General features: G+C 44.3%; 3 protein-coding genes and 1 non-coding gene across 6 annotated transcripts; 3 read left to right on the top strand and 1 right to left on the bottom strand.

Moving 5' to 3' along the window:
• Positions 1-830: 830 nt before the first annotated feature.
• Positions 831-4,960, top strand: s1pr1 (sphingosine-1-phosphate receptor 1). Of its 2 annotated transcripts, none has more exons than XM_039767307.1 (2): positions 831-1,215; positions 3,323-4,960. In XM_039767307.1, the coding sequence occupies exon 2, from the start codon at positions 3,429-3,431 to the stop codon at positions 4,560-4,562; it is 1,134 nt and encodes a 377-aa protein (XP_039623241.1). In that variant the 5' UTR covers positions 831-1,215; positions 3,323-3,428; the 3' UTR covers positions 4,563-4,960. The 2 variants fall into 2 exon arrangements, with proteins under 2 accessions (XP_039623241.1, XP_039623242.1); XM_039767308.1 differs by lacking the exon at positions 831-1,215 and adding an exon at positions 2,140-2,437.
• A 9,152-nt stretch (positions 4,961-14,112) lies between these two features.
• Positions 14,113-37,016, top strand: gclm (glutamate-cysteine ligase, modifier subunit). Its single transcript, XM_039767306.1, has 7 exons — positions 14,113-14,331; positions 20,948-21,013; positions 21,871-21,958; positions 22,090-22,146; positions 26,849-27,051; positions 29,583-29,697; positions 36,234-37,016. Exons 1-7 carry the CDS (start codon positions 14,206-14,208, stop codon positions 36,401-36,403), a joined length of 825 nt encoding a protein of 274 aa, XP_039623240.1. The 5' UTR covers positions 14,113-14,205; the 3' UTR covers positions 36,404-37,016.
• Positions 37,017-50,917: 13,901 nt separating this feature from the next.
• Positions 50,918-64,051, top strand: LOC120537980 (deoxynucleotidyltransferase terminal-interacting protein 2-like). 2 transcript variants are annotated; one of them, XM_039767305.1, is made up of 8 exons: positions 50,918-51,043; positions 52,052-53,251; positions 53,572-54,062; positions 55,112-55,250; positions 60,212-60,307; positions 60,416-60,580; positions 60,784-60,893; positions 63,766-64,051. In XM_039767305.1, the coding sequence occupies exons 1-8, from the start codon at positions 50,933-50,935 to the stop codon at positions 63,857-63,859; spliced, it is 2,406 nt and encodes an 801-aa protein (XP_039623239.1). In that variant the 5' UTR covers positions 50,918-50,932; the 3' UTR covers positions 63,860-64,051. The 2 variants fall into 2 exon arrangements, with proteins under 2 accessions (XP_039623239.1, XP_039623237.1); XM_039767303.1 differs by having other exon boundaries at positions 52,049-53,251.
• A 2,049-nt stretch (positions 64,052-66,100) lies between these two features.
• trnar-ucu lies at positions 66,101-66,186 on the bottom strand. The gene is given in 2 exon segments: positions 66,101-66,136; positions 66,150-66,186. It is a non-coding gene; the product is annotated as a tRNA-Arg (tRNA).
• Positions 66,187-71,601: the final 5,415 nt, after the last annotated feature.

The raw sequence follows: 71,601 nt of genomic DNA, 5'->3' as shown, positions 1-71,601 counted from the left end.
TCCAGCCCGCTATATCCTAATACAGGGTCACGGGGGGGTCTGCTGGAGCCAATCCCAGCCAACACAGGGCACAAGGCAGGAAAATAAACCCTGGGCAGGGTGCCAGCCCACCACAGTGGAATAGCAGGGACTTTCTTAGGCGAACTACGCATCCGCGCAGGGCCCCAACTGTGAGGAGGACCCCCGGCCCGGCCCTGACTTACAATTCAATGGGCCTGGGGCTCCTGGCACTGCAGCCGTCTGTGCCAGTCCCTCACGTTGTGTGTCACGATACCCTCCTCATCCTAAATTTTATTCTTCTTTTCTGGACGTTTTTTTAGAACACCTTCCTGAGCTCAGGGGGGCACATCCGGGGCCTGCACATTTCTGAACCGTGTAGGGCCCCCTAACTGCTAAGAACGGCCCTGGGAATAGAAGGCATTACTACAAATGTTTGAGATGCGTCATCTGTTGGAATGTGAAATGCAATGCTTTTGACATAAATTCCAAAATAGATGGTGCACTGCAGAATGTTAACGCTGAGACAGAGGGGTAGCACAACTAGTCCTCCATAAAAGACCACCCCAACACATCAACATAGCAGGGGATGGGCCTACTAACAAGGCTGCCCCTCCGAGTCCAAAACCGTTGCTTCCGCCACTGCCCTCCACTAAACACAAGCAGTGACCCTGAAGCAAAATTTGGAAGTGAAACCTTCAGCAGAGACAAATACAAAGGAGGTCGGGGACACGTAAGGCAAGCCATAAATAAAAAAATAACGGGACGACCCCACCAAGATAAAATAATAATAAAAAAAAAAACCTTCAAGGGAACAAATGTCGGCCTGATAGTTGAATTGCGCTTATTTATAGACAGATTGAGACCAAAGTTAGTCCAAAACACGAAACGACAGAATCTTTCTACTGGACCGGACCTGAGTCATGACGAATTTACTCGGCTGCTGGGAACGAACAGATCGCCTGGAAGGTCACGGCTTTCCCCGAACACATTGTCTGCTAATTCGCCCTTTACACACGCTATTGTTCTCCCTGGGGGTGAAGTAAAGGGGGTCAGAAGAGTGCACAGCGCCCCCCGGTGGTCTTAGAGAGTGCCGGAAAAGGAGGCTCCCCTACTCCACTCTTAACAAGCGAGCGACTGGCAGACGTGCACTTGGCTGAGCTGCGACGCAGAGAGCGCATCGGGGCTGCTGTGGAACGGGGCGAGCGACCAAAAGAGGTAAGACGGTGTTTGGGGGGGCTTTGGGCTCTCCGGTGACCCACTTCAGTTCAGACAGAGCGCTTTCACCGATTAACCGGCAGTCCATCCGTGCATTTTCAGACCCGTTGGTTTTTCTTGTTGCTCCACAGCTTTGGGGACTTTCAGCGAACCGGCAAGGCATGTGAAGGCGCGCGTCTGGGGTGCTGAATTAGGGTGAAGGTTCAGCTGCACATAAATCTGTGGAATAAAGTGATGAAGTCACTGATTGTGAAGAATCGCGCTCTTCTCCTCTAGAAATGACCACACTTCATATGCATTACAGAAAAACGCACTTTATGTGCATTGCCACAACCCAGGGAGAGTTTCTTGGAAAATGCTGAGGGTTGATAGCTCATATAAAAAGTTAATACAATTGTGCAGAATAATGCTTTTTGTGTGCAATATGGGGAGAGATTTTTAAACAACTGAATTGTGGGTAGTTTAAAACAAAACGCATAAAAAGATTCTGCTGCTCACCGTATGCACAATCTGTTAAAAACTGACGGCACAGTTGGCGATTGCCGGAACGAAATAACGGACGGATGGGTGGATGTCGTATAGAAGGACTTGTATGCAAAAGGCGTTTCAAACTTAATCTAAAAGTTTGTTTTCTTCGAAATCTATCTGTCCATCATATAGTGCCTATCTATCTATCTATCTATCTATCTATCTATCTATCTATCTATCTATCTATCTATCTATCTATCTATCTACGCGCCGCTCTCACTAATTACCGGGATGTTGGACAATATGCTACATTGTCAGTTATAATAAAAGAGAGTCGTAGTGGGGGTCCTCGCCCGTCCATTGAATGCATTCAGGACAGAGTGCCCGATTGTGTAGACATTTCATGATACAAGGAGACATGAAAAGACGTGATTTTCGTCCTTTCCGAGAAAATGTTTTTGGTAAAAGACGCTGAATCCCCAAAAGTGCGTTATTAGAAAGGTTGGGATAAAGTTGGTCGTTGAAGTTTCACTCTTGCACTAAGTGTCGTTCATTGTTTGGGAGTTGGATGATGGGACATGCTGAGAACAAGCAGCCTGAACACTTCAAAGCATCAAATCCGAAAACCACTGCCTGGCTGAAGGCTCTCAGAATTCGGGGAGTTTGGGGGCTTCTACACCCGAAATGAATCTCTGCCTTTCTAAAACTGTCGTCAAACGTCTTTCTTTGTCTTTAAGCCAAACCTCATTAATCTGTAAATATCCATCTATCTATTCACGTTTCGCTTTTTGTCATCATTAATTTAAAATTATTGATATTAGTATGAATGTTATTTACTAGTCTGACAGTTGTGCCTTTACATCTATATCTATCTATCTATTAATTATATAGTTCATCTTACTATCTATGTATTATATAGTTCCTTTTTATCCATTATATAGTTCCTTTTTATCCATTATATAGTTCCTTTTTATCTATTATATAGTTCCTTTTTATTATATAGTTCCTTATTATCTATTATATAGTTCCTTTATCTATTATATAGTTCCTTTATCTATTATATAGTTCCTTTTTCTATCTATCTATCTATCTATCTATCTATCTATCTATCTATCTATCTATCTATCTATCTATCGCTTTTCACATCTATCTATAGGTATCTCTTATATAGCACCTTTCATTTCTTACGTGTCATTCTTTGATCCAGTACCTCTCATTATTATTTATTTTATTCAGAACCTTTTATCTCCCTATTCAGTATTAAGTGCCTTTTTTCTCTCACTTATCGGTGCATTGACGATTCTATATTGTCCCTAGTGTGTGCTCGGTGTGTGCTTGGTGTGTGTGTGCCCTGCGTTGGGCTGGCGCCCTGCCCGGGGTTTGTTTCCTGCCTTGCACCCTGTGTTGGCTGGGATTGGCTTCAGCAGACCCCCGTGGCCCTTTTGGATAATGGATGGTTGGATTTTCGTCTGTTCCCTTTTTTAGCTCGCTTGTATGAACCTGAGTACGTCCTTTCAGTGCCTGTCTGTCTGTCTGTCTGTCTGTCTGTCTGTCACCTGCACATCCGCGCCATGCCACCCGCCTATAACCCCGGGGTCCTCCCCGATTCTTTCTTCATTCGGTTTCATTTCTGTTTCAGGACGGACGCCATGCAGTCTTTGTCGGTGTGCGGCGGCTACGCGTTTGACGAGACGGAGCGGAGCGCGGAGTGAAACGCGAGGTCGTGGCGCCACCTGCTGGCCTTCATGGAGCGGACGAGCGCAAGTCACCCACACAGCATGGGCCTCCAGCAAGGCGAAGACCTGATCTTACGGCATTACAACCACACGGGCAAATTCCGCAAGGGCGGCGACTCGAGCCTGAAAGCCGACTCCGTCGTCTTCATCATCGTCTGCTGCTTCATCATTCTCGAGAACATTCTGGTCCTGCTGACCATATGGAGAACGAAAAAGTTCCACAAGCCCATGTACTACTTCATTGGCAACCTGGCACTTTCGGACCTGCTGGCAGGAGTGGCGTACACGTGCAACATTTTGTTGTCGGGCGCCAACACGTACACTTTGACGCGCCACCAGTGGTTCCTGCGGGAGGGCAGCATGTTTGTGGCCTTGTCGGCTTCGGTCTTCAGCCTGCTGGCCATCGCGGCCGAGCGCTACCTGACCATGCTTAAAATGAAACTGCACAACGGGGGCAAGACGTACCGCGTCTTCCTGCTCATCAGCGCCTGCTGGTTTGTGTCGGCCATTCTGGGAGGGCTGCCCATAATGGGCTGGAATTGCATTGCACAGCTGGACAGCTGCTCCACCGTCCTGCCTCTCTACCACAAGACCTACATTCTGTTCTGCACCACCGTCTTCAGCATCATCCTGATGGCCATCGTCATCCTCTACTCCAGGATCTACGCTTTTGTGAGGATCCGGAGCAGCCAGCTGGTTTTCAGGAAATACTCCACCAGCCGGAGCAGCAAGAGCAGCGAGAAGTCCATGGCGCTGCTCAAGACGGTCATCATTGTGCTCAGCTGCTTCATCCTCTGCTGGGCGCCGCTCTTCATCCTGCTTCTGCTCGACGTCGCCTGTCAGGTGAACACGTGTTGGATCCTCTACAAGGCCGAGTGGTTCCTGGCGCTGGCTGTCCTCAATTCCGCCATGAACCCGCTCATCTACACCCTGACCAGCAACGAAATGCGCAGGGCCTTCCTCCGAATGCTCCTCTGCGACTTCTGCAAGGGCACCGGCCCGGGGGCTCAGCTCAAGCGCTCCATCATCGGCGGCAAGGACTTCAGCCGCAGCAAGTCGGACAACTCGAGCCACCCGAACAAGGACGAGCCCGAGTCGCCAGAGACGGTCGTCTCCTCTGGGAATATTAACTCGTCCTCATAAAGGGGGCGTATGGGAAGCCGGGTGTGGAAACTGGAAGGACGAGGCCTGTTTGGGGCTCAAAGGGCCAGCACTTCAGACAGCCAGTGAGGGCCGTGACAGTGGCAGGCCGGGCATTGTGAGAAGAAACTGCACCCCCCACACACACACCCCACTTGCCCACCCTGGCACAGGGCACTGCTTACACCCTCCTGGGGGGGCCAAGACTATAAAACTACAGTAGCCCTGCACTTAGGGATTTTGATGTTAATTTGCACAAAGTCTGATGGCTTCGGTTTTTAATTTCTCTGTTTGGAAAAGAAAGGAAAAAAAAAACAACAACAGCTCTTGTTGACCGTCTGCTTACCTTGTACAGTGTAAAAGTAAAAACAAATTAATATTAATAAAAGAAAAAAATAGCTTGGATTTGTGTGTCGCCATTTATACTGATTTTCTATTGCCAGGCTGCTAGTTGATAAGTGAAGTCAATGGAGACTGAAAGCTGGAAATGGAGCTTTATTCGTGTTGTTCAGCTTTATCAAATGTATTATTTCCACTTCCGGTGACCAGTCCAGGGTTGGTTCGCTCTGTGTAACCAGTGCTGCCAGAATAGACAATCAGCCGCCCGCACTCCGCAGAAACGTACGGAAGTCTATTAGGGCCACGGTGACGAAAAAAAAAAACCCCTAAATGTCGAGATTAAAGTGGACTCGTTGACTTTATCCCAAACATCCATCCATCCATCCATTTTCTAACCCACTGACTCCGAATAGGGTCACGGGGGTCTGCTGGAGCCAATCCCAGCCAACACAGGGCACAAGGCAGGAACCAATCCTGGGCAGGGTGCCAACCCACCGCAGTTATCCTCGACATTTCCACGTTATTCTCGTAGTTTATTTTGTCAGGAGAATGTCGCAAACTAAACTTCATCTTAAAATGAATGTTTAATTTACTAAATTTTCTCAAACCCCGTCATAAATTAATGTAGCACATTAAATGCTTTATATCAAGTGTTCCCCGACCCAGTTGTTAATCTCTACGCGCTTCTTAAACTGACTTCCTCCGCACCGAGAGGCCGCACATTGACTTCGTGATATTCCTGCTATGAACTTTCAGAATACTAAAATAAATACTTGATATCTTTTTCACGATGAAATGGATTAAAGCAGGTATTAAATATGGGTGGCGGGGGGCACCGTGGCGTGGCTGGGGTGCTGCTCCCTTGGTTTAAGGGCTCCCCAGGTGTACGTTCAGTGTAGAGAACTTTATGGCAGGTGTGACGAGGCTCCAAAAAAACGCGATATAGGAATGGGTATCGCACAGGTTTAACTGACATATTGTGTAAATGTTGGGTTCGCGATGTGGTGATCGGAGACACAAACACAGAATTCAATGCATGTTCTTCTTTATTGCATGCGTGCTGTCTCTGTTTGACGTACTAAACCTCCAGTTCCTATCCTTCCTTTTTCCTTCTCCACATAACCAATCACCACACGATAAACGTCTTTGTGAAATTAAAACTAGTTATAAACTTAGACCTCACAGTTTTCAGAACTTCAAATGTATTAAAGCATGTGGGGGGCACGGTGGCGTGGTGGCTGCACTGCTGCCTCGCAGCAATGCGGTCCCGGGTGTTCTCTGCCTTGACTTTGCATGTTTTTTCTGGTGGGTTTACTCGGCGTGCTTCAGTCGCCTTTCAAAGTCATGTAGGATGTGGGGTTTTTTATGCTATATTGACCCTGCTAGTGTATGTGTTGCTTGTATTCACCCTGCGATGTGCTGGCACCCCATTCAGGATTTACTCCTGCCTCGTACACGATGCTTGCTGGGATGGGCGCAACCCTGAATGGATGGCATAACTTTAACATGTATAACGAAGATTTTTTTAAAAGTTCTGAAAACTCTGAAGTCTGGGTTTAATTTCACAAAGACGTTTATAGTGGAGAAAGAAAAAGGGAGGATAGGAGACAGAGACAGCACGCCTGCAATAAAGAAGAACATGCATTGAATTCTGTGTTTGTGTCTCCGATCACCACATCACGAACCCAACATTTACACAATATGTCAGTTAAACCTGTGCGATACCCATTCCTATATCCCGTTTTTTTGGAGCCTCGTCACACCTGCCATAAAGTTCTCTACGCTGAACGTACACCTGGGGAGCCCTTAATGCAAGGGAGCAGCACTACAGCCACACCACCCATGTTTAATACCTGCTTTAATGCATTTCATCGTGAAAAAGATATCAAGTATTTATCTTAGTATTCTGAATGTTCATAGAGCACGAATATCACGAAGTCAATGTGCGGCGATCGCTGCCGGCGCCTCTCAGTGCGGAGGAAGTCAGTTTAAGAAGCGCGTAGAGATTAACAACTGGGTCGGGGAACACTTGATATAAAGCATTTAATGTGCTACTTTAATTTATGACGGGGTTTGAGAAAATCTAGCAAATTAAGCATTCATTTTAAGATGAAGTTTAGTTTGCGACATTCTCCTGACAAAATAAACTACTAGAATAACGTGGAAATGTCGAGAATAAAGTCAACATGTCCACTTTAATCTCGACATTTAGTTTTTTTTTTCCACCGTGGTTCTAATAGGATTCCGTAGAAACGGGCTACAAAATGGATGGAAGGATTAATGAAGTGAACATTGAGGTCCTTCAAGTTACCAGTTACATACAGCAGATGGCGCTCAAGGGTGCAGTACAAAGTACCAAAAACACCGTCTGGCGGCTGCACAGGTGTGCAATGAAGGCGGCGCCCTGCACCTACTAGATGAGCACAGCAGAGGGCGCCTGTGAGTAATAAAAGAGACGGAGAATCGAGATGTGCTGCACTACATAAATGACAGAAAGATAATACAAAGGAAATGTGCTCTACTAAATGATAGATAGATAGATAGATAGATAGATAGATAGATAGATAGATAGATAGATGTGAAAGGCAATATATAATAGATAGATAGATAGATAGATAGATAGATAGATAGATGTGAAAGGCACTATATAATAGATAGATAGATAGATAGATAGATAGATAGATAGATAGATAGATAGATAGATAGATAGATAGTTGAAGCAGAAACCTTGACAACCACTGGATGAAATTTTGGGACTGAAAGGTCTCATTTCATTTGTTAAATTTCTTTCTTTTTCCTATCTATCTATCTAATCCTGCCAACTACACTATCTATCTGTAATATAGTACATTTTATATCTGACTGCCTATTATATAGTGCCTTTCACATCTAGCTACCTATCTATCTGTCTATCTATCTATCTATCTATCTATCATATAGTGCCTTTCACATCTATCTATCTATCTATTATATAGTGTCTTTCATATCTATCTATCTATCTATCTATCATTGGTGATCATCTTTTTAATATGCCAACTTTCCATTCTTATATATATATTCTATATTTCTATTTACTATTACACATTTTCATTCCGTTTATTTATTATTGTGTCATAGATAGACAAATAGCTAGCAGGATCTGTAACAGATGGATAGAAATGTAGACAGTAAAGACCCTACCCCTGCACTTCAGAGCAGGTTACCCACCTGCAGCTCAGCACGTCTGTGCCCGGCCAGCACTTGGGTGGCAAATCATCCAGGAAGAGGTGCCGGTGATGCCAGCTTGGGGTGCCTCCAGTAAAACCCAGGCCTCTAATGGCAGCTCTACCGTGCACATGCAATGACAATGCAGTCTGGTCCTACACAGATTCTCCACCTGACCACCCGCACACTACACTGCGTTCTGTGAACTTACCTTTGTCATTTACTGTAGAGCACCGTCCATACTGAGCACCATCATGACTTTTGTCCTGTAGTGTGCTTACCTTGTAGTAATATTTGAGTGAAACATTTAAATTCTCGAGAGCACTACACAGGAACACCCCTTACTGCTTGTACAGTTTTGGCACTGCATGCAGGAACTGACAAGCATCTGGAACAATGAATGGTCTGTAAGTGACACCCCAGTCCTCCCATTACAGCAGGCAGACTATAAACTCTCTAATATGGAGGAACTCTTTGTATTTTGTACCAGTGGCCATGTACCTGAAATCCCAGGCTAAACAAGCAAGATGGGTGACTGCAAGGACCTCCTCATTGTAAGAAGACCATGCTGGACAGGCTGCCTCATCCTGGGACCCCACGTATTGCTCCTCCACAGTGGGTATGACAGCCATAAGAAAGGCAGAAATAGTGGAAGTCGCTCAGTCTTGCCGGTTGTTCTTTGGGGTCCTCCTAATGTGGCAAATCACAGTAGGGGTGAAGGGCCACATTGTGCCAAACCTTAGACTGGCTCCTTGGCCACTCAGCTGACATTGTGAGCAAAGACAAGAGTTTCTCGTGTAATTCTGTAGGCTTGTATAGTTAAGGTAGGCCGATGTCCAGAGTGAAGTCTCTCCCAACTCTTGGTTTGCCGCTAAACCGTTCCCTGAGGCTGTCCCTCCCTTGATGCGAGATCAGGGGTCTCCAACTCTGGTCCTGGTAGGCTGCAGTGGCTGCAGGTTTTTATTCTGACCATCTTCTTAATTAGTGAGCCGTTTTTGCTGCTGTTTTGCCTCAGTTTTAAATTGACGTGACTCGGACCCCCTTAGCTGTTTCTTTTCCCTTAATGAGCAGCCAAACAATAATGAGACGTAAAACAAGACACCACGTGACCAGCTCACCTGAAAAATCAAGAAAGGTGAAGGGTCTCGGTCACGTTGGTCTGCTCAGGTCACTAAAACATCTTGACGGTGGTCTTAGACAGAAGATCAGCCGTCTGCTGTGGGAGAACGAGAGCAGCGACAAGTCACGACGTTCAATGATGGCTTTAATTAACAGCAAGAATCGGCTTCTCATTAAGAGACTGGCTGGAGTTTGATGCTCCAATGTAGCTGGTCCTCCGTCGGCCCGTTTCACGTCTCATTTCTGTTTAACGAAGAAACAAATCAATTCAGTTGACTGAATCTTTAAAAACAGGGCCATTAAAGTGAAGGGAAAAGAAGCGAATTAGCAGTGAAAACTGAGGAGGGAAAGAGTCAGAATGAAAAGCTGCAGCCACTGCGGCCCACCAGGACCGGAGCTGGACCCCCCTGTGCCAGATGGTTAAATGCCTCTGAAGCTGTCGAGTTCAATCTTAATGGCCTTACTCGGAATAAACAGCACGGCCAGTAGGGGGCAACGCATAGCAGCCACATTTTTAGGTTGTGTGGCTTATGAGTTTCTTTGGGCCAGAGCCTCTCTCATTCACTTTGGGCAGCCATGTTAGATCCCCACGCCTACACAATTACAGGAAGTCTTTCCTGCTAACTACTGTAGAGGAAATACATTTGGACAATCTTGTCATCATCGTTGGGACATGTGGGGCTGGAGCACCGCGGTAGGCCTGGCCTGCTCCGCTTCTGCTTTCCCTTTGCTTGTAATGAAATGAATCATCGGGTCATCTCGCTTTGTTTCTTTCTGCTTAGTCATCCTCACGAGTTCAAGAGTTCAAGTATTCCCAGGGACGGGACGGGCGCAGGCCAATATATGGAGTCGGGTGGCTCCGTTCCAGGACTGAGGAACCCGTCTGCTGTGCATCTGTCAACGCAGAAGCAGCATCTGGCAAATCTGACGCTGGGCGATTGGAAAAGGAGCTTCGGGAGTTTACGGTGTCGACCTGCTGTGTCACTTGACATGTTCACATCGGTAGGATTATGTTGTCGAGTTTACACGGGAAAATGTGGCATTCAGACGGACAAGAAGAAGAAGAAGCGCAGTGAGACAAGAAAAGAGAAAAAGCACGACTCTCTCTAACAACGTGACAAACGATTTCTGCTAAGACATCCATCCATCCAGCCATCCATCCATTATCCAACCCACCATATCCTAACTACAGGGTCCGGGGCGGTCTGCTGGAGCCAAACCCAGCCAGCCCACCTAACCCTAACCCTAACCCTAATTTTTTTTTTTTTTCACACACACAACAAGGGACAATTTCGGATCGCCAATGCACCTAACCTGCATGTCTTTGGACTGTGGGAGGAAACCCACGCAGACACGGGGAGAACATGCCAACTCCATGCAGGGAGGACCCGGGAAGCGAACCCAGATGGGTATCCTTACTGCGAGGCAGCAGCGTTACCTACTGCGCCACCGTGCCGTTACCCTAATTATGAAGACACTCGTCATTTTAAAAACTTTACGAGCCCGATGTTTATCTTAACTAGGGGGCTTCACCCCCTGCTCTCTTTGCTCGCCAACCCCCCTGCCTGCGGTATGTGCCAGCCACTTCTTGTCTCTGCCGCTCGCGTTTGTGGATTTCACTTCCACCAAATAAATCTTTTAATTCTCGTGGAGACGCCTCTTCATTGGGTAGAAACTCTACAACACGAATTAGACGATCTCCAAGTCTCTGACTTAAAGTTTAAGGCCAAACGATATCTACATCCTTCCGTCATATCACCTCTGTCCATACAGTCGATCTCTTTTCACTTTTGCCTTTTCGTCTATTACATTGAATTTTGATTCTGTGTTTGGACTCTCATCGTGACAACGCAACGTATAACTTGCCCGCGAGTGAATCTCGTTTCTTTCTCTCTACACGAATTGAGTCTGACAAGAGCATTCACACGAATGAGGAATGACTGCGCCGTGTCTCGCGGGGTTGTAAACGTTTTAGATGTGGGCGGGACTTTTCCAAATCTCTTTGCATAAAGTCTTGTCTCGCGGGATTTCACTTCCACCAAACAACAAATCTTTTCACTCTCGTGGATACGCCTCTTCATTGGGAAGAAGACGACGATCTCCAACTCTCCGACTTCAAGTTTAAATCCGAACCTCTTTTCGCTGTTCCATTTTTTTCACCTAGTAATAATTTCCATTTGTTATCGCTAATGCCAGTGATTCTCAAACTGTGGGGTGGGGCCCCCTAGGGGGGCACGAAGTAACAAAAAGGGGGACGCGAAGATGTGAAAAAAAGCGAACAAGAATCGAAAATATGAAAAATACATCTACTGAAACCAAAACAAATGAACTTAAACTACATTCTGATCCTGGAACAATAAATATAGAGTTAGATAAGTGTCGATAAAAGTTAAGTAGGTATAAAAAAAAATATGCATCTATGATATATCATTAATTAAAAAGGAACAAATTGGTATTAGTGGGCTCCTTTCAAAAAAACCTTAGGGGGGCGCAATTAAAACTGTTATGAAAACTCGGGTCGCAAATACGTAAAGGTTGAGAAACGCTGGCTAATGCGATCTTTGCTATCATTTTTCTGAGACTTTCGAATTTTCGTACTTCCATTATCTTTAACCTGCCCTGCACGTGTACCGCGCCAGCGTTTCTGAATTCTTTACGACGTTGTACTTTGTCATCTACTCTTTGTCTTTTATTTCTGGCACCGGGCCTGGTGAAATCTCTTGGCACAGAGATCAGGCTGTGGTGGGCAATTTAGGCCGGGATATTGGGATACACCCGACTCTTTATGAAGGATGCCCAGGGATCTTTTATGCCCACAGAGAGTCAAGCTTCAGGTTTTACATCTCATGTGAAGGGTGGCACCATTTTTACGGTGCCGTGTCCCCGTCACTACACTGTGACATTGGGATCCACACTCAAACCACAGGGTAAGCACCCACTCCCGGGCTTGCCGACACCTCTTCCTTTAGCTGCTGTCCTGTACTGGTGGACCAGCCTTCATTAAACTATTACTATTGTAACAGAGCTGACAGGTTGCATCTTCCTTGAGATTACTCACCACCACTATGAGTAGGCTTGACATCATATAAATGAGCAGCTTCAGGGCCAGCTGCAGGAGAGCCTAAAAAAACTGCAAACCTGCAAAGTCACGTATGAATTTCAAACGGTGTGGCAACGGTCCTTTTAAGGACAGAGAGCCACGTAAAGAGCACTACATTGGTGTCAAGAGTGAAATGAGAAGATCTACAGTCTGACTTAGCCAAGCTCCTAGTACTGCAAAGATCTAAAATGGACTTGCTGGGCTCTCCTGAAGAGTTGCTGGTGGGTCTCGATGCTGAGATCCTGGGTCTGGGACTGCAGCATAAGTACAGGGAGAAAGACCGCTGAGAAGAAGGCTACCTCTGCAGCGCCACCGCCGTTTCTCCACCTGCTACCGTCATCAAAACGGGTGAGCGGTCACCAGTGGAGTCTTAGGGCTATTGGAGTTGGGAAAAGTGGGGCAAGCTGAGTTACGACTGACCCCGGATGAGCAGGGCTGGTGGTCACACTGCGCAGATCACAGAGGACTTACAGAGCAGCCGTGGAGGGAGAGTCTCAAAGCTGACACCCGGGTTTGGAACACCATGTACAGCGTCAGTTCAGGCAAGAGACTGGCACATCTGCAGCTCCACACAAGTAATGAACAGATCACAGCACAGCGTTAATCACGGCAACATCCCTTCTGTGCCATCTGAAAACCCTGACTGACGTGCCTTTGTCAGTGGCCTCACGGCCACAACTGAAACAAAGACCACCCTGCCATTTTGAAATAATGTGTGCAGTTTTAAGGAGTTAGAAGTTCAGCGACTTTGAAGGCAGGGCTGACAAGTTCTATCAGCCTGGGCATGAGTCCCCATCACTATGCACTGGCGTTTCATCATGTAAATGAGTAACCTCAGAGCCAGCCTCAGGGGAGTCTCTAAAAAACAGCAAACCTGCAAAGCTGTGCATGAATTCCAACTAGTGAAGCAACAGCGAGCAGTTCTTCAAAAGACAGCAAGCTGCCTGAAAGAGCCAAGCAAAGAGCAGAGAATCCACGCTGGCACTCGGCGCCATCACTACAACACAGTAGCAACACTGCAGTCGAGGCTGTTGGCTCACAGCCCTAAGGCTTGGTCATACATGCTGGTCAGGTTTGAATAAAATGTTGCTCTATGCAACCTAAAATTGGTCAGATTTGCAAAATTAATTTTAAGGTTACATCTCGTCTGAAGAAGGGGCCTGAGTTGCCCAGAAAGCCTGCATATTGTAATCTTTTTAGTTTAGCCAATAAAAGGTGTCACTTTGCTTGACTTTCACTAAAAAATTAATTTGTAAATGCTATTTATCGGACTTCAGAATGATACCCCTACTACAACGCCGAGGAGCCCATCTGCCCACTTGATGTCAGGCAGCATTAGAAGCAGACCACTGATCAAGACATCTGTGACCCACACTGGTTGAATACCTAATTAGGCAAACTGACCACTGCCCAAAACCCTTATATAAGGTGTTTGTGAGCCATAATGGCTGAAATCTTATTAGATGTTAACACTTTATTTTTTTTTTCTTACGTTTTGCTGACGCATGCTGACGTAGCCTCCTTATAATGTACTTGTGACAGAAAAAAACGCTCCAGCCGAGAATCCAGTCCGTCGTTTGTGTTCGGGAGCGTCAAATCATTATGGCGGGAGGTGACAAACAGCCAATCCTCAATGTAGGCGGGAAATGTTGCCTAGTAACGCTGCTTACTAATTGGCAAAACTATCCGTCCATCAAATACGACCGCTCAGTCCCGCCTTCCGAGGAGGCTGTCCGGAAGCCTGCAGGCATTGGTCAGTCGTCTGTCAATCTAATAGAGTTTGGCGTGTTGTGCCTGTCCCGCCCACACCCGTACAAGTCTTCTTACACGCTTTCCGCCTGCACTGAAGACGCAGTCCTAGCCAGCTTCTGTTTGTCGAAACACATGGAAACTACGAATCCAGCGGCACAACGGCTTTTTAGCCAAGCGACTGTCCTCAATATGCATACAGGAAACTTGGTCAACTGGAATCGGCAGAAGAAAAAATGTCCTTCATCACCGGGTGAAGAGGTAAAGTGGCTGGCGGAGGGGAAGCGGAACGGCTCGTGTCGCGGTATCCTTACTTTGTGTTCGTTGAGAATTCTGATCTTTGATGAATTAAAATTGCGGTTTAAAGTGAGAAAAATCGAGAGGCGGGCTATCATGGTGGTAATGTCCGCCGTAACCGCGCTAAAAACCGCAGGCGAGGCATTTGGCAGTTCGTGCCCAGCGTAGGTGACGCCGAGTAAGCTGCGCTCCCGGTGCAGGAGTGTCCAGCGGCCGCCTCTTGGCATCAGAACTCAGCCGGTGCTTTAAAATGTGGACTTGTGGTAACCGAAAGATCGCAAGGTGGTGTGAACCTGGGAAAGTCACGACTTAGTTAATGATGAGCTATGGACTTTCACTTTAAATAAACTAAATGCAATAACCGCCTTAGGAATGCAGCAGGTGGCGCAGTGGGTAGCGCTGTCGCCTCCCGGATCCATTGTCGGGAGCTCATATCCCCATTCCTCGACGTTGTATGTGTGGGGTTTCCACATTCAATTTGTGTTACTTTAGTTTTCTAAACACATCCTCAAAGATCAGAGCGATTGGTGATTCCAGCTTGTCCCGGGGTGAGTATGTTATATTTTAGATCTGAGTTACCCGTCTCTGACAGGTATATTACAGATTCAAAACTGTCAATTTTATATTTGGAGAAACATTAAAATCACGTATTTTAATATAAACGTCAAATGATTACCGATTGATTCTTTATAAACAACGTTTTGTTTCTTGGAGCTTAAGTAAGCAAAGACCTGTGTGACGTGACTTGTGAGGAGCCCACATAAAGATGCCTATGGGAGAAGCAATCTGTTCTTAAACCAGTGCCTGCACTCTTCGGGGCCTGACCTTGTGATTTATTTAGGTTCATTGCAAAGATGACCCAAACAGGAAATCACAGACATTTACTGTGGAAAATTTTTGGGAATCGGGTTTTCTTGGTATGAAAACGATTTTCATCGGTTCTGTTGCCCGTCAATATTTCAGCATCTGTTATATGGCTACGAAGAGGTATACCTTAGTTTAGTACCATCTGCCAAGGTTTCTGAGCAACATGATTGGTAAATGAACATTCTCAAGATAGAGTGGGTTTGGGAAATGGGTGGATGATTGGCAAGCCTGCTTTCTGCATCTCTTTCTTGAGCATTCCTCTGGTTTGCAGCCCAATGGTCATTTCGCTGTTCTTCATCCATCCATCCATCCATTTGGCATCGCCCCATCTTCAGTTTAAATTATTTCTCTTTCTAGAAGACATTATTTGAAAGTGACTAAAAAAGGAAAACTGAGGTAGCAAAAATATTGACTTTATTCCCTACAACGTCCATCCATCCATCCATCCATCATCCAACCCACTATATCCTAAATACAGGGTCACGGGGGTCTGCTGGAGCCAATCCCAGCCAACACAGGGCGCAAGGTAGGAAACAAACCCTGGGCAGGGCACCACACACACATGTGTATACACACACACACTATGGACAATTTAGAATCGCCAATGCACCTGACCGGCATGTCTTTGGACTGTGGGAGGAAACCCACGCAGACACGGGGAGAACATGCAAACGCCACACAGGGCGGTCCCGGAAAGCGAACCTGGGTCTCCTAATTGCAAGGCAGCAGTGCTACCCACTGCGCCATCGTGCCGCCTCCCTATAACGTGATTGACGAAAATGTTCCACTGTCTAAGTCTGGGAGTTCGCCCATCACGGTAGTACCGAGTTGATGCTTACACTGCTTTTTAAAGTAGCTATACCTTTATCTCTAAACTTTCATGACAATCTGTTTGTATGCATCCTTGATTTGGTACTTCAAGTGTAAGAAGATAATGCGTCACATAGCAGCATTTCTCAAAGTCGCCACCAAAATGTAGCCTATCGTCTGACTAGGACCATAATAAATATACATGCCAAATTTCCTGTAAGTCATTGAAGCTGTTCAGAAGTGACGCCCGAACATTCTTACATACATCCATCTAACATTATTAACTTCTAATTCTAATTAATATCTTCCCAAGAACACTGGGCACAAGGTAGGAAAATACTGCTATTGCTGTCTCTTCGGAGGTGTAATGTACATTATGTGAAAATTACACGCACATTCCCAGCAACGACACCGTAGGGGAGGATGAAGATTCTGCTGGTCACCATGGTCTTTGTGTAAATAACATGAGTGAAGCTAAAGAGCTCGTCTGTCATTACCTCGCCAGATTTACACTCAACACACCGGCCTTTCTTTGCTTCTTGGGTTTCAGACCTATTGGTGTAACTCCGTGTCTGACGAGGCCCTTTCAGCTTCAGATCTTTGTCCAGGATTACATAGCCTGTGTAGCTGGAGGGCCAAAGAGAAGTTATGATACATGGCTGGTGCTCGGGCCTCTGTGTGCCATCCGTGTAAGGGACCAAGGAGGTCCGTGGAGGAGCAGAATGTTTCATGAAAACATCTGGAGGGTATTGAGAGCCGGGACTGTTTCAGGTCGCACGTTAAACACTTTACACCCCGGCTGTACAGGAATGATAAGAGTCTGTGCCAGGTAATACTGGCATAATATGCCCTCCAAGTCACTTTACTGCTCCCTCCTGCCAAGGTGAAAACAATTGTGAGATAAAACCATCCATTCATTACTGAAACTATTTAATCAAAGTAGGTGTGCGTGTATGTGATCTATCTATCTATAGGGTGACACAGAAAAACGGGAACTTTTGAAAAACCCAATAAAAATAGAAGAAATCCAACAAAAACATTTTACTGACAGCAATTGAACCACTACAACTTGCCTTTTAAGAGACAGCAATCCAAATTATCAATGTCCGAAAATGACGTCCTGTAGATGGCGTCCTCCTGTACGTATGCATTCTTCCAATCTGCTGTTGAGGTTCCCCATTGATCGCTGCAACATCTCAGCTGGGAGACCACAAACTTCGTCTTGAATTCTGTGTTTCAATTCATTCAGTGTCCTTGGCCGAGTCGTGTAGACCCGACTCTTAAGGTAGCCCCACGAGAAAAAGTCACAAACAGACAAATCCGGTGATCTTGAGGGCCAGGGAATGTCACCGAATCTTGCGATGACACGGTTAATTACCGAATAATTCTCACGCAGCTTCCATTGATTGACTTGCAATTGATTACTAAATGGCGAGATTGTTTACAGCTCAAGGTCCCTGTTGTGCAGTGCTGCCAACTGTACATGGCTGCCAGTATGCATTTCAAAAGTTCCTGTTTTTCTGTATCACCCTGTGTGTGTATGTATGTGTGTGTATATATATATATATATATATTGTGGCAGTAGGGGGCGCTAGTGCTCCCTTGAACCCTCAGGTACAACTCCAGACACCGGGTGAAAGTCCAATACTTTTTATTTTGTTCTTCAGTGCACCAAGCACCCTCCACACTACTCATACACCAACACAATAATAACTATAATCAACAATCCACTACTAATCACTAAATACACACAATAATCTTTGCTCCTCCACTTCCCAGCACAGCTCAGTGTCCTTTTATAGCCCCTGACCCGGAGGTGTTTCTGTCCCATCAATCCATAGTTCCTAATTCCTTCCGGGTCTGGGCAATCAGTCCTTTTATTCAACCCGGGAGCACGACATTTCTTCCCGTCACGTGACTGTGACGTACTCCCAGGTCGTACGGCCTCACAGGGCCCATAAGCCCCCCACAGCGACTTCTGGTGGTCACCAAGGTATCCAGCAGGGCTGTGTATAAACACTACAAAGTCCATAAGGCCCTGCTGGACCTCGGGGCACGATCCTGCTGTCGGGAGAGCTCCTCCAGGTGGCCTGGGGGAGCTGACCGGCATTGGGAAGCTGGCAGTCCTCCACAGTGTGTATGTGTGTGTATATATATATATATATACACTCACCTAAAGGATTATTAGGAACACCTGTTCAATTTCTCATGAATGCAATTATCTAATCAACCAATCACATGGCTTCAATGCATTTAGGGGTGTGGTCCTGGTCAAGACAACCTCCTGAACTCCAAACTGAATGTCAGAATGGCAAAGAAAGGTGATTTCAGCAATTCTGAGCGTGAGTATTTCACAATCTGCTCAGTTACTGGGATTTTCACGCACAACCATTTCTAGGGTTTACAAAGAATGGTGTGAAAAGGGAAAAACATCCAGCATGCGGCAGTCCTGTGGGCGAAAATGCCTCGTTGATGCTAGAGGTCAGAGGAGAATGAATGGGCCGACTGATTCAAGCTGATAGAAGAGCAACTTTGACTGAAATAACCACTCGTTACAACCGAGGTATGCAGCAAAGCATTTGTGAAGCCTCAACACGCACAACCTTGAGGCGGATGGGCTACAACTGCAGAAGACCCCACCAGGTACCACTCATCTCCACTACAAATAGGAAAAAGAGGCTACAATTTGCACGAGCTCACCAAAATTGGACAGTTGAAGACTGGAAAAATGTCGCCTGATCTGATGAGTCTCAATTTCTGTTGAGACATTCAAATGGTAGAGTCAGAATTTGGCGTAAACAGAATGAGAACATGGATCCATCATGCCTTGTTACCACTGTGCAGGCTGGTGGTGGTGGTGTAATGGTGTGGGGGATGTTTTCTTGGCACACTTTAGGCCCCTTAGTGCCAATTGGGCATCGTTTAAATGCCACGGGCTACCTGAGCATTGTTTCTGACCATGTCCATCCCTTCATGACCACCATGTACCCATCCTCTGATGGCTACTTCCAGCAGGATAATGCACCATGTCACAAAGCTCGAATCATTTCAAATTGGTTTCTTGAACATGACAATGAGTTCACTGTACTAAAATGGCCCCCACAGTCACCAGATCTCAACCCAATAGAGCATCTTCGGGATGTGGTGGAACGGGAGCTTCGTGCCCTGGATGTGCATCCCACAAATCTCCATCTATCTCTATCAATATGTGCCAACATTTCTAAAGAATGCTTTCAGCACCTTGTTGAATCAATGCCACGTAGAATTAAGGCAGTTCTGAAGGCGAAAGGGGGTCAAACACCGTATTAGTATGGTGGTCCTAATAATCCTTTAGGTGAGTGTGTATATATATATATATATATATATATATATATGTGTGTGTATATATATATATATATATATATAAATAATATAATATACTCGGCTGTCCAGTGGCATCACTGAAGCATTCAAACATTCTTAGCCAATCATGCAATACTGCGTCCGCGTTTGCCACGTTATGTTCTAACTACAGAGGCAGAGTCCCGTTGTGTGGTTCTAACTTGTATTAATGCAAACACCATACACATAGTATCGGATAGTATCAAATTATATATAAGGATGGTTTCTTAAGATTCTTATCAGAGTCACATTTATTGACCAAGGATGCGTCCAAACAAGGAATCGGACTCCATTTTTGTGTTTGACTCGCCGCCTATAGTTTCATAAAATAAGGAGTGTAAACCTAAGCCTTCATAGTGCGAGGTAGTGTGAAAAGCCCTGAATGAATACTCAAGTTAAGCCCTAACTTTATGTAAGAATACCACAAGATATTGGGGGTACAAACCACTCAGTGATGGACAAGCTGAGTACATCCTCGATAACTGCAGTGTGCAGCTGAATCTGCAGCCGCTGTGGTGGAGTGAACTCCTCGGCTGTGCCTTTTTATAACAGAATCGATATTAGTTTTCTATTTCAAGTGCCTTGAGTAGGCCAATTGAATCAAAATTGTAATGAAGACAGGCTTCACACTTGTCTCCTGAAGGTGCTTTAATATTCAAAGACAAAAAGGCTGTAGATGGGTAGGCATTCCTGTATTTGTCTCAAGGTTGATATGGGGAGTCAATGCAGTGAACCCGGAAATTCTTGAAGCCTGATGGGCCGAGTGGTCTCTTCTCATTTGGCACATAATAAGAGGGCGACACGGTGGCCACTGGGGTGGCGCTGCTGCCTCGCAGTTAGCAGACCCGGGTTCGCTTCCCGTGCCCTCCCTGCGTGGAGTTTGCATGTTCTCCCTGTGTCTGCCTGGGTTTTCTCCCCCAGTCCAAAGACATGCAGGTTAGGTGCATTGGCCATCCTAAATTGTCCCGTGGGTGTGCCCTGCGGTGGGCTGGCGCCCTGCCTGGGAATTTGTTCCTGCCTTGCACCCTGTGCTGGCTAGGATTGGCTCCAGCAAACCCCCTGTGACCCTGTGTTAGGATATAGTGGTTGGAGAATGACCAACCGACCGACTGACTGACTGACCTTAATGACATAAGCAGTTATCTGTGCACCCATCTGGTTGCTAGGTCTCTGTCATTTCAACAGGTGGCACATCACAAGCATTTGTAGTCATTAAATGCACTGTATTTATCATTCCAACTAATGGCGCAGCAAACATTTGTAGCAATAAAATGCATCACTACAGATGTTTGTGAGGTGCCAACTGTTGGAATGGCAAATGCAGTGCATTCTGTTATTACAGTTATTTGCAAAATACATTCCCACAGATGGAGCACTGCAGGTGTTAACACTGAGGTCTGCATGGACTACTAAGATTTCAGCCCGGGATTTTTAGACCGGTAGCACAGCTGGTGTTCTTACGTTAATTGTTGAAGTATACCTACAATATGGAAGATATAAAATTCTGTGCTTTATTTTTCAGCTGCAAGACTGCATCCGTGCCACACTGAACGAGTGGTCTTCCAAAATCAGCCCAGATCAAGGACTGGTGGGTTAATTTATGAATATATTTTGTTTTTCTCCCATTTTTTTTTTTTACATTAGCGGGTCAGCTCAGGTGGGATGGTTGGGAGATTGCGTTGGTTTGGACATGTGGAGAGGAGTGACGCTGGGTATACTGGGAAAAGAATGTTCAGGATAGAGCTGCCAGGGAAGAGGAGAAGAGGAAGGCCTAAGAGAAGGTTTATGGATGTGGTGAGAGAGGACATGCAGGTGACAGAGCAAGATGACGAGGACAAGAAGAGATGGAAGAAGATGATCCACTGTGGTGACCCCTAATGAGAGCAGCTGAAAGAAGAAGAAGAGGAAGAGGAAGAGGAGGTGTTCCTGCCATATACAAGGGTGGGCAAAAGTAGGTTTACAGTTGTGAGCACACGGCACATATTCGCTCATTGAGCACTTCGGAGATCGGACCTGCGTGCACTGTGCCATTCTTTTGAGTTACTAAAGTTAAAAACGCTGTTGTAATAATCATAACCTGCGTGTCTTTGTCCGTACAAACAACTGTAAACCTACTTATCTCACCCGTGTATACTTCACATTTAGCGCTAAACTTGTGGAAACTGTGAGCTGTCCCTTTCTGTGCAGGGATTTAGAAGTTCACGGGCGGTAGTTTATTTTTAAGGTATTTTTGACAGTAATTTGTAGTTTTAGTGCCTTCGGGTGCAATTGTAAATGATTAGGTAGTTTTCATTTCTTCGTTTATGGGAAGGCTAGCAGAGTACACACGATATGAGGCCTTTAGTGCGGTTTGCATTCTGAGATGTTGTATGTAGGGCGCTAGTCCTCTTTCATGAATTCATAGCTCGAGTACAGCTTGTCTAAAGTAATGTTGTCATTTTTTAGGATTTGGCACACGCCACGCTGGAGTGTTCGATGCCCCAAGCGGCAGAGGTGATCACTCCTGAGGAGAGAGAAGAGCTGAAGGTGTCTGGTAAGCGCACACTGGGGTATCTTTTTTTTTGGTCAGTCTTTATGTCTTCATAAATTGACTGCCATCATTCTTTCCTCCCTGGCTCTTAAGAAATTAACACTAACATCCTGTAAATATGTTTTACTTTATAGTGAAGCTTTTTCTCACTGGATCTGATGCTTCATCCATTAGAAGTGCAGTGGAACTGGGTAAGCTTTTACTAATCTTAGTACGACAGCGAGGTGAAATAAGTCTGCTTGTCTTTCCAAAGTTTCCGCTGAACGGCTTTAATTCTGGTGAACATGCAAATAAACGGCGAAATGTCAAAACCAAACTCGCGTATCAAAAAAGGGTTCTGCTTTCTGTACTGAACAAAAGTTTTGTTGAATTGAATACTCTTTTCTGTTATGAGGTATTTTTGTCCTTATGAAATTGTATAGCTTCACCTTTTAATCTTTTAAATGCTTAGTTATCAAAATCCTAATAAGTTGTATTCCCTAATCAGCTGGGAGACCTTGGGTTGCCGCTAGAAGAGATGTTGGCAAAGCCACTATGGGGCGCTTACCCTGTGGTCTGAACGTGGCTCCCAAGTGCAGTCCCTGGGATTCTGTGCTGTAAAAATGGCGCCGTCCTTTGGATGACATAAAACCAAAGTCCCAACTCTAACTCTGTGGTTATAAAAGATCGCTGGGCCTGCCTCCTTCGTAAAGAGTAGCGTGTATCCTGATGTCCAGGCTAAATTGCCCACCACGGCCTAGTCATTCTGGACCCTTAATCATCCCATGTCCTTAACTGTCACTCTCTCACCACCTAACAGCTAATGTGTGGTGAGCATCAAGTCAAGTCAAGTTGGGGAGCCTGCACTGGTACAGAGGGTTGCTGCACCCACTACATGACAAAACAACTCGGGATCCCGGTTGGCAACCCCCCAGGCAGACACGCGGTCCAGTCCCACCTATCTATCTGCCGCAGCCAGGTGTTACATGGGCGACCCCTTGGCCTGCTCCAGCCACTCGAGTCCCCAACAATGAGGATCTTACGAGCTGATCACCCTCGGGGAAACACGCCACATGGCCGTAGTGCCGTAACTGACGCTCCCTCACAATGCAGGTCATGTGCCTCCTTTGGGACTCCATGAGCAACACAAAGTCAAACCAACGGGACCCAAGGATTTTCAGGAGAGACACACATGAAGGAGTCCAGTCTTCATCTCAGGTCTAACCCAAAACTATATACGAGGTGTGCCAGAAAAGTAATGAGACTGGCAACACTGCAAGCAATCTGGCAGCGCTGCGCTGTTGTCCTTGATAGAGCCCGTGTATCAGTACCCTCCCATAGCTCAGTGCGAGTTTCAACTCCTTCCGTTAACTACGTGATTTTTGTGACTGCTATTAGCGAAGTTGTGTTTTGGTTGCGCCACGCAAAATGGAACAGCGGAATTTGGAGCAACGTTGTGCCATTAAACGGCAAGTGTGACGTTTGAAAAGTTAAAACAGGCCTATGGGGAACATTCTTTATCCCGAGTTCAAGTTTTTCAGGGAGGCCTTCAACTTCGAAAACCAATGAAAAAATCGAACGTGTGAACACTCTTGTGAGATCAGACCGTCGTTTAACATTAAGAATGTTGAGTGAACAATTGAATTTGAACAGATTTACCGTTCATCAAATTTTGACTGAACATTTGCACTTGCGAAAGGTCTGTGCCAAAATGGTGCCGAAAAACCTCACAATTGAGCAGAAGGACAATCGAAAAAAACGCATTCCTGTGGTTCCCCAGCCCCCTTATTCACCTGACCTCAGTCCGTGTGACTTTTTCCTAAACTGAAAAATGTCCTCAAAGGACGTCATTTCGGGACTTTAGAAAACATCCAAAAGAGTGTAACGGACATGCTGAAGACCATACCGGTTGAAGACTTCCAGCGCTGCTACCAACAGTGGGAACAACGTCTCCATCGATGTGTAGCTGCCCAAGGGAACTACTCTGAAGGGGATAACATTGATGTTTGAAAAAAAATAAAAACTTTGGTAAATAAAAAATCAGTCTCATTACTTTTCTGCCACACCTCGTAGATATAATATAAAAAGGCAATACCCCTAGTGATACGGAGGTAAGAAATCACATTGGAGGATTTTCCGGAGAGACACAATACCAAAGGAGTCCAGTCTTTGTCTCAGGTCACTGGATAGCGGCCATGTCTCACAAACAGGAAGCACCAGGACTCAATTTCCCCTTGGGATTAATAAAGTATCTATCTATCGATCGATCAATTGATCGACTTGGACCTTCATCCTTTTGCATAGATATCATTGGCACCACACACCCCTTTCCAGCATCCCTCATGACCCCCATGCTCTCCCAATCTGTCTACTGCCTTCATGGGTAGAGTCACCAGAGACATAAATGGCACTGCCAAGGTAAGTAAACATCTCGACGACGAGGTCGACACTCTCTCTGCAGACAGACACACTGCTGATGGCCGTGCCCAAGAGATCATTAAAGGCCTGGATGTTTGGTTTTTATCGGGACCCTCGCAAGCCCAGACACTCGGACTTCTCGCTCAGTCTCTCGAGACCCCCGATCAGAACCTCCATTGACTCCGTGAAGATCACAGCCTGCAGATCTTTGTGGTGAGCATACTGGTGCAAAAATGGCTGCCGTCACATCATCATCCAGGTACACACTGGTGGTGGTTGAAGTTGCTCCCCACTCCTTGAAGCACTTTAAATGTGAGAAGAGCGCTCTGTAAATGTAAAGAATTATTAGGGTATGGATATCTTAACCAGATTTTTGTGCTCACTGCTGCTATGTTCCTATAAGTGGATTTGTGGTTTTCTTCTACTGGGGTGCATGCAGCTTGCTTAGTTTGACTTTAAGAGTTGCACAAAATGACCTCTGAGGAGTGTAGAACGTAATAGTCACGTCACCATGACAGTTAATTACACTTGGAGAGGGAATTGTGTTTGTTGCTAGCTGTGAATCGGTGTAATTCAACAGGGAAATGGCCTCATTAAGATTAAGGCCGGCTTACCCAGTGACTGGATGTTTAACAATATGACCCTTCACCCTGACCTTTCTAATAAAGATGAGGAAAGTCCTTCCCGATAGCAGTGACACTGCCCGATATATGGCAAGAGGTGACATTCAGGGTAAAGGTGAGAAAAATGCACCCGTTTGTTTAGCGAACGGCCGTTCCCTGGTGTGTTCATTTATACCTTTGAGCTTAATTATCAAATCATTTAATTAACACATTCTTGGTGATTTTGTTTCTCAGTGAATGAAAGAAGCAGTTTTAATTTTGTGTAAACCCCTTACAACCCTTGTGGCCTGGCACCAAGAATGGATGAGGCTGTGATGGGCAATTTAGTCAGGACATCGGGATAAACCCTACTCTTTTTTTTCAAGAATGATGCCCAAGGATCTTTTATGACAACAGAGAATCGGGAAGTCCTCCGAAAAACGGCGCCATCTTTACAGCACTGGAGTACTGATATCCACATACAGACCACAGGGTAAGCGGCCCCCCTGCTGACCGCCAGGGCCGACCCAAGCTTTTCTTAGACGGTCTTCCATCCGAGTCCTGGCCAGACCTGAACATGCGGAGGTTCAGGTGGATGACCTGTTCTGAAGTGCATGTGGAGCCCTAAGCCTAATTTTCAACCAAGTATTGACAAAACTCATTATATTTATGATTATGTGAATGTGTCCAATTACTTTTGAGCCCCTGAAAATGCTGGGATCGAAGTATAAAAATGGTGGCCATTCCTAAACCACTCGTACCACATTTTTTGTCAAACCCTGCGTATTAATGCTGAAAGTCTACATTTTCAGTCACATCTTGATTGCTTCATTTCAATTCCATTGTGGTGATGTACTGATGAAAGTTGTGTCACTGTCCAAATACTTGTGAACCTAAGAGTATCTTTCTACTGCACTGTCACATTTTTATTTAAATCACTCGTAAGTATTCTGAATGTTAATAACGCTGTAATGATTTTGGACACATTGGATTCTGTGCATCTAATGTTTCACTTGTTGTCATGTTTCAGAACAGGGGTTGCCAACTCCGCTTTCTGGAGGACCACCGTGGCTGCAGGTTTTCATTCTAACCCTTTTCTTAATGAGTAGCCTGTTTTTTTTTCTGCTAATTCACTTCTTTTGAACTAATTTTACTGCGGTGGGCTGGCGCCCTGCCCGCAATTTGTTCCAGCCTTGCACCCTGTGCTGGCTGGGATTGGCTCCAGCAGACCCCCGTGACCCTGTGTTAGGATATAGCGGGTTGGGCACTGACTGACTGACTGAACTCATTTTCATTGACTTGTTCTTGAAGACTCAGACCCCTCAATTGTTTCTTTTTCCTTAATTAGCAGCTAAACGATAATAACATACAAAAGGAGCCAAAACAACTGGCGTCCATCACACAAGATCTGAAAATAAAGAAAGGTGAAGGTCTCAGGAGTGTCGATCTGCTCAGGTCCCCAGTGCTGTTAGAAAGAGCAAATCAACAATTTTGGAAATGTCTGCTAATGTACCACGAGAGCAGCAGCAAGCCCCAAAATTAAAGATCGGGTTTAATTAACGACAAGAATCGGCACCTCATTAAGCAGCTGGTTGGAGTTTGAGGCCCTGACTTAGTTGGTCTTCTCTTGGCTCCCTCACTTCACATTTCACTCCATTTCAGGAAAGAAATGAAGCAACTCGGACAAATGATGAAGAAATCCATGGGAACAAATCTTATAAAAGCAATTCAATTTAAAAGGAATTCATAAGAAGTTAATTAGCAGCACAAACAGGGCACTCATTTAAAAAAAAAATAAAAAGGGTTTGAATGAAAACCTGCAGCCACGGTGGTCCTCCTTGGCGACCCCTGTTTTAGAAGCTGATTGACACCTTCCATTTTGTTCCTCTTCCAGCTTGTGCCACCCTTGGGGTGTCTCAGCTTGACTCTGTGATCATTGTGCCCTCTCCCCTTGACGATGGAATTGGCATCACCTTGGATCACCTGAAGCCTTTCTGGGAAGTCCTGGAGTTGCTCGTGCAGAGCCAAAAGATTGCTACTATTGGCACGTCCGATTTGGACAAGACCTTGCTGGAACAGCTCCATAGCTGGGCACAGGTAAAGGATCTCTTTCTTCTACGTGAACATGTTGAACATTACTTATTTATTTACTCATTAAATACAATTTTGTTCTCGGTGATCACCATACTGCAGTGGGCTGGCACCCTGCCTGGGGTTTGTTTCCTGCCTTGTGCCCTGTGTTGGCTGGGATTGGCTCCAGCAGACCTCCGTGACTCTGTAGTTAGGATATAGCGGGTTGGATAATGGATGGATGAATAAAAAGCAACAAAACTACCTGTGCTACCTTACGCGTGTCTGAAACATCCGGCCTTTGGATTGTTACAATGAGACGTCACAGTGTTGCCGTTTTGCAGGATGAGGTTCTGTTTGTTGTAATCTGTTACTTATGCTGTCTTTGTGGTAATCGAAGATAATATGAGCTTGATTGGTATTGTGATCAAGCATCCGCCACTCTGTGAAAGCCCATTGCACCCCTGCCAAGTTTGTCCTGGCAATGCAGTAGAGCTGTGCTACCCCTCCAAGATGGGCTGAAATCTAAATAATCAATGTAGACCTCGGTGTTAACATTTGCAGTACACCATGCAGTGTGTATGTCTCTGTTACGTGCCATTTGGTATGGGATTTGTAAAACAGTTAGTGTTAAGCCATCTTTGGAATGACAAATACATGGTAACTGGATGGGCAAGCAGATACACAGATGCTTATTTGTAGTAATAAAATGCATTTTTGCAAATGTTTGTGACGAGCCATCTGCTGGAATGACAAATGCAATGCGTTTTATCACTACAGTTGTTTGTGATGTGCCATCGTTTGGAATAACGGAGACATAGCAACCAGACAGACACACAGACACTTACCCTTTTATTAAGGTGGATTGCAGATGTCAAGATGGTCCTGTTTGCAGTGCTTGTTCATTTTTTTTTTTTGTTTTTTTTTTAATTATGTGGCCCCTCAAAGCCTCAAACGCCAGGCACAGTCCATCCATCCTCTTCCGCTTATCCGAGGTCGGGTCGCGGGGGCAGCAGCTTGAGCAGAGAGGCCCAGACTTCCCTCTCCCTGGCCACTTCTTCCAGCTCTTCCGGGAGAATCCCAAGGTGTTCCCAGGCCAGCCGGGAGACACAGTCCCTCCAGCGTGCTCTGGGTCTTCCCCGGGGCCTCCTCCCAGTTGGACGTACCCGGAACACCTCACCAGGGAGGCGTCCAGGAGGCATCCTGATCAGATGACCGAGCCACCTCATCTGACTTCTCTCGATGTGGAGGAGCAGCGGCTCTACTTTGAGCTCCTCACCCTATCTTTAAGGGAAAGCCCAGAAACCCTGCAGAGGAAACTCATTTCAGCCGCTTGTATTCGCGATCTCGTTCTTTCGGTCACTACCCATAGCTCATGACCATAGGTGAGGGTAGGAGCGTAGATCGACTGGTAAATTGAGAGCTTTGCCTTACGGCTCAGCTCCTTTTTCACCACGACAGACCGATGCAGAGCCCGCATCACTGCAGATGCCGCACCGATCCGCCTGTCGATCTCACGCTTCATTCTCCCCTCACTCATGAACAAGACCCCGAGATACTTGAACTCCTCCACTTGGGGCAGGATCTCGAGAGGGCACTCCACCCATTTCTGGCTGAGGACCATGCTCTCGGATTTGGAGGTGCCGATTCCCATCCCAGCCGCTTCACACTCAGCTGCGAACCGATCCAGAGAGAGCTGAAGATCACGGCCTGATGAAGCAAACAGGACAACATCATCTGCAAAAAGCAGTGACCCAATCCTGAGCCCACCAAACCGACCCTCAACACCCTGGCTGCGCCTAGAAATTCTGTCCATAAAAGTTATGAACAGAATCGGTGACAAAGGGCAAATTATTATTTATCTGTCACCAGGCACAGTCCTGAATTCAAATAGCCTTATTTATATGGTACTGTCCCTTTTTAAACAGTCCTTTTTGATCATATAACAAGTACGTTTGCGTGTTGCCCTCTTCTCTCCTGGTACGTTTTGTTCTTCCTCCACGCCCGACTTTGACTCTTCGAGTAAGGCAGAGCACCCTCTTTTATCCTGGTGCCACAGCCTCACACCGGATCATACAGAGCCCTCCTAAAGTAAGTGTTTGTCCTCTCTGCTTGGCAACTCCCATGAAACCCAGCAGAGCCATTCACTGGGACTACAACTCCTATGCTGGTGTGTACATGGGAGAGCTGCCAGAAGGATAATGCCACACATTGTGTTGGGGGGTGAACGTGTCCCCTTCCATCTATCTGGCCAGCCAAGGAGTTATCCGCTCTGTGCAGGATGCCCATTCTTCCTTTAGGACCATCCATTATAAAGGTACCCCAGCTGGGTAGAGTTCCGTCCAACCCAGCCCGAGTGCCAGCCAGTCCATATCCTTGCTTACGCTTAATGTAATTTAAACTCTGATATTTTACTGCACAGATTTAGAAATTAAGGTTTTTAAACGACAGTATCTTGAACTTTTGTATGGTAAATGTTCACTCTTTTTTGTAACAGCTGAACAACTGGGACAGGAAGAGCTCAGGCCATCTTACAGCTTTTTAATTGAACATTTCAGGTGAAGCCAAGCAGCAATCAGGTAAACCTGGCCTCCTGCTGTGTGATGCCACCCGATCTGACCGCCTTTGCCAAGGAGTACGACATCCAGCTTTTGACTCACAATGATCCCAAAGGTAACTGTCTCTGAAGAAACCTTTTGTATGTAGTTGGGTGCTCATTTGGTAAGTGAAGGAGTGCCTGTTGTATGGAAAGGGCACACCATGCCAGTAATGTTTTCATTTATCAAGCTGACTGTACACATTCCACGACTTCCTGCATTTATGTTTGTGTTTTCCAATGGAGATTCAGAATTCCTCAAAAGGCAAAGTCAACTGCAGTGCAAATTATGTATATATTATATATATACGTATATACACATACACACACATATATATATAATATATAATAAATAATTTGCAGCTGGAGATCCACAAAGGGAAAAAAATGAATCAAGTATCATAAAGTAGTTTTTATTCCTGAGCTTTCAACCCCTGCCAGGAGCCGACATCAGAGGATAATGCTTAGACTTACAAGAATCAAAGGCAATATATAGCAAAAATGATGCGTGGATGGTGGCTAAGTCAGTGTGATCAGGAAGAGGGGGGGCGGTTATCGGGTGTAAAGTCTTGTTTATTATGAATAAGTTCTTCTTAAGTTTGCATATGCTGGATTTATGTCCAAGTTGTCTGTTGATGGAGTCCTCATTTGATAGCCAAGATTCGGCCAGCTCTCTGGCACTTTTAGTATTGGCTTTAAATTTTACTTGTACATTGTCCTGTTGATTTAGTATGCGTATAGATCAATGATAGTGAGTCCTTTTTTCTGATGGCATTGTGGTGTTCCTGTATACGTGTTGCGATTCTTTTTGATGTTTGTACCATGTATACCGCTGAGCAGGAACTGCATGGAATGCTATAAACTGCGTTTGGTGTTTCTGCTGTCGATTTCTTGTTTTTAGCATCGAAGAGGACCGTGCGCAGATTGTTCGTGGGTTTGTGTGCTATTCTGACGCCTGACTTGGCTAGGATTCATGCTGCACCTTCAGACACCTTGTGGTGATAAGGGAGCGAGTGCCAGGTGGGGTGGAGGTTCTGATTCAAGTCGATTGGTTTGCTGAGTTTTTTGGCGTCTTCTGTGTAAGCTTCGTTTAATGAATGTTTTTGAGTATCCGTTTGAAGTGAAAAGACGGAAGAGATAACGTCTTTCATTCATTTTTGTCTCCTTCGTATTACATCGGGTGTGGACTCTTCTGCATAGAGTTTTAGCACAGCTCCGTTTATGAGATACCAGGTGGTTGCTGGCCAAGTGTAATATCTTGTCTGTGTAGCATTCTGTTCTGTACACACTTGTGGTCAGGGTGGCGTCATTATTTCTTTCACGTTTGATGTCCAGGAAGCTGATGTGTCGGTTCATTTCTTTTTCCACGGTGAATTGGATTGCAGGAAACATTTGCATTGATGAGGTTGTAGAATTCATTCAACTGATCATTTTTTAGTATGACGAATGTGTCGTCTACGTAGCATATCCAAATTTTGGGTGTGAACTGGGATACAGCCACATTTGCAAATCGCTGCATTACCAGTTCCGCTAGAAGTCCTAATAATGGCGATCCCATTGGCATGCCTTCTTTCTGAATGTAGTGTTTGCCGTTGAAGTGAAAGTGAGTTTTTTGGCAAAGTGATATCGGGTGCATTATGTCTTTAGTGGACAGTTTGGTTCTTGTCTCTGTGGTGGGGTCACTTCCTAGTCTCATTAATTGTGTTTCTGTGGTCGGATGAATCGGTATCATGGTGAATAGCGACACAACATCAAACGAGACCATGACCCGTCCTCTGCGATGGATACATCTTTCAAGCATTGTAATGCCAACTCGGCATTGTTCACCGCATAAGTTAAATGTTTGTGGTCAGCCTAATAGGCGGACCATCTTACAACTTGTCAAAAAGACTTTTTCAGTTACTCAAACATTAGCGGATTGTTGCGTTATTATCAGCTACCACAGCAAGGCTTAGTGGCGCTCATATATATCCTCTGACATGAACACTGACAAGGTCCTAACGTCTTTCTCGTCCTTCCCCTTGGTCGCAGTCATTTTGCCTTTTTACCTCGTAGATCCTGCACCCCTTGGCAGATTCACAAGAGTGAAGTCACCAGGCATATCTAGGCGGTTTGGTCATACACTGATGTGACCAGTTCACTATCGCCTGATTCAACTAAAGGTCCCGTTTCAGTTTGTTCTAAAACTGGCTTTACAGCTTTTTGTTTACACCCTATTGTGTATTTTGGTTGAAGGTTCCATCCTGCTTATGAACATTGATGTGTTACCATAGAGTGGAAAAATGCATAGAATTATTCATGATTTTTTTTTTTTTTTTTTGCAGCATGATGTTATTTTATCCACTGGATGGCAACAGAATCTTGTCCTAAGTCTGTCTTTGGACTTAAGAGTGTATGTGGTATTATAACCGTTTAATCCAAGGGGTTTAATTGTTTTCACAAAGAATTTCAAGCCCGAGAGAGGCTCGGGTTAACACCAAGGAAGTTTAATTATAACTTAAAAGTACCAAATAATAATTGATCACATAAATATTCACCCCCTTTGAGTCCGCCTTTATTAGATGCACCTTTGGTAGCCATGACAGCCTCGAGTCTATTTCTAAAATAAATTTTCGTTTTGTCATTTGAGTGCCGCTTGATGCGGGAAAAACTGAGTGAACTAAATGATTTTAGCACAAGGCTGCAACAGAACAAAATGTGAAAAGTGAAATGGTCTGAATATTTAATAAATCCACTGCATAAACCCGAGTTCTTCATCATCATATCTTACCACGCCACTGCCGTATCCAGGTAAGAGCGGCGTCATTAGCATCCTTTCAATCTTCAACGGTGCATGTAGGGTCTCAGGAACATTCACGGAGAATGTGGTCCATTGTTTGGGTGGGGTCCCTTGTTTTGCCCACCTTTTGACCCAGTTTTTCCTAGAGAGGGATGTTCCATTGGGTAGATGCCCTTGAGGTGTGGGTAGAGGGCTGCGGCCAGTCTCTCGCCACCTCTCGAGCCCATGTGTTGTGGACTGCTTTGGATTGAGGGGTTCCACTGTGGCAAAGCTCTGACGACAAGGTCGTCGGCGATTTACTTCCTGGAGGTGGTGGAGTTGGTGTCTGGAGTCCATCAGTTGCTTGAACTGGTTTCTCGTCATATGTGGGGAGGTGCGATCCCGGCCAGCATGTATAAAGCAGGAAGACGCGTTGTTCGGAATGTTCCGGTGATGATTCGACATGCACTGTTTAGCTCAGGGTCAACCTTGTTGGCATGGATTGACCAAGCCCATACTGTTGTGCAATACTTGGCAGTTGTATAGCAGAGTGCCATGGCTATTGATCGCAGGGTCCTCTGGTCTGCTCCCCAGGATGTGTTTGCTAAGGAGATTATTCCTGCTGGAAATCTTCTTCTTTTTGAGTTTAAGAACGTGTTCTTTGAAAGAGAGTGTCCTGTCCAGGGCGATGCCTCAGTAAACAGGATGTACTTTGTTGTTCCACCTGATCTCTAGAGTTGTGTTTGCTAATCTGTTGTTAAGATGGAAGGTACAGACCTGAGTCCCCCCTGGGTTGGCATTAAGGAACCATTTAGAGTAAAACTCTGAGAGAATGCTGAGGCCATTGGTAAGTCTCTTTTGGATATCTTAAGGTATGATATGATAGATATGAAGGAAACAGACTGGGAGGCTAAGCAGAGATGATGTGCATAAGTGGACTTCCTAATGTCGGTGAACACAGGCTGGTCTGGTCGTTGGTGTACAGTAGATTATGAAAAGAACGGGAGCCAGCACTGAACATTGAGCGAGTCCGTTTTTCTGATTCCTCCAGTGGCTCCTTTTACCGTCCATTTCTACGTCTGTTGACGAGTAGTGTCGTGGCGAAAAATTCATCATCAGAAGGCTTTTTATCTAAAAATAAAAGCTATTAAGACTCGAGATAGACAGACAGAGTTTTAACAACACGGACTCAACCCAATTCGGCCAAATGAGATCGAGCCCCGAACATTACAGTAATTGAAGTTTTTCTAACAATTTCTTATCATTTTGACCTCGTTCGATTAGCTCATTCTGCACCTGGTTTTACTGTCCATTATTCCTCTTGGTGTCTGTTCGGCTTATTTTGATTGGTCTAAGACTGGGTGAATGGCTTCCTCTTACCATCTTTGGGCTTATGTCATTTCCTATCTTTTCTGACCTCGCTCGAATGAGCTCTCTTGCCCATCTTCTCTGACTCCCTTCTACTCCTGTCCGGCCGAACCTTGAGTTTCCATGGGATCCCTTATCATCTCCTAACTTTCCCATCACTGGCCCCCTCGTGGTATTCATATTTTTCTATGCTGTTCCCATTTTCTCTAACTGGCCAAGGCTTCAATTCCATATATGGGTTTCCTCTCATCATTTTCTTTCTTAAGCCTTCCAAACCTTTTACAATAGTGACCTGAAGCTTAAGCTTTAATTAAAAAGAAGTATAGTATGTGCTGTCATTTAATCATTGCTTGGCATACTTGTTTTGTCTTAATTTCTACACTAAAGTTAATTTCTAATATATTCTTACACTGTGTGCACAATTATTAGGCAAGTTGTATTTCTGAGGATAAATTTTAATATGGAACAAACACAGTGCTATCAGTCAATCCAAAATGTTAATAAACCTGAAACCTGAATGTTTCACAACGGAAATGTGAGTGTGAACATCATCAGGGGAATACATATGTGTGCACAATTATTAGGCAACTATTAGTGTGCAGATTTATTATGCAACTAAAGGAAAAATGAAAATTTTCCCATCTCACTTGTTTATTTTCATCTGTTATAGTGAGAATAATAAACAAACAAATAAACATCTCTGACATTTCAAAAAATCAATCAATCAATCAATGACCAATATAGCCACCCTTCTTTCCAATAACAGTCATAAGCCTTTCCATTCATGGAGTCTGTCAGTTTCTTGATCTGTTGACGATCAGCTTTTGTGGAGCAGTGACTACAGCCTCCCAGACACTCTTCAGAGAGGTGGATTGTTTTTCTCCCCCGTAAATCTAGCGTTTAAGAAGTGCCCACAAGTTCTCGATAGGGTTTAGGTCAGATGCTTTAAGGCCTTTACTGGCTGGCCACGCAGTGGAGAACTTCGATGCAAGTGATGGAGCATTGGCCTGCATAAAAATCATGGTCTTCTTCCTGTATCACTGTTTGAAGAAAGTGTCTTCGAAAAACTGGCAGTAGGTTTGGGAGTTGATTTTGAGTTCATCTTCAATGCAAAAAGGTCCAACTAGCTCATCTTTAAAAATACCAGCTCATACCAGTACCCCACCTCCACGTTGGAGTGGAGCTCTGTGCCCATTACTGATCCACAGGTCCATCCATCTGGTCCATCAAGAGTCACTCTCATCTCATCGGTCCATAAAACCTTTGAAAAAAATCTGTCTTCAGATATTTCTTGGCCCAGTTTTGACGTTTCAACTTCTGTTTCTTGTTCAGTGGTGGTTGGGTTTCAGCCCTCCTTACCTTGGCCATGTCTTTGAGCACTGAACACCTTGTACTTCTGGGCACTCCAGGTAGGTTGCAGCTCTGGAATATGAAAGTACTGGAGGATAATGGGTTCCTGGTAGATTCACGTTTGATTCTTCTCAAATCTTTGGCAGCTAATTTGCGTCTTTTGTTCTCAACACGTTTCTTGCGACCCTGTTGACTATTTGCAACAAAATGTTTGATGGTTCTGTGATCACACACCAATATCTTAGCAATTCCAAAAGTGCTGCATCCCTCTGAAAGACCTTTTACAATTTTTGACTTTTCAGAGTCAGTTAAATCTCTTTTTTGGCCCATTTTGCCTGAGGAAAACTAGCTGCCTAATAATTCTGCACACCTTGATATAGGGTGTTGATCTCCTTAGGCCACACCCTCCCTCATTACACAAATACACATCACCTGACGTGCTTAAATCCAATAAGCATTCAAGTTAATACAGCTTGGAGTTGGAATATACGCATTAAAAATGATGATATGGTCAAAATACTCACTTGCCTAATAATTGTGCACACAGTGTATAGTATTTTTGCTAATGCCTGAATTTACTAAGATTTTCTCTTCGTGCATTATGTCAGCGTGACCCTGCTTACAGCGAAAGCCTTTTGTTCCATTTCTGCTGATTCACCAATCCAGCTGGTCTCTCTGTGTCTTCCAGAGCCATCTTTTCTGTGTCATCGCCTCCTCAGCCTTGAATCACAGGTGTTGTCAAACTCTTATCCTGTCCAAAGATGGTTTCAATGTGTCAATTTTCTGTTCTTTCCCAGACTAGATATTTTGCTGTAAGCTTAAAAAATAATGCAATATAACTGATTTTTTAGTTAACTATTTGCTAGACCTATCTTATTTGCTTAACATTCTAATTTATGCTTAATCTTAATATTTTAGAAGCTTTTAATGACTTTTTATGGCTCTTTGCTATTCTTTATGTTAATTTGCTATTTTCTATGCTAATATAAAACATTTTCCTTCTACAGTAGCGAACTCGGTATAAACTGAGCTACAGCCACGTGATTGGCTGTTTGGAGCAGCAGGCGTTTTGTGTTAACAAGCAGATGAAGTTGTCACCAAGTGTTTGTTTTTTGTTTTTCTTTCCCCTTTCTTCAGAGCTTATGTCTGTGACAAGTTTCCAAGAAACCATCGGCGATGTTACCAAGGATCCCCAGGCGACAGAATGGTTACTGGACTGGGTTCTTCGCTACTCCATTATTGTTAAAAGTAGAGGAATTATCAGATCAAAGGGATATCTTGTGCAGGCCAAAAGAAGCAACTGCTGAAAGAGGAGCGTCTGACGCCCAGATGAGCGGAACTGCATCATGGGTAACCCGTAGTATGAAACAAGACTTGGGTCCTTTAGAACCCCAAAGCCCGTGTTGCTTGCCAGTCTGCCACTGGCATTGTTACGACAGTACAAGAGCAACATGTGACATCACAGCCGGACCGGTGATAGTTCAGTTCACTTTCCATGATGGTTCCAATGTCTTTTGACCTAATATTGTGTGTACTTGTTGTAGACACGGGTTTATGCTCCATTTTCTTCTGGAATGAGGGACCAGCAGCTCCAGTGGTGTTGTGTTGGGCAAATCCGAATAGTAAGACAATCCTCCATGCACTGTGTGGTTACACTTGCACTTTTTTTTTTCCCCCCTTAAAGATTTTTCATTTTTGGCAGGTGGTTCAGAATACAAGAGAGATGCACGTTACCTTCACATCATGGCTGCATATTAGAAGCATTAACTGCTTCTCGGTGTAAAAATTCCTTTTTCTTTTGACTTCATCTGCTTGCCGATGAGGCCTCGTTCTTACTGTACGGTTACTTACGGTAATCTGTGGAAACTGTTCAGTTTCTTTGAAATCTGTCGAGTTATTAAATAAATACTTGCAAAAGTGTGCGAATGTGATTGTAGTTTGTCCCTTTTCAAAAAGTACCCCTCTGACTGAAGGGCTCAAGGAGTGGGCTGTGATCGGGGCTCTCGAGAGACTGAGTGAGGGGTCCAGGCCTTTAATGACCTCTTGGGCACGGCGGTCTGTCTGCGGAGAGAGTGCCAACTCGTCGAGAGGTTTACTGATCTCGGTGGTGACATTCATGGCTCTGGTGACTCTTCCTATGAAGTCACTAGACGAACTGGGAGAGCATGGAGGGGGGGGGTCATGAGGTCACTGAGGGGCATGTGGCGCAAAAGGACAAAGACTTGAGAGTCCTGGTGCTTCCTGTTTGTGAGACATGGACGCTCTCCAGTGACCTGGGACCAAGACTGGACTCCTTTGGTACTGTGCTGTTGTTTGCGGAGGTGGAAAGAAAAGTGCGAACGACATATTGAAAAAGTGAAGCAAGTCAGCTTCTGAGGAACAAGCCGACATCCGATTCAGACTTCTAGCAGTCTGGCAACTGAAGCATAAACAGTTGGCACACAATGGCCAAGCATATTGATGGCGCCATTCTTCAAGAGATGCCAGCGCTGGGTGAACACAACATTGCGGCTCAATTCTTAGTCACTTTATAACCGCTGTGACATCTTGTGTTTCACCGGTGACGAGCACGGTGGCCAGCATATGATGGTGTGGATTGAAGGGAACAATGGGAAGGTGCAAGGATCTGATAGATAGATAGATAGATAGGAAAGGCACTATATAATAGATGCTTTATTAATCCCAAGGGCAAATTCCCATACTCCAGCAGCAGCATACTGATAAAACACAATATTAACTTAAAGAGTGATAACAATGCAGGTATAACAGACAATAACTTTGTATAATGTTAACGTTTACCCCCCAGGGTGGAATTGAAGAGTCTCAAAGTGTGGTGTCTCCTCAGTCTGTCAGTGGAGCAGGATGGTGACAGCAGTCTGTCGCTGAAGCTGCTCCTCTGTCTGGAGATGATCCTGTTCAGTGGATTCTCCATGATTGACAGGAGTCTTGCTCAGCGCCCGTCGCTCTGCCACGGATGTCAAACTGTTCAGCTCCGTGCCTACAATAGAGCCTGCCTTCCTCACCAGTTTGTCCAGGCGTGAGGCGTCCTTCTTCTTTATGCTGCCTCCCCAGCAGACCACCGCGTAGAAGAGGACGCTCGCCACAACCGTCTGGTAGAACATCTGCAGCATCTTATTGCAGGTGTTGAAGGACGCCACCCTTCTAAGGAAGTATAGTTGGCTCTGTCCTCTCTTACACAGATCATCAGTATTGGCAGTCCAGTCCAGTTTATCATCCATCTGCACTCCCAGGTATTTATAGGTCTGCACCCGCTGCACAGTCACCGATGCTCGGGTTCCGGTTCCGGTTGAGTGGACGCTGGCGCGTTTGGCTGCCGCTGCTCACCGGTAAAACTTTGTTTGTTTGCAACTCTGTTTGATCGTCTTGGGTCTGCTTACCCTGACGCCGACAAATATGTGGACTACTGCCTGGTTTGTGATCATCTGGGCTCTCCTACTGCCTGTACATCGGTTTGCGTTGGGATTGCTCCAGTATTCTGCTGTTGAACTTCTCCGGCTGCGTCCCTCCATGTCAACGCCTCCTCCTGCTTCTCTGCATCTCCATCCGGACATCATCTTCCAACCACGTCGGAGATACATTCATCGTGGATCCCGACGAACGGTCCACCAGGATCCCTCGTCTGCAATAAAGTCTTTCTGGTCTAACTCTCGCCGTCCTCCTCGTCACGCTGATCGGGCTGTCGACCATAGTGTGCTTGCCAGCCTAACTAGGTCGGCTAACACCTCTATTACCCATGGGACTACCACCTTCAACTTCGGACTACTGAACATTCGCTCACTTACGAACAAGGGGTCTCTTGTTCAGGATCTCCTCGTTGATCGTAAGTTTGATTTCCTCTGTTTAGTTGAGACTTGGCAAAAACCTAATGACTTTTCTGAACTCAATGAATCCACTCCGCCGGGATTTGTTTACATCTGTCAACGTGCCGCGAGGAGGTCTCGCGATGTTATACCGCGAGAAGTGGAACGTTTTGCCGATGTCTGTCCCTGCTTTCAACTCGTTTGAATGTACTGTATGCAAGTTACCTGGATCTTCGCCCTACCGTCATCGCTGCTGTTTATCGTCCACCTAAACCGAATAGTGACTTTTTAAATGACTTTGCTGCTTTCCTTGCTCAGCTTGTCATTGTCTCCCCTAATATTATTTTGCTGGGTGACTTCAATATTCATATGGACAATGTAAATAACCCTCTTACTAGAGACTTTATGTCCTGCCTGGAGAACTTTGGGCTCCAACAGTTCACCAAGGTCCCCACTCATTCAAAAGGACACATTTTGGACTTAATTTGTTGCTCTGGTGTCTCTTCTCTCGATCATACAACTGATGAACTGCCTTTCTCTGACCACTCTCTCTCTCTTTTAATCTTCAACTCTCTATATCTATCCCGAAGCTACCCCGCACAATAACTTTTCGCAATATCAAGAACATTAATTTGGACTCTGTTCGATCCAGTATTGAATCACATATTGCCACTCCTAATTTAACTACCGCTGATGAGTTGATTTTGCATTATAACACCAGCCTTCATCATATTCTGGATTCTCTTGCCCCTTTTAAAACAAAGTCTGTTTCATTTTCCCTCTCTGCCCCCTGGTTTACGCCGGAACTTCGTCTCATGAAAGCGAAAGGCCGGCAATTAGAGCGACTTTATAAAAAAACTGGGCTCGCGGTTCACAAAGATATGTATTTCCACCATCTTTCACATTATAAGGATTGTATTAATCAAACTAAATCTGCCTACTATTCTAATATAATCAGCATGAATGAAGGCAACACTAAATCATTGTTCTCACTCCTCAAACGTGTCACACAACCCCCTGATTTGTGGCCATCACATCTCTACTCTTATCCATCCATCCATTTTCTAACCCGCTGAAGCCGAATACAGGGTCACGGGGGTCTGCTGGAGCCAATCCCAGCCAACACAGGGCACAAGGCAGGAACCAATCCTGGGCAGGGTGCCAACCCACCACAGGACACACACAAACACACCCACACTAGGGCCAATTTAGAATCGCCAATCCACCTAACCTGCATGTCTTTGGATTGTGGGAGGAAACCGGAGCGCCCGGAGGAAACCCACACAGACACGGGAGAACATGCAAACTCCACGCAGGGAGGACCCGGAAGTGAACCCGGTCTCCTAACTGCGAGGCAGCAGCGCTACCACTGCGCCACCGTGCCGCCCTATCTCTACTCTTATGCCTTTTGTAATTCTCTGATGTCATTTTTTATGAACAAAATCGAGAGTATCCACCACTACCTTGCTTTGCAATCCGCTCACACTACTCCTTCTGAATTCTTCCCATCTACTCACCCTTTTTCTTTCTTTCAACTTCCCTCCACCTTAGAAATATCAGATATAATCCTTCATTCTAAGTCATCCACCTGTCTGCTTGACCCCTTATCTACATCACTTGTCAAAGCCTGCCTTCCATCTCTGCTCCATATTATATCTGCTATTATCCATTCTTCGCTTTCAACTGGAATTGTTCCTGCTTCATTCAAAACTGCTATAGTAACCCCAATTTTAAAAAAAATCGGCGCCGATCCATCTAATTTTAACAACCTGCGTCCGATCTCTAACCTACCTTTCTTATCCAAAATCCTAGAAAAAGTGGTAGCCAAACAGCTCCACTCTCACTTATCCCTGAATAACCTGTATGAACAATTCCAGTCTGGTTTCCGCCCACTCCATAGTACAGAAACTGCATTAATCAAAATAACTAACGATCTTCTCATGGCAGCAGACTCCGGCTTACTCTCTATCCTCATACTACTTGATTTGAGTGCGGCTTTTGACTCCATTTCTCATTCCATTATTCTCAATAGACTATCTTCCATTGGTGTCACCCACAATGTCTATAACTGGTTCACATCCTACCTTTCTGGCCGCTCCCAATTCATACAGCTCAAATCATTTTCATCTCACTCTGTATCTGTTACTACAGGTGTGCCTCAAGGCTCTGTCCTGGGCCCCCTTCTGTTCACCATCTATCTCCTTCCTCTGGGCAATATCTTCAGGAAATATAATATTCATTTTCACTGTTATGCAGATGACACCCAGCTTTATTTTTCAACTTCACCCACAATCACCCTCCCACCTACCACCCTTACTGACTGTCTGGCCGAAATCAAAAACTGGTTTACATTTAATTTTCTTAAACTCAACAGTGATAAAACAGAGATCCTTCTTATTGGTACAAAATCCACATTATCCAAATCCCATAACTTCCCTATTATAATTGATAACTGTACTCTATCCCTCCTCTCAGGCCAAAAGTCTTGGTGTCATCTTGGATAATAACCTCTCCTTTCTTTCACACATCAATACTATTACACGATCTGCCTACTTCCACCTACGTAATATCAACCGTCTCCGTTCCTCTCTCACCCCTCACTCTGCTGCAGTTCTTGTTCATAGCCTTGTCACCTCTCGCCTTGACTATTGTAACTCTCTTCTATTTGGTCTCCCTCAAAAAACTCTTCACAAACTTCAACTAGTCCAGAACTCAAGCCGCCCGTATTATCACGAGATCTCCTTCCACTCACCACATCACTCCTGTTCTGCATCAACTTCACTGGCTCCCTGTCAAGTTCCGCATCGAGTTTAAAATCCTTCTGCTAACCTTTAAAGCTATTCATGATTTAGCCCCCCCGTACCTGTCTAACCTTCTCCACATCGTCACCCCTTCCCGTACTCTTAGATCATCCTCCTCAATTAAATTGACTGTTCCTTCCGCTCGTCTTTCCACAATGGGGAACAGAGCTTTCAGTCGTTCTGCCCCCCGACTTTGGAATGCACTGCCTCCTGAGATTAGAAACATTAATTCATTCTCTCTGTTTAAGTCTTCAGTTAAAACTCATCTTTTTAAACTTGCCTTCTCTATGTAAACACTGTACTGTATTGTGTGTTGGGTGTTGTGTAAAGTGTACGGTGTCCTTGAGTGTTTGAAAGGCGCCTATAAATAAAATGTATTATTATTATTATTTACCTCTGATGATCACGGGGTCCATGAGGGGCCTGGGCCTCCTAAAATCCACCACCAGCTCCTTGGTCTTGCTGGTGTTCAGGTGTAGGTGGTTTGAGTCGCACCATTTAACAAAGTCCTTGATTAGGTTCCTGTACTCCTCCTCCTGCCCACTCCTGATGTAGCCCACCATAGCAGTGTCATCAGTGAACTTTTGCACATGGCAGGACTCCGAGTCATATTGGAAGTCTGATGTATGTTAGCTGAACAGGACTGGAGAAAGTCCAGTCCCCTGTGGCGCTCCTGTGCTGCGGACCACAATGTCAGACCTGCAGTTCCCGAGACGCACATACTGAGGTCTGTCTGTAAGATAGTCCACAATCCATGGCACCAGGTGTGAATCTACTGCCATCTCTGTCAGCTTGTCTCTAAGGAGCAGAGGTTGGATGGTGTTGAAGGCGCTAGAGAAGTCCAGAAACATAATTCTTACAGCACCACTGCCTCTGTCCAAGTGGGAGAGGGATCAGTGTAGCATGTAGATGATGGCATCCTCCGCTCCCACCTTCTCCTGGTATGCGAACTGCAGAGGGTCGAGGGCATGGCAGACCTGAGGCCTCAGGTGGTGAAGCAGCAGCCGCTCCATGGTCTTCATCACATGTGACGTCAGGGTGACAGGCCAGAAGTCATTCAGCTCACTAGGACGTGATACCTGTGTTTGAAATCTGTTACAAATATTAAACTGTTGACGCCAGATGCACAAAACGTTTTGTTTAATGTGTATCCTCTGTAACATCTATAGTTGAATTACCAAAAATATAGAAAACAGTTGACGGTGGCCTGTAGGTGGTCATTTTTGACTTTTGCCGAAGCAGCACACGTTGGTGTCCAAAAGCCTGCCACTATGGGTGGGCTGCTGTAGCGTTCAGTGTAACGTGAATGCAGCAGTGGGTTGCATCTACTGCAGTGCCACCCGGTGGCCACGGTTGGAACTTGTGTGCTTTTCAATTGAAAAAGGCTACTTTTGGGCATTGAGCCAGCCTCTCAGTTACTTACTCTTACTTACTCACAGGGTGCAAATCTAATGTTATTTATACATTTTACGAGACTTTTTATTTTTAGTGATTTATTTTTTATCAGGTAACTATAGCATCTTAGAGGAGGGAAAAATACCTACTGTGATGGCTGAAGTTGGTTTGGATGGGGCACACACAGAGTGGTTTTTAACTTCATTTTGTGACACGTTGTGGAAGCCAGCGTTTTAAAAGCTTATGTTTTTTTGGTTCATTTTGTTGAAATCGTGGGGTCAAATTATGAGATTGTATACCCCTTGTGCACCGTTTTCATATCATGCCAGTGTCTGGGTCTGTAATCAAGGCTGGTGCTGCTGGGTGGCATACAGCGTCCAACACACTAGCTGTAAAGTCAGCAGTGATTGTCTGCTGAGGTGTTACTTGGATTTGTGGGTAAGTTAGGAGGTAATCGGTAAGTAAAGATGGCCATCACACCTAAACACCAAAAAGAAAATGTCGTCCCGGAGGGGACTTTGGACCCACTCAAGCAAACTGTGAATTCAGAAGAATTCCCTGAAAAGTAGAAACTCAACAGTGTAAGAAACAGAAAAGACAAATGAAAAAGGGGTGGGCACCGTATATTGCTGAAAACAACAAAAGAATAGAATTAAAAAAAAAAAAATAACTGCAACAAAGTAACATCCGTCCAGACACAAGTTCAAATCTGAACTGCCTCAGATGGCTGAACGTCCGGTCTCGTGTGCCTCGGGCAGGAATTATTGGGTCCAGGAGGCGGGACATAGGAAGTGACATCAGAGATGGATTCTTTTGGTCTGCAGAGGAAAAAAGAGAGAAGGCATTGGTACACAGCGCCAACCGCTGGTTCAGCAGGAAATCAAGTGAAACCTTGAGTCAGTGGTCCTCAAACTGTGGGGCGAGGGGGCAAAGATGTGAAAAAAAATGAAATGAGAATCGAAAAGATGAAAAATACGTCTATTGAAACCAAAACAAATTATCTTAAACTACATTCTGATACTGGAAAAATAAATATAGAGCTAGATAAATGTTGATAAAAGATAAGTAGGTATAATAAAATATGCATCTATGATATATCATTAATTGGTATTGGTGGGCTCCTTTCAAAAAAACGTTAGGGTGACGCGATTAAAACTGTTATGAAAACTCAGGTCGCTAATACTTAAAGGTTGAGAAACGCTGCCTTGAGTCGTCTCCCAAACACACACACACACACGTGACAACAGCGAAATCTGAACTGGGTTTCGTTTTTGGAAATTCGGGTGATGATGTCAGCAGTCGTGTTGGTGCGTCCAGGACCAACAGAAATGTGGCCATCAGGCATTGGCCGAGAACGTGAAAAATGATCAGCTGATGTTTGACTGCCGCTGTCCTCGAGTCGGCATCAGATTTTACCAGCTTCTCAGTTACTTACACTTACCCACAGGGTGCATATAATCTTTCTAAATTTTACAAGACTTTTCATTTTCAGGAAATGATGGTATCTAAGAAGAGGGAAAAAAACATCTACTGCGATGGTTGAAGTTGGTTTGGATGAGGCACAGGCAGAGTCGTTTTTAACTTCATTTTGTGAAGTGTTATGGCTCCTTTACTGCATCTAGGAAGCCAGCGCCTTAAAAGTGGATGTTTTTATGAACCTTTGGTCCAATCTGAGGTCCAGAGCACCGCGAAGCAGCTTTTCCATCCATCCATCCATTATCCAACCCTCTATATCCTAACTACAGGGTCAGAGGGGTCTGCTGGAGCTTTTCATTGAGGATATTTCTGTACTTCGTTCCAGTCGGCTTTCCCTCAACCCTGACAAGTCGCTCAATCCCTGATGCTGCCATCGCCACGATGCTTCACCGCTGGAGTGATGCTGCACAGGTGATGAGTGGTGCTGAGCTTCCTCCAGACATGACACCTACAACTGATGTTGATTTCATCAGAACTGAGATTCTTATTTCTCCTGAGGGTCCTTAAAAGTAGGTGCCTGTTTACAAAATCTCCAAGCAGGTGTCCGTGTGCAGGCTGGCCACTCTTACCATACAGTCCAGGGGCCTCATGTATAACGGCGTGCGTAGAACTCGCACTATAACACGGCGTAAGCACAAAAGCCGAAATGTGCTTACGCACAGAAAAATCCAGATGCAGGAATCTGTGCGTACTTCAACTTCCACGTTCTTCCGCTACATAAATCCCGATCAGCGTGAAAAGTAACACTCGTGCACGCGCTTTATGTAACGCCCCAACTCCTCCCAGAATTACGCCTCTTTGAATATGCAAATCAATATAAATCGCCCTTAAGCGCAGCCTTCTGTGAAAAGACAATGGGAAAATATAAGAATTTCAGCGAATACCAAGTGGAGGCAAAGGAAAAACATACAATTTGTTCAAATAAACCGTGGAATAATCAACAAAAGGAAGTTGATCGAGTGACATAGCGTGTTGGAGAAACTTGAAAGCTCACGTTCACAAAATCGCACAGTGCCAGAAATAAAAAAGAAGTCGCATATCAAAGTCGCCGTGAAAAGCCGAGTTGTAGCCCACCGTCTGAGTGTCATATGAAAGCTTATTAGGGTACAGAGAAAAAAGGCACACGGTGGGGGAAAAGCACTAAATGTCAACTTCAATCTCGACATTTCCACTTTAATCACGCAGTTTATTTTGTCATTAAAGTAGAACATCATAAACTTCATCTTAAAGTCGTTTAATTAACCATTTTCTCAAATCACATCGTAATTAAAGTAGCACGTTAAATGCTTTGTTTTGTATTTGATCTTCTATGTGCTCTGTGTGTGAATCACTACTTGTTTCTTATACTGGCTCTCTTCCTCCAACTGGACACAGAGTCCATGACATTCGTGATATTACAGCTCTCTGAATAACTCAAATACTGAGATGTATACGTGATATCATTTTCATGATGATAGGAGCTAAAGCACGTTATTAAACATGTGTTTCACGGCGCAGTGATTGTGTGCGACCTTCGATGAAATAATTTATTACAGCAGTACTCAGGGACGGCTCTAGGCTTGTGGTGGCACTGGGCAGAGGAAGAATCGGTGGCTCCTTCGCCCACCAATGTCAGTAAGGTATCTTATGCACGGTGGATGGCCACCGCCTCGTGCTCGTGACACAAGCGTTTAACTTTTGTCGAAATTTGTCGCTGCGTTTTTAGCTGTGTTGTTATTTTCTCTTTCTGTTTTATATTCAATATATATTGGCGTGGCCACCCCTGCAGTCCTTGCTTTTCTTTCTCCAACTAACCGATCGCCACACAATCAGCTCTGTAATAGAAGTTAAGCCATCTGTAAGCTTAGAGCGCAGATTCTTCAAAACGTTTCAGGCAGGCATGTCAAACACGCGGCCCGCATGACAGATCCTAGTTAGCACCGAACTCGTACAAAATGATTACAATTGTTTGTGGTTGAATCATTCTGCATCTTCGGCGTTACTTATTGACTTTTCTTACTTCTGCCTTCTGACAAAGGCACGTTTTCCCATAGCATTACGGTACCGGAAACGTCGTCTGCTAGTTTAGCCACGAGACTTGAGCAAAGTTAATGAGCCACGACGTCACAACTGAAGTGCTAGGCTGCAGCAGGGCCGGCTTTAGGCATGTGCAAACTGTGCACCTGCGCAGGGATGCCAACTCCCAGGGGTCGCCACGCCAATATATATTGAATATAAAACAAAAAAGAGAAAATAACGACAGAGCTGACGGCAATGCGGCCAAAAAACATTGTGTTTCTTGTTAATTATGCTGTATTTACTAATGTCGCCCGAGTCGGAGCAGTAAGCTATATGTAGTATTATAACGTTCTGCTGTAATGAGAATATCATGGGCCACCTCTTGGTTTTCAAGTTATGGACACGCGCATTTAGACACGTGTCATGAGCACGAGGCGGCTATCCAGTGTCCGCAACGGACGTGGCCATCCGCCATGCATAAGATACCATACTGACATTGGCGGGCGAAGGAGCCACCGATTCTTTCTCTGCCCAGGGCCGCCCCTGCGCAGGCTACACTACTGGCTGGGCTGCTGAGACTGACCACTGCGCAGAACTGACCATCACGAGTAGTAATAGTTCGCATATTTTTACTTTTTTTTTTTGCTCTAGTTTTATCTAATTATGTGCTAGTATTGTAACAAACAGTCAGTGCAGACTACAGCTGAAGATCAGGGGTGTATTTTCCGTACGTCGCTTAAATCATCCGAGATCAGATGCCTCATCTTGGATGAGTTAATGTATGTGAAACTCATCCGTGATAAATCGGTTTTTCAAACGCAGCGGTGTGGTAGATTAGTCGAGCTGGATCTAATCATCCGAGATGAATGCGCGCGCCCGCGCTGAGTGAAAAGCCCATATATATCGAGTCTAGAAAACATGATCAGCAAGTCTTTGATAGGCTGCAACAAAATGACGAAAGAACTAATATGTACAAAGGGTAACACTGCAAAAGCAGCCCAAACCAGAAAAGACGGCTGGCAAAAAGTGGCCGACAGATTAAACGCGTGTGCATTGAATTTACTGAAAGCAGAGGTTCATTTCCTATGTGTCAGATTAAGTATTATTTAATATGTCATAATTCCAGATCAAACGTGAGCACAAGGAGAACATGGGGACAGATTAAAGTGAAGTACAAGAATATACTTCAAACTGGTAAATATTGTTATATAACTATTTAAAGAATTGTTGACATAAAGAATCATATACATTATAAAAAAAACATCAATTTTAAAGCTAATAAGAAGGCAGACAACAGGTGGAGGTCCACGTGGTCCAGACCTAACCCCTGCGGAAGAATTAGCTCTCCAGCAAAATGCCCATCGCCCTGTTTTGAGGGCATTCCAGTGGGAAACTCCTCCTCAGAACCAGTGGCAGGATGCAGTGGTCACTTCATTTCAGGTAAAGGATGGCCATTGCATATATTTGACCTCAATGTGTGTATGGCGTTATTTCAGTGCCACTATTCTGAGCGCACGTAAAAAAATATTGCAAGTGCAAGTGTTGCATTTTGAGGAGAAATTTATTTTGAGCGTACAAAAGCTGAATTTGAGTGAACAAAATTCATTGCTGCGTGCAAAAAATGTATTTCAGTGTTTGCACTTATCCATATACACACACAATAGCACCCCCCTCTCGCTCAGTTTTTTCATTTGCGCTTGCTCGCAATGTGTTGCTTGCGCTCACAACATTCTCTGCTGCGAGCGCTCAACTCTCTGTACACCGTTATAAGTGTGCCACAAAACCAACCAATCACAGACTTGGTTTCAAAAATTCTGATTGGCTCTTACGGTCTCCAATCAGCTCGCTAGCTGTTGCATTCCGGAAACAGTCCGAAATGTAGCTAAATCCAGCTAAACTCAATTAAACCCCAATTTTAAAATAAAATAATTAAAGATATTATCCGCAAATTGGGAAGATCCAAATGGAGTTGATTGAACTGCAGTCAGATTCTACTCTGAAGGCAAAATACAACAGAGTTGGTGTGCCAGGCTGGTATGCTTACCTGCCACCCCGTAAGTAGGCATCGAAGGTACTGTCTGTGTTCGGAAGCACTAAAGCTACCAAAACCCACATCGCTCAAGACTTACTGCCGAGCGCCTGTCATCTCTCATAAAAGTTGCAGCTGCACAAGATTTCAAGCCTGATATTGACGAACTGGTCACTAATAAGAGATGCCAAGTGTTGGGACAAAAGAAATCGATCTCACTGCACTATAAGACTCCTATATAATATAATAATATAAGGACCTAGCTAAGAGACTAAGACTCTAATTTTACGTTGTTCCATGGAGCTTGTATGGAAATAAATAGATTTTCTTTAAACTTTAAACTTTAAGCGTTACATTTTTTAAAGTTTTCGGTATTGGAAAGAAAGCTACAGTAACTTTGTATAATAGTATAAGTATTTGTTACAGTGCGGCCCGCCGATGCACATATGGCAGTCGAAACATGACATGCCTGGTTTAAGGAACATTGAAATAACTTCGTAGTACATGTTTAATTATTCTATCCTTCACGACACTCCCAGTGATGAATATAGATTATTTAAATGAGGTTAAAGTTTTATCTGTATAATATAATAAACATATTTTGCTGCATTTCACCTTAAAAATGATATCATCATCATATGTAAATACATGCTTTATAAAGTGGCGCAGGTTGTGCGATATTATAACTGTAGTGCAAGTTTACAGTGCGGTGATTGTACTTATAAGTCCTAACAGTTCTACAAGGAGCACTTGATTGAGTGCGTTTATAGTTCTTGGGATGAAACTGTTTCTGAACCGCGAGGTCCGTACAGGAAAGGCTTTGAAACGTTTTGCCGTGGCCGAGACAGCGTGTCCATTAAACTGTATACCGATAATTTTCTGTCCGATCAGCTGCTGCTGTGATTCCCACTCAGATACAGTGATATAAATACTCCGAGTCGTGCAGTGAGAGTAATATGGAAAGAGATGATCCGCTGTGGCAACTCCTAACGGGAGCAGCTGAAAGAAGAAGAAGGTGCAGTGAGAATAACAACGCTAAAGCAGTTCTGGTATTTGGAATACTATGGCTATTCCCTGGACCATTATATTGTTACTGGTTAATCAGATGCATTACACTAATAAACAATATGCGATTAATTTCAGTTAATTTATAAAGCCGCGTCAGGAAAGGACCACACAGGAACAGCAGCACTGCTTTGACGCTGGGTGCCGCCAGTCTGCAAAACCGAGCGGAGAACTTGCGTACGACAAGACATGAGGTACCGTGGAAAAGTGCGTGGCTTTACACCGAATGTAGGTTTTATACATCGGGATTTGAACGTGGAAAAGTTCTTACGCAAAATGTCTGTGCGTACGCACCGTTTACACATGAGGCCCCTGGTCGTTTTAAAGTTTTAATTCTTGAGACCAGTGTGCTCCTGGGGACCCTCAAAGCTTGACAGATGGTTTTGTCCTCTTGCCCTGATCTGTGCCTCACCACAGTTTTTTGATCACAGAGGTATTCAGAGAGTCCCTGGACTTCACGACTTGGTTTGTGTCCTGACTTGCAGTGTGAATTGTCGGACCTTCAATCCACAGGTACAGGTATGCCTTTCTAAAAGATGTCCAATCAGTTCAAAGGGCCACAGGTGGACTCCAATCCAGTTCTAGAAACATCTCAAGGAAAATTAAAGCACAATTTACTTGAAAGGGTCTCAAAACTTCCAGGAATGAGAATTTCTGTCTTTGAGTTTGAATAAATGTGTAAACCTTTCTGAAAACATGTCGCCACTTTGTCATTTGGAGTTACTCTGCGTAGTTTGCTTTTCAAAAACGGCCAACTTATCCAATTAAAATGAAATCTACAACCCGATAAAGTGTGCAGAAAGCAAAAGGATCAGAAGACTTTCTGGATCCACAATACAACTCAAGTGCGCTTTAAACAATAATCGTCATATTTGCCACTTTCACAAAGCCTTTTAAAGAAACGTTAGCCGCTTTCACAACAGCATGGAAATGCTTGAAATGTAACGGTTCACGAATCGAGCGCTTGCTTGTGGAGATTCTAGTCCGATTGAGAGCTTACTACACTCGAAATTAAACGTAACAAGAATTTTAAGACCCCGCAAGGTTCAAATTACAAACCTAGAATCCAGTACCAGGAAGAGACATCGTTAGCATTAATTGAATTATCATTTTAAAAATCCCGATTAAATGCGCGAAAACCCAAGGCAAGAACTGAACTCGCATTCCGCCGATTAGGCATACAAACCAATAAAGCACTGCGGATTTGAAGAGGCGCATAAACTTGACACCACGTGGCTCACGGAAGCGGAAATGCAGACAAGAGACCGCCCGTCTGGCGACGGCAGCATGGTGGCCACCAGGAGAGGAGGACGCGTGGAGTGTTCTGAGGATGCGGGAAACACCGAGTCTTTGCAGAGCACGGTAGGCTTCTTGAAATCTTTCTTGGGGATTATATGAAGGCAGAATAGCCTAAGGTACGTTATGGAAAAAAGTATGTCATCCGTGAAAGGCTTTCGATCCACTTGATTGATAGAACTTTTATTTGTGACGGGCGTTAGGCTTTTTACAGAAGTTGCAGGTAAAATTGTAATTGTGGGCAGTACTAACTGGATAAAGTGGTACAGCAGAGCGCCTTATTCACGAATCCTCCTCGCTCCTTTGCTTGGCGGATCTCTCAAAACAGCCATCCGCTTTCCATGCCGGGGTTAACTGAATTGGCCTTTCTGAACCAGGATTTTCATTTGGTGCCTCCTTTAAAGATGACAATCATCAAGGATAGGAAAATCCACTAAAAGCGTACAGTTCATGTTGTGTTACAGCCGATTGGACGACAGGCCATTTTTCTAATCTCGCATGCCCCGTATGTCGACCATCCCGGGCTTGTTTTACGTCCTGCTTGAACCCAACCAACGTGAGTTCTGATGACTTTGCCGCATGGACTGTAGGGCGGTTTTTCTGTGAATGTGAAAATAATTCATAATTCTTTCATGAGAAATGACAAGCCAAGAGTTGAGCTCACATGAAGCAAAGCTGAAAATAACGACGTAAAGTGCGTGTTGTCTGCAGCCCGAGAGAGAATTTGCCCCTCGGCTGTGAACAAACAGTATGCGACAGTCTACAAATCAAGTCATTCATGGAATTGTAAAATTACCCTTAATATATTTTTTTTTTTTTATGCCAAAATATGAAACTTTTAAGAATTTCTGGTTCCAAGTCTGGAGTAGGTACAGCAGATGAAAGGTGGTCTGGGGGTCTCAGCATATTTGTGTAATGGGGCTGCAGAAATCAATGATCTAAGTAATTGAGTGTTTAACTGATTATTCCATTGATTAATCAAGTAATACTTTTGCTTCATTTTAAGAGCAACAGTAAATATATACAAAAATAAAATAAGACATTGTTCTTTTTTTTTTTTTTTCCCCCCAGCAGGGCAGTAAAAGGATCACAAGAAGCTCCATTGCCAGAGCGGAATGCCCGTCAGATGCCGCTAGTGAAGATGAACACAGGGAGGCGGAAGAGAAGGACTCGAGGTGTTCCCTCCCGTCAGAAGTGCCAAGCGCTGCTGTCGGGAGGCTGACGCGCAGCAGAGTGAGCAGGAGTGCTTTACAGCCAGAGGCAGTTAGCGAGGCGGACGTTTCTGAGGCAGAGTCCTGCTCCTCTGCCGTGTTACCAAACCCAGGGCCCACTGAACAAAGGCTAACGAGAAGTTCTGCCCGTGACCGAGTACGCAGGCCGCGCAATGAAGATGTGGACGTCTCCGAGGCAGAGTCTTGTGCCTCTTCAGCTTCCACACGCCGGGCCCCTCGACTTTTGAGAAGCAGGGTGCCACAGTCCCAGAAGCGAGGAGACAAGCCTCAGGTTCAGGATGCTGACTTTTCCGATGCCGAGTCCTGCTCGTCTGTTGCATCAGGACTAGCCAGCAGTGTTAGAACACCCAGAAGCAGAAGTCTGGTACCCCCTGTGGCAGCTGGAAAGTCGCAGCCTGAAGAAGCGGAGGTTTCGGAGGCAGAGTCTTCCTGTTCCAGTGTGTCTGGTCTGCGATCTGCTAGGAGCAGGTTGAGCAAGGCTAGTGCACCAAACAAAATGGATTGCAAGGCAATTGAAACTTCTCCAGTAAGACCTTCTAGTGGCCCAAAAGAACAAAGCACAAGTGGAAGCCCGGTGAAAGCGTCTGGTGTCCCAGCGAGACTCGCACAACAGCCACCAAGCAGCCCTTTCTTAACTAGAAGCCTGAGGAGTCGAGCTGTGCCCTATTTTCATCCAGAGGATAGCGATGGAACTCTGTCTGCTGCTCCTGGCAGCCCAGAAAAATCGGCTTCTGCATCGAGCCAAAGTCCTAGCAGAACTCGAACGGTGAGCAGAAGCAGGTGTTCCCTGTCCCTGAAGGACAGAAGCGTGGTGACACAGGCGGAACCTGGACCTTCAACAGAAGAGTCTGATGGGGACCAAAAGTCACAGAGTGAGGAGTCGGGTGTCTCGGAGGTTAAGAATGGTGGGCAAGACATTAATATGAGCCAAAGTGTGGAAATGCAGCAGGAGGATCCCGCGAGTGGCGAACATGAGGACATGGACAAAAACGGTGACCCCCTGAAAGAAAGACAGAGTCCGGACATCAGCATACACCCCGAGGTAGGACTGGGAATTATTCAAGTCTAAAGTCCTTTTTGCAGTGTGTGTGTGTGTTTGTGTGACGTCACAGTTGCAAAAGCGGAGGTTAAATTAACTTAGAAGATAATTGAGTGGGAAAAGTCCTTGAGATGGCTTCAGAAGAGAGCGTATGCAGTGTCTGCAGGAAGTACTCGGACCCCTTCACTCGTTACACATTTTGTTCTAAAATCGTTGAAATGTATTTTTTTCCCCCCTCATCTGGCAAAGTGAAACTGGGATTTTAGAAATGTTTGGAAATTTGTTCTTTAATTGCAGTATAAAAAGGTGTCTTTATTTTGCAGGCCAACTGTGAAGACAAGTCTGTCATAAAACCCCTGTTACCTGAAAGCAGCAGTCAGCAGGAGACGGAACAAGGAAGAAGAAAATCAACACCACCTCAAGTGATTCATTTGCTCCTGAGCAGTGATGAGGAGAGCAACTCGGAGGAAGAGCTGGAGGTGGAGGAGGAGGGCTGTCCAGATGAAGATGATTTATTTATTGTGGAAAGTGAATCAAGTCCAGCTAAACCCATCTCCCCTCCTGAAGCCAGCAGCACACAGCAAAATGACCTCTTCGTAATCGACACTCACCCTGGTTTTAATTTAGAGAGGAAATTCTATATTGAGCCCCAAGATACTGCATCTAAAAGCTCAGAAGATGAGGAGGAGGAGGAGGAAGAAGATGATGTAGTCCAGGAAGAGGATGTTGATGAATCGGAGGATGAATTTGTTGATGAAGAAGCTGATGAGGAGGCGGATAATGATGTGCTCTTTAAACCTAAAAGGCCTCCTCAGTAAGTAGACAGCCGAGTCTGTATGGCAGATACCTCTTAGCACATTGGCAGCTACTGGGCGCAAACTACAGGTCTGGGCTTGGGAACAATTTGTCTTTCAATATCATTTTTTTTTTTTTTTATGGACGTGAATTAATAATGCTTGCTTTCTTGCTTGCTTGCCATGGTTAGTGCTGCAGTTTCTCAGCTACCCTGTCCAGTTGCTGTCCATGTGAGGTTTGGGTTACTTGGCAGCTCTTTGCTGGCCCAGTGTTACTCCTTGTGAGTGTGCCCTGGTTGATAACCTGGCAGTGCTGCTAAGATCAGCCCTGCCTTCTCCAGTCCTAAACCAGAGAAATGGGTTTGAAAATGAATGGACTTCTTTGTGTGCGGGGAGAAAGGCTTTTTCATTTGCATTGAGGCCGTGTCACTTTACAGGATTTTTCCAGAAATGTTTAGTTGCAGACCTTATGTGCATAATCGTAGCGAGTCAGAGGCCATGGTGGCCTGCAGTTGTATAGTCTGACATCCCCTGTGACTTGTTCCGACAAAATTGGGACAAGTTTGATTTTGTCGTAATTTTTAAGGGCATGCTCTGTGTGTATGCTGAGAACCAGAAAGTGCTAAGCTAGATGTACAGTGCATATAATAAAGCAATGAAGACTAAGGAATCGTGGGTATTTTGGACCTGGCCTACAGAAAAAAAGGCTAATCTGTTATTTAATTTGGCAAAAAAGAGAAGGACCACGATTATGACTGAACTTGCCATACCTGCAAAGCTTTTGTGCGTCTTCAGCACATTATTGGTTGTCAGAAGAGCGGGTGAGCTGGCAAAACCTTGCAAACTGTGCTGGAAAGCCGTCACACAGTTAAGTTTGTCATCCCTACCACAGCTGGTCATCCTACGTGGGGCAATGTGACACTCGGGCTTGGGAATGGCTTAGTGACGTTCAAGTGTTGATGATCTTTGAACTGCTGGCGAGACGCCAGACACCAAATCCTGCATTCCCTACAAAGTGCAATTTAAAAAGTGCTTTTCTTTTTCTTCTTTCCCTAAATAACGTTTGCAGGGTCACATTCTCAAGCAGCATAGATCCCGGCTTTAGCCTCAAACAGTTTGGTGGGCTGTACATTCATCTTGATGCAGAGAAGCGGAGGAAGACCCCCAGTGTTGTCCAGAAGACAAAGGAACCAAAGAAGAAGGATGAGGTGAGGCAAGCAGCTGTACTGCCGTCTGTGACTAGAGGTGTGTCCCTCACCTGCACACGTAGTTGTTTATTAATGTCCGACGCAGCAGTTTGGCGCATACCTGACTGTTTAATAAATGACACGTTAAGGCAGAGTGTTCTAGAAATGTAAAAGTCAGGTTGATGTGTTTCTACTTTCATAACTGGGTTATTCTGTCTGACTCCTAATTGACAAATACGGATTCAGGACCCAGAAGTGGAGTATTTGGTTAGCTGTTAAGTGTACATGTGCAGTGGGTGAGAGAGGTTTTTGTACGTTTGCTCCTTTACAAAGAAATGAAGTGTCTGTAAATGTTATGGTACAGTAAAACCTTGGATTGCGAGTAACTTGGTTTGTGAGTGTTTTTGCAAGATGAGCTAAAATTTTAAATTTTAACTTGATAAACAAGCGAGGCCTTGCAATACCAGTAGTACGTATGCGCTTTGTCCGCCTAGCGTCACGTGGGGATAGTGGGTAATCGTCTCCCATGCTCGTTCTCAGTCGGCGTGCCTCACTCGTATAGTCAACATCCGTACGAGCGTATACCGTTTACTATAGCATGGTGACCACGTGTGTGTTGTGACGTGCGAGTCCCTGTCATGCACCCCAAAACACGAGGCCGAGTCGCAGTACTTTAGCAACACCAGCTTTATTCAGCGTGAAACTGGAACAGCTGGGTTATTTATTGTAGCGGGACCTGCCGCTCTCCTATGCACAGACACCGCAGTCGGGCAGGGTCGTGACCAGGTTAGCGCTCTGAGGGCTGAATATTTTTTTCGAAATGCAATGGTTTCACACAGAAATGATCATAAAACGTCTGTTGCTGCATGCAGCGGCTGCCAGTTTACCAAGAATGGGTGGCAGGCTTGCTGCCAGTCACAGTGCATTGCAATCTGGTTTCTGCCTCTTATCATTAAGTGGCGATCCTCCTGGCGACCATTGCCATAGGCGTGTCAGCGCCACAGTTAGCTGGGGACCAGTCAGCTGAAGATGGAACCTCGCATTCGTTTTCGATCACTTGTATCAAAATCGGAGTCCGGCAAGTCATAGTCCAGTTCAGAGATAACAGGCAAAACTTCTTCCACAGAGTAGTTTGCTTTACGCATTCGTTTTGATCTTGCGCCATTATTTCAGTGCCATTTTTGCTCTTGTTTGTGCCTTACTACTCGCACGAGCGCAGGAATGAAGTTAACTTTCCTTCTACCAACGAGAGTCCAACTGAAACATAACGGTTGGTTTTGTCACACTTTACAGTTGGTTACCTTTGTTAAATCCTCCTTTTGACAAAAGTCGACATCAACCCTGAAAGAGTTAGTGGCTAAGTAATTCTGTGCCCTACACATTTCTAATGTTCCTTGTATCACCCATCGACGTATTTCTTGACCGTGATCTTTTCTCATTCACCTTTATGCCGAACTGCTACAACACTGGGAGCCTGCGGTTGCTTAGGGACGCTCTTCCGTGTGTTGTCCCATTGGGTGGGAATCCCAAAAGAGTTTCGAAACCTTACAGTGAGTTAAGCTTTTTTTTTTTATATAAAGTTTGTGTCCAAGTGTAGTGACTCTTCAGGCAAAAGCAACTGTCATTGGAGAGGCTCCTTGTTAAAGTCGCCAAAAAAGAAAAAGATTCCAGTGAGCCGACAGACAGCAGGGATTCCATTAGTTAGAGTGAAAGTCGTCCCACACAATAACCTTCCTCCTCCTCCTCCTCCTCCTCCTCCTCTCTCATCTCCCTCACACCAGCCATAATTCTTTTCAAAGGTAAAATGCAGGTTAATTTGTTTTACGTATTTGTACTTTATATTTTGTATTAATAAGTAGGAACAAGAGAGAATACGTGGGTGTAAATGAGAGGGAGGTCAGTGGAATGTAGAGTTGGCGAAGGTGGATGAGTTTAAATACTTGGGATCAACAGTACAGAGTAATGGGGATTGTGGAAGAGAGGTGAAGAAGAGAGTGTAGGCAGGGTGGAGAAGAGTGTCAGGAGTGATTTGTGACAGAGGGATATCGGCAAGAGTGACAGGGAAGGTCTACAGGACGGTAGTGAGACCAGCTATGTTATATGGGTTGGAGACGGTGGCACAGGAGACAGAACTGGAGGTGGCAGAGTTAAAGATGCTAAGATTTGCATTGGGGATGGACAGGATTAGAAATGAGGACATCAGAGGGTCAGCTCAGGTTGGACAGTTGGGAGACAAAAAGAGGCGAGATGGCGTTGGTTTGGACCTGTGCAGAGGAGAGATGATGAGTATATTGGGAGAAGGGTGCTAAGTATAGAGCTGCCAGGGAAGAGGAGAAGAGGAAGGCCTAAGAGAAGGTTTATGGATGTGGTGAGAGAGGACATGCAGGTGATGGGGGTGACGGAACAGAGGACAGAAAGATATGGAAGAAGATGATCCGCTGTGGCGACCCTAACTGGAGCAGCCAAATGAAGAAGATATAAATATTTGTGGGTTGTGAAACGAATTATCTGAGTTTCCATTATGTCTTGTGTGGAAATTTGCTTTGATAGACAAGTACATTTCCGGAACAAATTATGCTTGCAAACCAAGGTTCCATTGTAGTTTAATTTTAATTGAGAGAAACAGAATATCAACCAAAAATCCAGAAAAACACATCTCTCTATTATCATAAAAAAATCTTGGGTCGAGACGTGATCTTCTCGGAAAGACCCGTGAGACGAGACTTTACAACCTTTTGGAAGCAAGACCTGTGAGAAGGTGGCTTTTGCACGTCACGCCCTCCTTACAAACAATTTAAAACAAAGTGATGGACGTCTAACCTCGCAGTTGTTGGAATGCTTTTGGCAGACACGCTTCATGTGCTCCCAGCTCTTAAAAAATTATATATGTTGTAGATGACACGTCAACGACTAACCAAAGAAGAAAGAGCAGCGAGTCGAAAAGAGACAAAGCATGGGAGAGTAAAGAAGGCAAAAAGGAACAATAAAAATCTATGTGCAAATTCAGAAAATAAGGAAAGTAATAATCAGCCTGGACCAAGTGGAATTGAAAAGCTCGTTGGTCCAATCGGGGTCAGAAATAAAAGACTTCATTAAGATGTTCAAAAACGTTAGGAAAGTAGTAAAATTCAAAAGTATCAAAAAAGACAGTAAAGATCGCATTAGCACAAACAAACGGAAATTATTACTCGGTGAAATAACGGAGCAGCAAAAAAAGAGAGAGTATATGGACATAGGTGATATGTCAGAAGTATGTAGATCTTGTAAGGCTTTATTGTTTAAGTCGGAGACTTGTAGATCGTCAAATTCGTGTTACCATCAGGGAAAATGAAGAGACCTATCCGCGAGAATTAAAAGATTTGTTATTTGATGAAAGTGAAATCCACAAACACTACAGGCAAAATATCTGAGTCCACAATAAACTACGCAAAGGCATCATTCAGTGCTCAAAATGTAGATTTACACGATAATGAACCACACGCTATGAGAATCTGTGGTCTCGCAACAGTTAAAGCAACGACAAGTTTAATTTCGAAGAAACCACAAATCGGTCAGGTGTATATTTATGATCACAGAGAAGCGATGCAACATAGAATTGAAAAGAGTAGGTAACAATTCCCATGAAAATAACAATCTCTTTAAATTGTATATCTGGTTATCCAAACCCAGGAGTGGGCGAGCGGAGCCCCCTAGTTACATAAAAGTTATAAATTGCATTTAATTGAATGAAATAAGGATTTGATCCCCTACAACCCGGCCAGAATTCTGGCTTCCACAGATTGACCGTGTGGCCATCAATCAATTAATTCCAGATACTCCTGACCTCTGATGTGTATAAAGCCCACCTGTCCACAGAATCAATGTCTTCAATTCCTACCTCTCCGCCACCATGGGCAACACCAAAGAGCGGTCAAAGCACGTCAGGGACAAGACCTGCATGAGGCTGGAGTGGTCTACAAGACCACCAGCAAGAAGCTTGGTGAGAGTGTGACAACTGTTGGTGCAATTATTCGGAAATGGAAGAAATAGAAGATGACCATCAATCAACATCGGTCTGGAGCTCCATGAAAGATCTCTCCTCATGGGGTGGTGAGAATGATCATGAGAAAGGTGAGGGAGGAGCTTGTTAATGATCTGAAGGCAGTCAGGACCACCACATTATGCTGTAATGGATTGAAATCTTGTAAGGTCCCCCTTCTCCAGCAGGCACATGTGCAGGCCCGTCTCAAGTTGGCCAGGGCACCTCTGAATTGTCACGGGCCTGTTATGTTGCAGCTTTGTGCTAAAATCATCCATCCATCCATTTTCCAACCCGCTGAATCCGAACACAGGGTCACGGGGGGTCTGCTGGAGCCAATCCCAGCCAACACAGGGCACAAGGCAAGGTGCCAACCCACCGCAGGACACACACTAACACACCCACACACCAAGCACACACTACGGCCAATTTAGAATCGCCAGTCCACCTAACCTGCATGTCTTTGGACTGTGGGAGCAAACCAGAGCGCCCGGAGGAAACCCACACAGACACGGGGAGAACATGCAATCTCCACACAGGGAGGACCCGGGAAGCGAACCCGGGTCTCCTAACTGCGAGGAAGCAGCGCTACCACTACGCCACCGTGCTGCCCGTGCTAAAATCCTATCAGTTCATTTTTGTTACTCGTCAAGAAACACTCCGTCCCACAGAATGACAGAACAAAACACAGGATTTCAGAAGGTTTTGCAAATTTATTTTAAAAATAGAAATTTCCTATTGACCCAAGTATTGAGACCCTTGAGTTTTGCTCAGGTGCTTCCCATTCTACAGATCACTGAGATGTTCCTACACCTTGTTTGGAGTTGATTTGTGGTCAATTCGGTGGATTGCACGTGATTAGGACAATTAATAAAAATGCAACAAGAGTCTGCACAGACGCCAGACCTCTGCCTCCAAATTGTATTCTAGTTCTGTAAATTTAAAAACTTCATTTCTGTTTTAGCTCTTGCAGAAGAGTGTAATTACTCCAGATTTCGAAAAGAAACACGTCGTCCCCCCTTACAAGGAGTCCATCCGTAAACTGAAGCAGAAGCGCAGGGTAAGCACTATACTTGGAGCTATGGGGTGTTGTTCTGTTAAGATGACACCATAAGATGTCCCCCACTGTGTCATTATTTATTTGTTTATTTATTTTTTTGCCCTGTAGGAGGAGCGTGCCAAGACCACCGGTGACAGCTGGTTTAACATGAAAGCCCCAGAGTTAACGGAGGACCTGAAAAATGATCTGAGGGTGCTGAAAATGAGATCGGCTGTGGATCCAAAGCGATTTTATAAGAAAAACGACCGGGATGGCTTTCCAAAGTATTTCCAGGTGAGTGGCACACTTTTGTATGAAAGGAGTCCGTATAATGGAAGGTCAATTCCCTAAACTCAGGGGACCATTTCTTCTGTTACACTTTTAAGTGATTCTCTCAGAATGTGATGATAACGTTTGTGTTTGAAAGTGGCGTCCCTCGCAAGTGATGAGGCCGTTGACGCAACTTAAATTTTGGTGTTTATTTGTGTGTCTTCCAGGTGGGCACTGTTGTGGATAATCCAATAGATTTCTATCATGCACGCATACCTAAGAAACAAAGGAAAAGGACACTTGTGGATGAGCTCCTGGCCGATGCAGATTTCAGGAGGTGAGTGCAGCAGAAGTAAAACTAAGTATCTGATCTTTCATCAGGCAGTTTATAGAAAAGCATCCCATCCGTCCATCCATCCATTGCTTTATTCTGAACAGGGCTGTGGGGAAGCTGAAGCCTATCCCAGCAAGCATAGGGCACCTGGCTGGGGCTCCAGTCCTTTGGCAGCTAATGTGCATTTATTTTTGGGATGAGAGAAATTGCTGGCAAAATTTCTGTAGGATGAGTATGGAGAGTGAAGTGACAATCTTACCAGATGGTAATGTTTGCATTGTGGCACTGTCACATTTGAAGTGTCCAGCGGTGAAACTGGGGATTGAAACTTCAGTGGCTCTGATTGGTCGTCTGCTGAGGGTGCAGGGGCTGCTGGGTACAAGGAGGCAGACGCAACATTTTAAAAGGGGGCCAGTAAGCTGTCTGCCTAAAGCTAACAATGCAGGGGTCTGACCTGTAACCTTGTCCATCACCGTGATCAATGCAAACTAGAGTCCAGTCCTGATGGTGGTCTCCGATGAAGTCATTGTCTGTAGGGGTCTGGTTCACTCGCTCAGTGCAATTTAGATTGGGGGGTTTGGTTATGCTGTCGTCTTCAGGTAAACCACCCCCACTGTCCCAAACTCTTCAGCCACTGAGCTGGTAAATTGCAGGCCCTGGTCTGTGATGACGTTCTTCGGCAACCCCCTCAAAAAAATCGGGTAAATATCTCGTCCTTCAGGGTGGAGCACGTCGTCTTGGCTGTGGCATTAGCCATGTGGAATAGCTCCACCCATTGGGCAAAATACACCCCCTTCGAAATATTCCCTTTCTTTTTGCTTTACAGCCTTAAATGAAAACACACAAACCAATATTTCTTTCCAGCTTTACTAACTCAATCCGCCCTATAACATCCGAGTGAAAGATATCACAGCTACAGTTCAGAAAAATTATTTAAAAAATCAAACGCAAGACCTACTGAGATTAATAAAGGATCACAAACACGTCCCTGTCATTTTGTTGAGCCAAATTTTGCTTTAATGACAGCCTTACGTCTGTTGATGTTTGTCTATCAGCTTTGCACACCTAGATTGAGTGATATTTGCCCCCCCCCCCTCCTCTTTACAGTTTAACTATTCAAGTTCGGTTACATTGGATGGTAAGCGTTGGGTGGTCTGCTTTCTTTAGTGGGATTTAGGTCTGGGCTCTGACTGGCAACACCAGGACATTCACTTTCTTCTCCTACAGCCACTGTGTGGTCAGTTCTGCTGTGTGCTTCGGGTCGTCGTTGTTGTGAGAGGTGAACATTCTGTCCATCTTCAACTTTCTGGCTGAGAGTAGCAGGTTTTCCTCAAGAATTTGTCGGCATTTTGCCCCACCCATGTTTCTTTCTACCCTAACGAGAACCCCTGGCCCCCCACAATAGGATGCTGCCCCCTCCAAGCTTTACTGGAGGTATGGTGTGTTTTGGATGGTGAGCTGCATTGGTGTACCGTTTGGCGTCGAGGCCAAATAGTTTGATTTTGGTCTCATCTGACCATAAGACCTTTTTCCACTTGGCATCCGAATCTTCAAGGTGCATTCTGGGAAAGCTCAAACGAGCCTTCATGTGGCCTTTCTTGAGAAGTGCGACCCTCCTGAACAAGCCACAATGGTGGAACGCTTGTGAAATTGCGGTCACATGCACACCATTAATGACCACTCTGTGCCATCAAATCCTGGAACTCCTTCAAAGTGGCCATTGGCCTCTCCTACCAGTTTCCTCCTTGCTCTTCCATCCAGTTTGGAGGGTCCTAGTAGTACCAAGCACTTCTTTATGATGGACTTTACTGTGCTCTTTGGGATTGATAAAGCCTTTTGAGATGTTTTGGTCTCCATTATGTCCATCCACAACTCTATCCCTAAGATCTTTTGAAAGTGGCCTGCCACCCATAGTCAGTTGTGTGCTGTCAGTTGCTCTACTAAGCAAGGGAATAAATGGACCAGGAACAGCTTCACTAATCACACTCATTACAGCTGAGCACAAGTAACTGCAATGGGAATGGTGGGCACTGACACCTGATTGAGTGGGGGGGGTCCTTTATTAAATTCTTCTGAACTGTAGCTATATCTTTCACTTGGATGTTAGAGATTGCGTTGAGTAAGTAAAGCTGCAAAAATTATTGGCTTGTGTGTTTTCATTTAAGACTGTAAAGCAAAAAAATGGGAATATTTAGAAGGGGGGGATTCTTTTCTATACCCACTGTAGTCCACAACCACCATCAGGTCCCTTCAGGCGGGAAATAGTCCCACAGGGTCCACGCTGGGTAGGAGTCGAACCTACAATCTTCTGATCACAAGATGACGACAAATCCTCAGACGGTCCTCGGGCAGCAGGAAGACACCAGACAGTCCATACGCCCAGAACAGGAGGCGATGGAGGACAAAACCAGAATCTACAAGTATCGAGATGGAAGGCACAGAACTTCACACCTCCACTGTGACCTAAAAGTGGAGCTTTGGGTATTTTTAAGAGAAGTGGAAAATCTGGAAACTCCTATTTTTCTCAAGTTTCAAACCAAACTTTTGCAATACGCTTACAATGGGGATTGTCACAAACATTTCTAAGCATGTTGCACCTCGCATTTTACCAAGGAGGCTTGGGAAGTGGGGTGTCCTGTTAACTGGCATGCTCAGCCGTCGTGGGTGTAATGGGGTGCTGTTATCTGATGTTAGACAAAAGTCATAGAAATGGAAATTAGAGTACAAATTGTGACCCCGGAAAGTGAACCGTGTCTGCTGCGGGGCTGGCGCAACGTCCAACGAGTCTCCCACTAAGCTGTGTTCTGGATGTGAATTTCTAAGCCCTTCAAACTGAAAGCAGAACTAATTTATGTATATATTTTTTAACCTCTAGTTACAACAAGAAGAAGTTCAAGGAGATTATGGCAGAAAAGGCAGACCTTGCAGCGGGCAAGAAGAACCGTAAGAAGAAGAAATTCCGCAACTGAGCGATGGCTCTCACTTGGACTTGTCACATTCTCTCTCGAGTAACTTTTTTATATCTTGTGCAAAAAAAAATTACAATTATGGGACGAGAGACTCTGGGTGCATTTGCCTCCCAGACAACTTTAGGTGGTATGGAATGGCACTTCCAGTAGCAACCAGCTGCTTTGTGCTAAAAAAAAAAAAAAATATGACCAGCAGACAATTAAAAAAAAGAAAATGACAGAATAAGTTGGTGGCTCGATTTATTTTTGGGTTGAATGTTTGAAGTGCAGCGATTTATATAAAGGTTTTGGGAACGGTAGAGCAGCCAGAGCTTCCTGACGTGTGGATTTCAGGAGTTGGCCCTGATGATGTAGGAAGTAAATGTGGGGCACCGCTGGCATCGACTACAACTGAATTAAAGGAGGTCAATGGTGGGCTGCAATGCCCCTCCACGTGTCACAAGAATAAAACGAGAAAGTTGTACTGCTGTAAAGGTAATAATAATGAGCTAATAGACACTTGGGCTGGTTCAGATTAAGATTGAGGGTAATTTCTTTGAGATCAAGTTTTTATTAAAACTGAAGTAAAAATAAGTCAACTTACTTAAAAGAACCAATACCAAACCATTTGTTTGAAGAGATTCAAAAATCCCTAGATGCCCAGGCCCAGGAGAGACGGTTAGCCCACATCCATTGTTGTTGATGAGAGCAAATCAAAAACTCGGCGTCTGTGGTGACCAGTCCTGAACAACAGCAAACGGTGTGAAGCGTCCATGGGGGCAAAAAAGAAAAACGTAACTTGTAGTGCATAATCCATGTCCGATATGCAAACGTGTTAACAGCTCCTTTGTTTGAATCAACTAGAGCTGCAATTGATGACCTTTATATAGTCGCATCGCACCAAAGCATTGTGGGATGTGCTACTATGGTAACGAGTGTTGACAGAACCCACAACATGACGGCGAAAATAACGTTAAAAAAACAACTTTTCAATAAGGTCTCCAGATGAACAGATTCAGAGTCCGAAAAATCCCGAACAAACTGTGTAAAACTATTTTAAAAATCAGGAAAGCCCCGATAAAATGAAGCGTGAAGGACAACACCCATGTCAGACGTGGCTGAACCAGAGAAGCTGGACTTCGAGGAAGGCGGATTGGCAGCACAGCTGACAGTACCGACCCTACAAACCCACCTGTGAAACTGAAGCCAGCCGCTTCTCCATCTGTAATGGCTCCTGGCATGAGGGCCAGAGGTTGGGGTTACTGGGTTTCCACTCTTGGTATCGATCAGCTCAAGGTGGCCTAAGGGGGCTTTAAATGTTACAGTATCCTTTAATTAATGGATCTGATATTTGATTTTACTCGCTGGATTGTGGACCAAAGGTTTCTATTTATAACAAATTTATAGTGACGTACCACAACTGTAAAATTAAGAAGTGGATAAAGTCCTCTTTACATAAAAAAACTGTTTAAAGCAGAAGTGGCCTTTTATGATAAAACTAATCAAAATATTAAACAAATAAAGCGAAAAGAAATGTCCCGTCTGGTTGTTTATGTAAATTAGTTTAGTACTCGTGACTGTCTTGCTGTAGCACGGGTTGTGTTTTCTATTGTTGGTCGCACAAGTCCACGTTTCATCTCTCGTTGGGGTTTAGGATTAAAACGTGTGGCACGTGAAGGCCCGCCCACTAGACCGCAATAATCAATTGGTAGCCGCGCCTGTCCAGACGTAAGTAATCCAAAGACCCCGCCCCCTCCGCGGACTCGTTCCTCACCGCCGGCATCGCCTCGTCCCGCTCCTGAAAGCAGAAACCGTCAGAAGAAGCAAAGCTGCACCACAAATACGAAAGCCGAAGAGACGCGGTGGAGACGGTAATAGGCTTTCATGTGCCCATTTCGAATCGTGCGAAGTCCGTCATATTAGTACGAAGAAGGGCGCGCCTTTATCCAAATATCACGTCCGGAAGCGAGGGCGGACCCTCTCGGTATTTTGCAACTGGCGTTTCTTGTGCAAATTAGTCTTTTAAATTCTGTTTGTCCAGTACGGTCAGCTGATTTTTACCCGGTACGGTTAAGAATTTAAAGACGGGCTGAGACCACAAACCCAGCAGCGCTTCACTCAGCCCGCCGCGCCACACCGTGTCCCTTCATTGTCGAGACTTTCGGAGGCCTGTGGCCCAGGCGTCTCATTTATTGGCGCTCGCGGACATGTTCGTTTAACTCTTCATATTTTTTTCCCCATTTGACTGAAAAATAAAATCACCGACTCCGCCGGGACTCGAACCCGGAACCTTTGAATCCCTTCAAACCTCTAGAAGTCCAATGCGCTATCCATTGCGCCACGGAGCCACCTGTTGGACATATCGACCAGTAACATGGTAAACACATGCAACGCCATCTCGTCACTTGTTTTACCATCAGCTTGTGGTGCGTGCTGACCTCTTACCCTGCGACACCAACAAGCCGACCTCGGCGCGCACTTCCATGAAAATATGGGTGTCTTTAGTAGATTTTTATAATTTCGACGGGAAGTTTGAAAGGGCTTGTGTGATTGGTTTATAATCTCTCCCCACTCTCGCAACTCCAGGTAGGCTTTCTCCTGATTCGCGTAGTTTGCTTGCCAATCAATTAATACTCTCAAGTGATTGGCTATTCTTGAGAACTTTCGTCTTTAGCGTTTTTAAACTTGAGCGAGGAGAGGACACGCGTGAGCCGAACGTCGGTCAACAATAAGTAACCGATTCGATTGTATTTTGAATGGCGTCATAAGAAAGCAGTTTATTATGCCTTTGATAGTTAATGTTCGGTAGCCTCAAAAACAAGTGAGTTAAATTAAAAAAGCACTACTCCATTAGCAGCGCTGACTGGAACGATAAGCAGTGGGCCACAGCTACTTGAGCCCTCCAGAACGCTCTTCACAGGGTCTGACACTTGACAAACAAGCTGGTGCCCCGGGGTCCGTCACATTAGTGGCACATAAGGAGGGTGACGGAAACTTGCGCGAATTATCGCTCAGCTGAGGCTATGGCGCTCCCCGAGCAGCCGTGAGTCGAGGTAATTCTTGGTAGCGAAAACCAATCAGATCGCTTTCTGCTACCAAGATTCTACCAAGAATTGAAAGCTCGGGCCAACCGCGGCCCGTATCGGCTACCAAGAATTGACCATTCACAACCCGTTTCGGCTACCAAGAATTGGCCAATGACGGCTCACTCGGCTACCAAGAATTGACGAATCACGACTACCAAAACTCGGAAAGGGCGGGCCAGCTTCTTGTCAGTTAATGTACAGTATTCTGCAAAAGCTTGTTCGAGTCGGCACACAGACAGACGATTTGCGTTTCTTTTTGAACTGTCTTAAAATGTTACTCGCGAGTGTCGGTTTGTGCAATAATATTTACATTCACCTACACATTTATTGAATGATTTTTTTAAATATTCTTGGTTAAGATTATTACATTTATTAAATATTTGTGCAACACGTGTAAAGACAGATATAATAATGTAGCCTATAAATATAATAAACATTGAATTGTATAATCATAGTTTAATTTTACAGAGTGAGCTTTAAAAATAATAATATGAAGTGCTCTATAATTATAAAAATACAAATCATAGAAAGTGAAAAGTTTTTTTCTTGACTTCATCTTTGCCAATTAATTTTTTTTTTTTTAATTCATTGTTTGGGCGAGTTCATTTTTATCTGAAAAAGATAAATCAACTATGTGTACATATTTCCTACAAAAGACCCTTGGAAAGTCTTTCTGGTATATAAAGACCAATAATTGTTAATGAATTGCTGCAGTAAAATTTATATATATATATATATATATATATATATATATATATATATATATATATATATATATATATATATATATATATATTGTGTATATATGTACCTGTAAAAACAAGAGACTGGTATGCTTTTTTTTTAATACTTAATATTCATTTCACAAATCGTTCATATCAAGGCCAATATAAAATAATAATATTTATAGTAATACTCTATATTAACATTGATGTTATAAATTATGCTTATAAAGCAGACCTACACCTTTAATACTCAGACGATTCTAATCATAGCATATATATAATTAAGTGCTCTTGTTCTGTTTACTAGAACACATATAGTTGTTTTGCGCTAAGTATATAAACATTTCCCTTTGCAATATTTCCAAATATTTATTTTTACCTACTTCAAATTAATTAAATGTCAGCATCAACTAGAATATATTACTTCCCAAATGTTCTAAACACATACAAACACAAGGCTGTGCACTATTATTTATTCATTCTTATTTTGCTTTCATTTTTATTATACCCGTCTTTATTATCTGTGCAGCCGTCTCAGACCATGGTAAAGGCGCTATATAAAGAAGTGAACTTCATTATTATTTGTTATAATTATGATTCAATAGAATGGGCAGGCAGTTTGTTTAAGTGTGATTTTTAACTATGCTTGTTGTCCATGTGTTCCTTGGCAAATTATTCATTAAACAGTTCTTGTTTAATCAAAAAAGAAAATCAAATGACTACATTTGCAATGTAGGATTCAAAGCACCGTTCGTTGAAGATAATTTTTTTTTTTTTAAATTTATTTTAGATATATAGTCTTCCATTCAACAATCTGCCTTGAGCGGGATTCGAACTTGAGTCCCTGAAATAATTTCTGGTAGATGTCTGTCAAGAATTGCAGCTAGACCTCGACTAATGCGTAATATCCGCTACCAAGAATTTACCAATGACGGCTCGGTTGGCTACCACGAATTGGCGAATCACAGCTCGTGTCAGCTACCAAAAATCGGAAAGGGCGGGTCTGCTGACAGCAATTCTGTCAAAGCTTGTTCGAGTCGGCGCGCACACACTTTGAGATTTGCGTTTATTTTTGAACTTTCTAAAAATGTTATTCACGGGTCTCGGTTTGTGGAGATAAATAACCTTAAGTAATTAATATATATTTATTTCATTTTGTCATAAAACTTTCATAAATGTATTGATTATTGTTGTTTTACCACCCTTTGATATACGATTACATACAGTGCATCCGGAAAGTACAGCGCATCACTTTATCCACATCTTATGTTACAGCCTTATTCCAAAATGGATTAAATTCATTTTTTTCCTCAGAATTTTACACACAACACCCCATAATGACAACGTGAAAAAAAGTTTACTAGAGATTTTTGCAAATTTATTAAAAATAAAAAACCTGAGAAATCACATGTACATAAGTATTCACAGCCTTTGCCATGAAGCTCCAAATTGAGCTCAGGTGCCTCCTGTTTCCCCTGATCATCCTTGAGATGTTTCTGCAGCTTAATTGGAGTCCACCTGTGGTAAATTCAGTTGATTGGACATGATTTGAAAGGCACACACCTGTCTATAGAAGGTCCCACAGTTGACAGTTCATGTCAGAGCACAAACCAAGCATGAAGTCAAAGGAATTGTCTGTAGACCTCCAGGACAGGATTGTCTCGAGGCACAAATCTGGGGAAGGTTACAGAAAAATGTCTGCTGCTTTGAAGGTCCCAATGAGCACAATGGCCTCCATCATCTGTAAGTGGAAGAAGTTCGAAACCACCAGGACTCTTCCTAGAGCTGGCCGGCCATCTAAACTGAGCAATTGGGGGAGAAGGGCCTTAGGGAGGTGACCAAGAACCCGAAGGTCACTCTGTCAGAGCTCCAGAGGTCCTCTGTGGAGAGAGAAGAACCTTCCAGAAGGACAACCATCTCTGCAGCAATCCACCAATCAGGCCTGTATGGTAGAGTGGCCAGACGGAAGCCACTCCTCAGTAAAAGGCACATGGCAGCCCGCCTGGAGTTTGCCAAAAGACACCTGAAGGACTCTCCGACCATGAGAAACAAAATTCTCTGGTCTGATGAGACAAAGTTTGAACTCTTTGGTGTGAATGCCAGGCGCCACGTTTGGAGGAAACCAGGCACCGCTCATCACCAGGCCAATACCATCCCTACAGTGAAGCATGGTGGTGGCAGCATCATGCTGTGGGGATGTTTTCAGTGGCAGGAACTGGGAGACTAGTCAGGATAAAGGGAAAGATGACTGCAGCAATGTACAGAGACATCCTGGATGAAAACCTGCTCCAGAGCGCTCTTGACCTCAGACTGGGGCGACGGTTCATCTTTCAGCAGGACAACGACCCTAAGCACACAGCCAAGATATCAAAGGAGTGGCATCAGGACAACTCTGTGAATGTCCTTGAGTGGCCCGGACTTGAATCCGATTGAACATCTCTGGAGATCTTAAAATGGCTGTGCACCGACGCTTCTCATCCAACCTGATGGAGCTTGAGAGGTGCTGCAAAGAGGAATGGGCGAAACTGACCAAGGATAGGTGTGCCAAGCTTGTGGCATCAGATTCAGAAAGACTTGAGGCTGGAATTGCTGCCAAAGGTGCATCGACAAAGTATTGAGCAAAGGCTGTGAATACTTATGGACGTGGGATTTCTCTGTTTTTATTTTTAATAAATTTGCAAAAACCTCAAGTAAACTTTTTTCACATTGTCATTATGGGGTGTTGTGTGTAGAATTCTGAGGAAAAAAAATGAATTTAATCCATTTTGGAATAAGGCTGTAAGATAACAAAATGTGGAAAAAGTGATGAAGCGCTGGGAATACTTTCCGGATGCACTGTAGGTGACATTTTCTTTGTAATCTGGTAGTCTAAGTGAATTATGAACAGATTGGTATATTTACATTCACATACTCATTTTCTGAATGATTTTTTTAAAACATTCTTGGTGCCGTTTATTACAGTTATTAAATGTGTGCAAAATGTGTAAAGTAAGATATATATGTACTGTATATAATAAAAATGTAATTGTATGGTCATAGTTTCATTTTACAGAATGAGCTTTAAAAATAATATGAAGTGCTGTATAATTTTAAAAATACAAAGCATTGAAAGTGAAATTTTTTTTTTCTTGACTTCATCTTTGCCAATTTAAAAACTTCTTTTTTTTTTAATTCATTGTTTGGGTGAGTTCATTTTTATCTGAAAAGATAGATAACTATGTGTACATGTTTCCTACAGAAGACCCTATGATAGTCTTTTTGGTATATAAAGACCAATAAATCTTAATGAATTACTGCAGTAAAAAATACAATATATATATACAAGTGACTGGTATTTTTTTTAATACTTCACACTAAATGTGCTGTCCTTCACATTTTTCAAATCAATGCTAATATAGAATAATAATTATTATAGTTATATAAATGATTATATTATGCGTATAACATAGCCCTACACCTGTAATACTCGGACGATTCTAATCATAGCATATATATAATTAACTAAGTGCTCTTGTTCTGTTTACTAGAACACATATAGTTATTTTGCGCTAAGTATATAAAGATTTCCCTTTGCAATATTTCCAAATATTTATTTTTACCTACTTCAAATTAATTAATTGTCAGCATCAACTAGAATATATTACTTCCCAAATTGTATAAATACATACAGACACAAAGCTGCACATTATTTCTTCATTCTTATTCTGCTTTCATTTTTATTGTACCCCTCTTGATGATCTGTGCAGCCATCTGAGAGCTTGATAAAGGTGCTCTATAAGTAAGTGAAATGCATTATTATTTGTTGTAATCCTGATTCAATAGAATGGGCTGGCAGTTTAGGTGTGATTTTGAACTCTTGTTGTCCATGTGTTCCTTGACAAATCAATCATTCATTAAACTTTTTTAACTCAATAAAGAAAAAAAAAAACAACTACATCTGCAATGCAGGATT

The sequence above is a fragment of the Polypterus senegalus genome, chromosome 10 (assembly GCF_016835505.1).
Source record: "Polypterus senegalus isolate Bchr_013 chromosome 10, ASM1683550v1, whole genome shotgun sequence".
Classification (NCBI taxonomy): domain Eukaryota; kingdom Metazoa; phylum Chordata; class Cladistia; order Polypteriformes; family Polypteridae; genus Polypterus; species Polypterus senegalus.
This window is presented reverse-complemented; position numbering and strand designations above follow the sequence as displayed.

Bases quoted from the DNA above. Each gene is read 5' to 3' on its own strand.
- s1pr1 (XM_039767307.1), top strand. From the start codon at position 3,429: ATGGAGCGGACGAGCGCAAGTCACCCACACAGCATGGGCCTCCAGCAA.
- gclm (XM_039767306.1), top strand. From the start codon at position 14,206: ATGGAAACTACGAATCCAGCGGCACAACGGCTTTTTAGCCAAGCGACT. The intron at 22,147-26,848 runs GTAAGCTTTTAC...TTCCTCTTCCAG, and splicing joins TAGAAGTGCAGTGGAACTGG to CTTGTGCCACCCTTGGGGTG. The intron at 29,698-36,233 runs GTAACTGTCTCT...CCCTTTCTTCAG, and splicing joins GACTCACAATGATCCCAAAG to AGCTTATGTCTGTGACAAGT.
- LOC120537980 (XM_039767303.1), top strand. From the start codon at position 50,933: ATGCAGACAAGAGACCGCCCGTCTGGCGACGGCAGCATGGTGGCCACC. The intron at 53,252-53,571 runs GTAGGACTGGGA...TTTATTTTGCAG, and splicing joins ACATCAGCATACACCCCGAG to GCCAACTGTGAAGACAAGTC. The intron at 60,894-63,765 runs GTGAGTGCAGCA...TTTAACCTCTAG, and splicing joins GCCGATGCAGATTTCAGGAG to TTACAACAAGAAGAAGTTCA.